Source organism: Artemia sp. Qi Xiang Cuo, chromosome 4 (genome assembly GCF_049724085.1).
Source record: "Artemia sp. Qi Xiang Cuo chromosome 4, ASM4972408v1, whole genome shotgun sequence".
NCBI classification, from domain to species: domain Eukaryota; kingdom Metazoa; phylum Arthropoda; class Branchiopoda; order Anostraca; family Artemiidae; genus Artemia; species Artemia sp. Qi Xiang Cuo.
In genome coordinates this window covers 29,258,123-29,325,584 of record NC_142797.1, presented here as the reverse complement: position 1 = coordinate 29,325,584, position 67,462 = coordinate 29,258,123, and the positions used below count along the sequence as shown (strand labels likewise).

The 67,462-nt window shown below is 35.6% G+C and overlaps 1 protein-coding gene and 1 long non-coding RNA gene across 2 annotated transcripts; both read left to right on the top strand.

Annotated features, from left to right (window-relative positions):
- The first annotated feature begins 10,067 nt into the window (after positions 1–10,067).
- On the top strand, positions 10,068–62,649 carry LOC148952967 (vesicular integral-membrane protein VIP36). Its single transcript, XM_089088208.1, has 7 exons — positions 10,068–10,266; positions 42,470–42,585; positions 46,183–46,380; positions 54,219–54,381; positions 57,935–58,101; positions 58,762–58,819; positions 62,407–62,649. Exons 1-7 carry the CDS (start codon positions 10,161–10,163, stop codon positions 62,559–62,561), a joined length of 963 nt encoding a protein of 320 aa, XP_088944334.1. The 5' UTR covers positions 10,068–10,160; the 3' UTR covers positions 62,562–62,649.
- LOC148952968 (uncharacterized) lies at positions 27,513–36,868 on the top strand. Its single transcript, XR_016141617.1, has 2 exons — positions 27,513–28,190; positions 36,833–36,868. It is a non-coding gene; the product is annotated as an uncharacterized LOC148952968 (long non-coding RNA).
- Positions 62,650–67,462: the final 4,813 nt, after the last annotated feature.

The following is a 67,462-nucleotide window of genomic DNA, read 5'->3' as shown; positions in this document are numbered from 1 at the left end:
GTTTGGCCTGCTATTTGTCTGCCAGAGAAAGATTTTCAGCAATTTTTAACAGCATACACCCTTTTAAAAATCTGGATACAAATAGTACTGTTTAATTTAGCTTCATAACTCATCTAGTTGACCTGTAATGGAAAACTTGATAGCATTCGCAAAAAAATCTGTTTACTTTCTTTGATAGCTTGTATACATTTACTCTTTTTTTATTTGGTTAAATCTTAAGAGAAAAAATGGGAGGGTTGGCGTGGGAGGGTGGGACTGGAAGGGGGATTATTTTCCCTCAGATCACTTTCGACTATTAAAACGGGCATCAGCCCTTTCTATTTTCAGTCGAATGAGCCCTTTTCGAAGTTTCCACGACAACTCCTTCGATACGAAGTGCCCTGGTGTGAACAACAACAACAACAAAAAATAAAACATTATACCCACTTCGATCTTTGCTATAAAAATGTCAAGCCTTCCAATCACTTTCGACTATTGAAAAGGGAATTATATCTTTCGATTTCCAAACGAATGAGCCCTTTTGGAAATGACAGTACTTTCTGTAAGCACCTTATATGCCCCCAGAGCAGAAATTAAAACCCTTACCCTAACGTCTGTTAGGACGGTTGTCATCCTCTAAGACTGAATTTCCAGAACTTTCAACTACGTTAAACAACATGACTATTTCAAAATTTCGATTGGATGGGTTTTGGGTAATTTATGACTGTTAGAATGTTGTTATTCACCTTTCTATCACTGTTGAATATTAAAAAGGGCACAAGGCATTCCAATCTCCCATCGAATGAGCCCTTTTCAGTATTCTTGTGATAGCTCATTTGATGCAACGGGCCCTGCTCTAAAGGAAAAAATTAATGAACTGTACATTGTGCAAACATTGCTCTCGCATATCGCCATACATCCAAACCCTTGCCCTGAGCGTTGTGGGGGAGTGTCCTCCTTTTAACTTAGTCCCCGTTTCTTGTCTCGTTCTCGAGTGTCCCTGTTCTTTACTTAGGCAGCGCGATCGTGCTGCCAGTGATTTATACAACAACTTTCTATATAAACCTTATATGCCCCAGGGCATAACTTACCACCCTTGCACTTAGGGCTCTGAGGGGGTTATCATCCTAAGAAACCTAATTTCCAGAACGTTCAACTATGTTTAACAAAATGGATATCTCAAAATTTTGATTGGATGTGTTTTGGAAAATGGTGGGCGTGAGAGGGGCGCTAATCGCTAACGTAAATCGTAAACCCGACCCATCTGGTTCTGTTTGACGAGGAAACCTTAATATCTACTGTAAATTTCCTACCACAAACTTTTAAAGAGGTAATTGAGATAAAAAAAATACATGAACCAAAATTAAGCAATAAATAGAGATACTGGAGATATTTCATTAAGCCCAATTTACTACATTTTAATTTTGAAGAACTCAATCAATATTTTCATCCGTTATAACTTAAAAGAACTTATTTTCATATCAAATGATGAACGAATTTGTAGGCCAGCCAAAGCAATAGCAAAATAAAGGATTATAGCCCAATCATCTTGGTAGTTTTCTTTTTCATTGATTCTAAACTGGTTCTTATTTAGTTTCTGTTCTGTCGTTGACAAGTAAACTTCGAAAGGTTCGAGTTTCGTTGGTTTCTTTTTCTTTTCTTTCTTTTTTGTTTAGCACTGAGGACGACTCAACGGTGGTCCTTGTAGAAATATTTGCTTGTTTCTTCTTCTTCATGGTTCGCCACTGGCTGACAAAATCCTCGTTTTTTCACCTTTTTTGATTTTATTTTTAATTTTGCTATTTTCTTTCCTCTCTGAGTTTCATTTGTTACAACCCTTGCCATGAGAGCTGTGGGGGGGGGGGGTTGTCATCCTTAAGGACCTAATTACCAAAACTTTCAAATGCGTTAAATAAAATGGCTATCTAAAAATTTTGATTGGATGTGTTTGGGGGACTGATGGGCGTTGGGGGGGGGGGGAGCTAGTTACCCTCCAATCCAGTCGACGATTAAAAAGGGCACTAGCTCTTTGAATTTCCAATGGAATGAGCTTTTTTTGAAGTTTCTACGACAACGCCTTCTTTAAAAACCTTATATGCACCCAGGGCACAACTTAAAACCCTTTCCCTGAATGCTGTGGGGGAGTGGTCTCCTCAAAAAAAATATTTTCAATCTAGAAATCAACCATGCTGAACAAAATGGCTATCTCAAAATTTTGATTGGATGTGTTTGGGGAAATGATGGGCATGGGGGGGGGCTAGTTGCCCTCCAATCACTTTCGACTATTAAAAAGGGCACTAGCCCTTTGGATTTCCAATCAAATGAGCATTTTTTGAAGTTTTTACGACAATGCCTTCTATAAAAATCTTGTATGCACCAAGGGCATAAGTTAAAACCCTTGCCCTGAGGGTTGTGGGGGAGTGTCCTCCTCAAAAATATATTTTATATCTGGAAATCAACTACGCTGAACAAAATGCCAATCTCAAAATTTTGATTGGATATGTTTGGTGAAATGATGGGCGGGGGGGGGGTTAGTTGCCCACCAATCACTTTGGACTATTAAAAAGGGCACTATCCCTTTGAATTTCCAATCGAATGAGCGTTTTTTGAAGTTTCTATGCCCCAGGGCATAACTTAAAACCCTTGACCAGAGGGTTTTGGGGGAGTGTCCTCCTCAAAAACATATTTTCTATCTGGAAATCAACTACGCTGAACAAAATGGCTATCTCAAGATTTTGATTGGATGTGTTTGGGGGAATGATGTGCGTGGGGAGAGGCTAGTTGCGCTCCAATCTTTTTCGACTATTAAAAAGGGCACTAGAACTCTCAATTTTCAATCGAATGAACCCCTTTTGAAGTTTCTACAAAGACCACTTCCATATGAAGTGCCCTGCTCTAAAGGAAAACAAAAATAAATAGCACATTGTGCCAACACGTTCTTATATGCCCTCAGGGCATAACTTAAAACCCTTGTCCTGAGGGCTGTGGGAGACTGTTCTCCTCAAAAACATATTTTCTATCTGGAAATCAACTACGCTGAACAAAAGGGCTATTAAAAACTTTGATTTGACGTGTTTGGGGAAATGATGGGTGTGGGGGGGGGGTGGCTAGGGGCCCTCCAATCACTTTTGACTATTAAAAAGAACACTAGCCCTTTGAATTTCCAATCGAATGAACCTTTTTGAAGTTTCTACGACAACGCCTTCAATAAAAATCTTATATGCCCCCAGGGCATAACTTAAAACCCTTGCCCTGAGGGTTGTGGGGGAGTTTCCTCCTCAAGAACATATTTTTAATCTGAAAATCAACTACGCTGTACAAAATGGCTATCTCAAAATTTTTATTGGATGTGTTTGGTGAAATGATGGGCGGGGGGGGTAGTTGCCCACCAATCACTTTGGACTATTAAAAAGGGCACTATCCCTTTGAATTTCCAATCGAATGAGCGTTTTTGAAGTTTCTATGCCCCCTGGGCATAACTTAAAATTCTTGCCCTGAGGGTTTTGGGGGAGTGTCCTCCTCAAAAACATATTTTCTGTGTGGAAATCAACTACGCTGAAAAAAATGGCTATCTCAAGATTTTGATTGGATGTGTTTTGGGGAATGATGTGCGTGGGGGGAGGCTAGTTGCCCTCCAATCACTTTCGACTATTAAAAAGGGCACTAAAACTCTCGATTTTCAATCGAATGAGCCCCTTTTGAAGTTTCTACGAAGACCACTTCCATATGAAGTGCCCTGCTCTAAAGGAAAAAAATGAATAGTACATTGTGCCAACACATTCTTATATGCCCTCAGGGCATAACTTAAAACCCTTGTCCCGAGGGCTGTGGGAGACTGTTCTCCTCAAAAACATATTTTCTATCTGGAAATCAACTACGCTGAACAGAATGGCTATTACAAAATTTTGATTTGATGTGTTTGGGGAAATGATGGGTGTGGGGGGGGGCTAGTTACCCTCCAATCACTTCCGACTATTAAAAACGACACTAGCCCTTTGAATTTCCAATCGAATGAGCCTTTTGAAGTTTCTACGACAACGCCTTCTATAAAAACCTTATATTCCCCCAGGGTATAACTTAAAAGCCATGCCCTGAGGGTTGTGGGGGAGTTTCCTCCTCAAGAACATATTTTTTATCTGAAAATCAACTACGCTGAACAAAATGGCTATCTCAAAATTTTTATTGGATGTGTTGCCCTCCAATCACTTTCGACTATCAAAAATGGCACTAGCCCTTTGAATATCCAGTCGAATGAGCTTTTATTGAAGTTTCTACGACAACGCCTTCTTTAAAAACCTTCTATACCCCCAGGGCATAACTTAAAACCCTTGCCCTGACGGATATGGGGGAGTGTCCTCCTCAAAAACATATTTTCTATCTGGAAATCAACTACGCTGAACAAAATGGCTATCTCAAAATTTTGATTGATGTGTTTGGGGGAATGATGGACGTGGGGGGGGTTTTAGTTGCCCTCCAATCACTTTTGACTATTAAAAAGGGTACTAGCCCTTCCAATTTCCAATCGAATGATCCTGTTTTGAAGTTTCTACGACAAAACCTTCTATAAAAACCTTATATGCCCCCAGGGCATAACTTGCATTTAAAAAGCATTTAAAAATCCTCCTCGGATTGTTTCCCAAATCGTAATTGACGCTTTAAATAAAAGATTTGAAAACTTTAAAAAAAGAGAGAAAGAATCTTTGAAAAAAAGTATCAAATACTACAATTTGGCAAAAAAAATAATATTTTTCTATTCTTCACTCATTCACTGTCTTCTTAAGGCCCTCTTCTGAACTAAAAATAAAAAAAAAAGTTCTTACATTTTTAAATGCGGATAACTTGCGTTCATTTTATTATCAGAATAGGTTTCAGTGCATCTTTTTTGCCCCCCCCCCACCTCAACCTGTTATGTCGGAAGACTATATAACCCTAGCGTATAGATAGAGTTTCAGTAATTTTGTTAGTCGGAGGTATTTTGTAATGTGTAACTCAATAACAGCTAAAAAAACATCCAAGATTGCACCAAACTTAGAATTAAGAAAGAGCTGGGACACTGTCAAGTTGTTAGTTTTAAAATTTATGTATTACTTCCCCAGATTAAACATGAATACACAACTTAATATGCATTTTAAAGCTGATTCCACATATGCAGATCGATATGTTTGCAATTATTTGTAGAAGAGGATTGCAGCATCTTTCAGGCACCCCCAAGTCTAAGATAAAAGTAATGATGCTCGATACCAAGATGTCCATTATACCACAAATATTAATCCTCAACAATTTGGGAATTTAGCCTTCTGTAGCACCAAAATTTCTAAGAGTATGCGTGGATCCAAGACTGACTTAGCAAAACAAAATTGACTGCACAAAAAAATCATGTGCACAAAGATTTTCTATTCTTGAGTGCCTGGCAAAGTCGGCTAATTCCCAAAAACCACTCGTTGACTTTTACAAGAGATTTATTCGTTTGAAGATATAGTATGTCGTTAGAGCCTATAATGAATGTAGTCAGACATTGGTGCCGGCAGGGGGGCCATGGCCCCATCTGGAAATTGGGACTTTAAAGTAATTATAAGCAAACAAAAAGAAAAAAAAACAGAATATGGAAAAAACATAGAAAAAATATGTGTTTTCCCATTGTTGACTGCCTGTCAATAGACTTTGACCCTATAATGAAAGTGTAAGAGCCTAACTATTGATAAAATTCAATCAAAGATTGAATTTGTATTTATCTAGTTGCCACTTTTATGAAATCCAATTTTTTATAGCTATGAAGTATAAAGGTTTCAAATATACTGGTTTTTGGTATTAAAAATTAAATTAAAAATATTGAATTAAAAATTTTTATTTGATTTTTTTAATTCTAGTTTTAATGTTTTACTTTGAAAAAACTACTTTGATAATGCGTTACTTTCTATAAACAATTGAGTCTAATAACATTAAATATTTTGGTGTTGGATAACCAAGTTCAAAACTGTCGATATTATTAAAAGATATCCGTCCAATGCTTCGGCATTGCTCAAGAGGACTGAATGCTGGGAGTTTATATCTTAGTTTTTGTAAATAGGCTATTGTTTTGTCTGATTTTTTCAATTAATTACTTTTTCCATTTTTATATACTTTTACTTTAATGGATATACTTTGTTCATTGCCTTCAGAAAAATGTTTGTCTCTAAAGCTTCATTAAATAGAAAATAAAGTGTTTTCAACTGAAATTAAGGAGCAACATTAAAATTTAAAACGAGCAGAAATTATTACGTATATGAGGGGGGTTGCCCCCTTCCTCAACACCTCACTCTTTACGTTACAGTTTTTGACACTTAAAATAAAATTACTTATTGTTCTAGTTGAACGAACTTTGCGTTTCAAGTATCGTTCTTGAAGAATTGGGACACAATTTAAACTTTAGTGAAAAGCAAGAGGGGTTGAGGAGGGGGCAACCCCCCTCATATACGTAATAATTTCTGTTCGGTTTAAGTTTTAATGTTGCTCCTTACTTTCAGTTGAAAAAAATTGTTTTTTAATTTAATTTCTGATTATTTTTTTTTAAATAAAGGCAGGATACCTGGCTCCACCTCCACGGAAAAATCCCTTTCCCCAGAGAAATGTCGTCTGGGCAATTCAATCCTGGCGAGAATTTACTCGGACAATTACCATTAACATCTCCACGCCTAAAATGGAATCGGCGAAGAAAAAGAAAAACTTATAAAGAAATTTCGTATATGAATTCTGGAAAATTAACCAAGTATAAAATTTCCCCTGAAAAGTTTATCCTCTGAAAATTTCCCCCTCCATGGAAAATTCTCCCCGTGTAAAATCGTCTCAGCAGATAATTCTTCCTCCCCTCCCCACTCGACAAATGTATGCATATCCCCAATAACAAATAAAACAATAGGTAAATTTTATAACTTAAAAATCTTTCCCCAGGGGCTGTAGGGGGTCATTTTATCTCTAAAGACATAGTTATTGGGCCTTTCAAATATGCCGAAGAAAACAACTATCTATAAATATTGATCGAACGATTTTGAGAAAAATGTGGTGTGGGAGGGGGCTTAGTTGCCCTCCAATTATTTTGGTCACTTAAAAAGGGCACTAGAACCTTTCATTTCCAATGGAATGAGCCCTCTCTCGACGGTCTAGGATCACTGGGTCGATACGATCACCCCTAGAAAAAAAAAAAACACACAAATAAATACACATCCGTGATTTTTCTTCTGGCAAAAATTATAAAATTCCACATTTTTGCAGATATGAGCTTGAAACTTCTGCAGTAGGGGTTCATTGATACGCTGAATCTGACGATGCGATCTTTATTAAAATTCTGTGACTTCAAGGGGATCTTTCCCCTTTTTGTAGAAAATCAGACAATTTTTCTCAGGCTCGTAGCTTTTGATAGGTAAAACAGAACTAAATGATACCTATATATTTGGAATCAGCATTATAAGCCGATTCTTTTGATATATGAAGTAAAATCAAAATTCAGTTTTTTTTAGAGATTCGGTTACTATTGCGCCGGTTCGCTCCGTACTTATAGTTCATTACCACGAAATGTCTGATTACCCGTCAAAATCCAAACAGAGATCGTTTAAATATTGATCGTCTTTTACAAACAGAAAAGGTTTTTCAACTAAAGTAAAGACCGTTTAAAACTTAAAACAAATGCAAATTACTATGTATATAAGTCGGATTGCCCCTTCTTAACACCTTGCTCATTAAACAAAAGTATTTTTAGTGCTTTGAAAATCTTATCTTTCCAATTGCAGATTTTTTTTAATTTGGAATAAATCCAAACTTCACAGTAAATAGTAAGGAGCTAAAGAAAATACAATCCCCTTCATATAAAGAATAATCTGTTCAAATAGGTCTCAAATCAGTTTCTTGCTTTCAGTTGAAAAGCTCTTTTTTATTTAATTTCTGATTGTTTTGCAAATCATATCCAGGCCTAACCAAAGTATAATTTGAGGTGCCTGTCCCTTAAATCCCTGGTTAATTGCTTTTAAAATGGGTAACTCAATAATTGTACGTGTATTAGTACCGTCCTACGTTTAAAGTTGCAATTTTGGATTAAATTTGAATATACTTAAAAAATTGGCGATGAATAGTAATTTTGGTAAAAAGTCCTTGTTAATATTACTACAAAAGACTTTTGGTTGGATGAAAAGGAGTATTATTGTTTGTATGGATGGAAATTCTGTGAGACTTTTGATCTTTTACATAACTGAAGCCATTACAACGTCTAAAGTAGGATTTTCTTATCGATAAATAAATTATATACATTTGCTTAAATGCATTGAAATACTTCATATAAATAGTAAAAGAAAATAACACTATTTAAAATTGCTGAAAACTAAGTTCTTTGCGGTATTTGCCATCCCTAAGATATTTCCTGGTGGGGCTGATGATAACCTGCCTTGCCTCTTCCACCTCTGTGCTGGTAGACATGGGAATGTAATATTTTAGCTGTATTGAGAAACATTTTGATTAATTCATACTCCTCCCTACCTCTTTCAAAATTTATCTGAAGCCTCTGAAGCCAACATTTATCCTCGTCAACATTTATCTGAAGCCTCGTTTTTTAAGCAGTTTGTCCATTAAAATGTACTTTTATAGGAATGTGCCCTACCCTCACCCCACCTAAACAATGACTCACCCCCTCATTATAGCTGATATACAATTACAGATAGCCAAACGTAGCCTAATATCATTACAAATAAAGCGAATCAACTTGGTTGAATCCAGTACTGCCACCATGTGGCATTACTTCTTTTACAACTAGAAAGCCTAAAATATAGTTATTTATGCTTTTAAATCAATTAGCTTCTCAGAATTTTAAATTGATTGCAAATTCATCCTCTTCTGGTTAAAGTTGTAGTTTTCTGCCTAAATCATAGGCAGCGCGCTAGCGCTGCCTAAGTAAAGAACAATGTGGGCACAATATGTTTTTTTTCTCCACCCGGGCACTTCGTATCGAAGTAGTTCATTGAAACTTCGATTCGATTCGAAGTAGTTCCTAGAAACTTCGAAAAGGGCTCATTCGATTGGAAATTGGAGTGGCTAGTGTCCTTTTTAATAGTTGAAACTGATTGGAGGGCAACTAGCCCCCCCCCCACGCCAATCATTCCCCCAAACACATCCAATCAAAATTTTGAGATAGCAATTTTGTTCAGCGTAGTTGATTTCCAGATAGAAAATATTCTTTTGAGGAGGACACTCCCCCACAACCCTCGGGACAAGGGTTTTAAGTTATGGCCTGACGGTATATAAGAACTATGTTGGCACAATGTGCTATTTATTATATTTTTCCTTTAGAGCAGGGCACTTCATATGGAAGAGGTCGTCGTAGAAACTTCAAAAGGGGCCCATTCGATTGGAAATTGAGAGTTCTAGTGCAATTTTTAATAGTCGAAAGTGATTGGATGGCAACTAGCCCCCCCGCTCCCGACGCCCATCATTCCCCCAAACACATTCAATCAAAATTTTGAGATAGCCATTTTGTTCAGCGTAGTTGATTTCCAGATAGAAAATATGTTTTTGAGGATAACACACCCCCACAACCCTCAGTGCAAGGGTTTTAAGTTATGCCCTGGGGGCATATAAGGTTTTTATAGAAGGTCTTGTCTTATAAACTTCAAAACAGGCTCATTCAATTAGAAATTCGAAGGGCCAGAAATTCGAAGGCAACAAAATTCCAGCAGTTTATCCAGGATAATACATGAAAAAAATGCTTTCAGACATGTTTTTGGAGATAGGTAGGGAAAACTTAGTAGAATGTTTTACTATCTGTAAGATGATGCTAAAAAGCACAAACAGAAAATTATGATACAGATGTCTGTGAACTCTACCTTACAAAGTCAAAAAAGGGTCGGGTATCTTGGTAACTTTCAGAAATTTATGATGACGTTCATTCATGTTATAAGCCTGAGAAACTAAAGATAGATGAGCACAAGTACCATATTGACTAGGTACCATAATATTGTTTTAGTTGGATGTCGATACCGTTAAAATTTTATGCTCTGCGAAACTTCGGAATATGTTTCTTCTGTGGCAATGCTACTTTTTTTTTTTGAAGAAACCGATCAATCTGGAATTCCAGTTGTGATTTGTCACTGATGCTAAGCTAAGCTGATTTTAAGATAAGCCTTAAACCTGCCTGAAAAAGTCTACTGAATCCTAATTCAACGATGAATTTTTTGCTATTGTTCCTACAGTTTGCAATTTCAGTACATACCGAATGGAACACAAAAGATTTTTTAAAGAGGGAACACTCCCTTGTTAAGCCATATCAAGGTAGGCTAGTTACTCATTCTTTTTAACTATGTATTGTGTAGGCCATCAGATAGCATGCATATAATCTAAGGTCCTAAGATGGATGATAAACTATCATCAAGAAATGAAGTTATGCAACTCCAAAAAGTAAAACCAGCTTTAGGCTACCTTTCAAAGAAAGTATCTGTCTGGTCTTTACTGTAATTAGCCATGCCTCTCAAGTCCTTATTTACCTCCACCAAGAATCAATGGCTAGCCTAGGGTAAAAAACCAGTATCCAATTGAGCAAAATTATGTAAAACTAAAACCCTAATGCCTTGTTACCAAAGAGGAATTGAGAAGAATTGTAGCCTATATATTAATGAATAGCCTAGCTAAAAATCTAAGCTATGAATCAATATGGTTATTAGGCTATTAAAATTATTTAAGATCAAACACTTAAAATTATTAGTTTATTGAATTGCCTAGCCCACAGGCACCTCTTTTTGGAGATACAAATTATCCTATTTTGGTATAGCCTATATACCCTTTTAGTGTTTCAGTTTTATTCACATATTAATAGAAAACTGATTTTCTTCTGATTCTAGAAATGTAGGCTAATGTTTATTGCTTGATATTTATTTTACAAATCACAAATAGCCTATTAAATATAATTTTTCTTTTCAATTGGTTTTCAAAACAGAGACCACATTTTTAATTTATGCTGACAGATTATTGGTGAAAATTTGACCAGGTGGGGTTCTTGTTACTGCCCTCACATTGCATCATGCTGTAGTAAAAGGGGTGGTCCAAAAACCCATTGCTATTTTTCTGGAAGGCCAAAGAAAGGTGGTCTTTCCCAAAAAGAGGTCTTTTACCCTAGTAGCAATGGGTAGGTTAGCTGGTAAATTTTCCACAATTCATATTATTGACTTATGAATAAAGTGAACATACCACTTGATGCCTTTTTTATGCTCTTTACAAATATAATAATTGCTTCTATTACAAATCCAAGTTTACCAACCCCCCTAATATCCAAATATATACCAGGAATTGTCAATGGCAAACTTTTGAATATCAAAATTCAGCACTATTTTTGTTGACAGCATTCTAAAAACTTGAAATGGTAGGAAAATGTTTTATATTTGAGTTGCCTAATAAATGAGGTTTGAATTGTTATAAATAAGTATTTTTGGAATATGTTACTCTTGAAAAACTTATTTATACACTAGTGATATGTTTTTAACCACTTTCGTGTAACTTAACTAGTGTTGATAACTTCTTTGTTTGGTTACAATCCAGGGTATATATTTGCACAATTAGGGTGGTGAGGTATGTAATTTTAATTTGCAATAGAAGCAATTATTACATTTGTAAAGTGAATAAAAAAGGCATTGAGTAGTATGTTCACTTTATTTGTAAGTCAGTAATATGAACTGCAAAAAATTTACTGGCTAGCCTAGATGAAAGAAGAAAATGCTATTTGATTTGCCATTCAGTGCTCATTTCAAATATGGTGATAATGTAATATTTTCTAAATATAATGTTTGGTTGCAAACCAACAAAGTCTGCAGCATGACCTTCATAAAATCCAAATGTGGGCACAAGACTGGCTACTTGAATTCAACACATCGAAGTGCAGTGTCCTTCACTTTGGAAGCAACAACCCCTGTCACCAGTGCAGCATGTCCAATCCCAATTCACTGGCTAGCTTAGTACTAAAGACAAGTCCCAAAGAAAGAGATCTAGGAGTGCTGATAGATGAACAACTGAAGTTCCACGGCCACTGGCAACAAGCAGTCTCAAAAGCAAATTCAAGCCTTGGTCTCCTCAAACGTACTATAACCAGTCGCTCCTGTACAGTCTTTCTAAGGCTCTATAAGGCTATAGTTAGACCCGTTTTGGATTTTGGTACGTGTCTCACCTCCCCTTCTTATAAGAATGAGACCAGTCTAATCAAAGGAGTTCAGAGTCATGCCACAAAGTGCATATCTGGCCTAGGAGATCCCCCATACAACAAGAGACTGGAATGCATGCAGCTGCCAACACTTGTCTTCAGACGCCGCCGTGGTGATATGATGCTGACCTACAAGTATAACGCACAACCAAATAACCCCCTCTTTATCAAACATTCAAGTCAGCACCATACAAGAGGACACTCACATAAGCTGTTAAAACACAAACGCGGCAACACTTCTTCTCTGAGCGTGTTGTCAACAATTGGAATAGCCTTCAAGCTGAAACGGCAACTGCACCTACGGCTGCGTCCTTCATGTCCAGACTTGACAAGGAATGGAATAACTAGCCATGGAAATATGAGTGGGACTGTCCATCCCACTCAACTACTGACTGATGCCAACTTTATCATAATGAGTGTCTTGCTACGATGCTGATGCCGCTTGTCATACCCAACCACCTCACATACTCAATCCGAACTTGCTTTTGTGCGGTGGTGTCAGCTCTATACCACTGAGAATGGTCTTTACGGGCCATACCTACCTTGTGGCCACCACTACCGAGTGGGCTTAAATTGCATATCTCCAGCAGACCTCTCCTCTGGCGTGTCACTGGGCCCGAACCCGGTGACGAAATTGGGCCATCATGTGACCCAGAGCACAACAGATCCCGTATGGACCTTAATTTGCTCTATCGTTCGAATTAAGGTCATTAAGGTAAGCTGGTCTGCCTGAAAGATACACCATTGAAATTTTAAATAGCCTACCATTTGAGAATTATTGCTTTTCAGAAAGAAAAAGGGTATGGGTGTAGAAAAGTAGCTTTCAAGAAGGAAACAGTAGATTTACTGTTTTCAACATAAATTAGCTAGGATGATTATGACTGCATCATATGATGCTTTTGAGAAAAATTGCCATTTTCAGCTGATTCAAGAATGGTGATTATTATTTTGATTAATTAAAAAAACTTTCCATTAAATAAGTTTTTCAAAGAAAACTAAAGAACTCCATTAAACAAAAAATGAGCAAAAATAAAATCAAATAATCTACCAAGCATGAAACTATCACTTATCAGCATTGATAAATAAATGAAACCCAAAACAGACAGAAATTACAATAAATAACCAAGTCAAACTCAAAACAAGCAGAAATTAACATGAGCTAGGCTCAAAACCTCCATGCCTTCCCAAGGCCAGAACATAATTTGCACTTTACTGAAAAAAATATAAATGTTTTTACTTTTATAACTAAAGTAAAAACACTAAAAAGGGCACTAGCCCTTTGAATATCCAATTGAATGAGCCTTTTTTGGAAGTTTCTACAACAACACCTTCTATAAAAACCTTATATGCCCCCAGGGCATAACTTACAACCCTTCGCTCTGAAGGCTGTAGAGGAGTCTCCTCCTCTAAAAATAATTTCTATCTGAAAATCAACTATGCTGAACAGAATGGCTGTCTCAAAATTTTGATTGGATGTGTTTTGGGAACTGGTGGGCATGGAAGGGGTGTTAGTTGCAATCCAATCACTTTTGACCATTAAAAAGGACACAAATCACTCCAATTTCCAATTGAATGACCCCTTTTCAAAGTTTCTGCAACAACTTCTTCAATACAAAGCGCCCTCCTCTAAAGGAAGAAAAAATAATAAATAAAACCCTTGCTCCAAGGGTTGTGGGGGAGTGTTCTCCTCAAAAACATATTTTCTATCTGGAAATCAACTATGCTGAACAAAATGGCTATCTAAAAATTTTGATTGGATGTTTAGGGGAATAATGGGTGTGGGGGGAGGGCTAGTTGCCCTCCAATCACTTTTTATTATTAAAAAGGGTACTAGCCCTTTGAATTTCCAATCAAATGAGCCTTTTTTGAAGTTTCTATGACAACGCCTTCTATAAAACCTTATATGCCCCCAGGGCATAACTTACAACCCTTGCCCTGAAGGCTGGGGGGGGAGTGTCCTCTCCAAAAACATAATTTCTATCTGGAAATCAATTACACTGAACAAAATTACTATCTCAAAATTTTGATTAGATGTGTTGCCTTCCAATCACTTCTGATGATTAAAAAGGGCACAAGCCCCTCCAATATCCAATTGAATGAGCCCTTTTCAAAGTTTGAATGACAACTGCTTTGATACAAGGTGCCCTGCTCTAAAGGAAAAAAAAATAATACATTTTGCCAACATTGTTCTTATATACCCTCAGGGCATAACTTAAACCCTTGCCCCAAGGGTTGTGGGGGAGTGTCCTCCTTAAAACATATTTTTTATCTGGAAATCAACTACACTGAACAAAATGGCTATGTTGGATGTGTTTGGGGAATGATTCTTGTGGGGGGGGGGGGCTAGTTGCCCTCCAATCACTTTCAACTCTTAAAAAGGACACTAGCCACTCCAATTTCCAATCAAATGAGCCCTTTTTGAAGTTTCTACAAAAACTCCTTTGATACAAATTGCCCGGGTATATAAAAAAAAAAAATTGTGCCAACATTGTTCTTTACTTAGGCAGTGCTATTGCACTGCCTATGATTAGAACTAATAGTAAAATGTTTTTATGGCAACAAATTGGTAGAAATTTTAAAAAAAAATTCAAAAACTCCTCAAAATGATTCAGTTTTGGTGTGGCATTATTTTCAAGGAGCTTCAGGCTCTTTAAAAATTCCTGCTAATTTATTTTCAAAATTATATTTTACTATTAAGGCTAAGGAAAATTAATAATTACCATTCCTGAATGAGCTACACATTTCAATTTTTCTCCCTAGATAGTTTTTTTAAAACTAGTTTTTAAACTTTCGTCACTGTGAACTGTTTTAGCTTTTGGGGCCCATTAAGGGCTGAAAATGTAATTTCCTGGAGAAGTAACTATTGAACTGTAAAAGAGCATAATAAAGGCATCATACTCTTTCATGGCTAAATTATGTCAAAACTGCAAATCTACCAGAAACATCTGTACAAAATAAAAGTTGTACCATTACATTTCTTGTTTTTTGCTCCTTTTCAACATGATAGTTGCTATCCTGAAAATGCACAAAAACTACAGATTACTTTCCTTCTACAAAGATAACATGAAACAAACAGAAGAAGGCATATATAAACATCAGTGTGATAAATGATAATTTTGGTGTTTACTTTTATAATTTTCCCAGTTGAGGCAGTGTATATATTAGTTGTTTTTCCATAATTTTTGTAAAAGGAAGGCATTCTGTAAATTTTGCTCAATTTTTCCCTTTACTATTGTTATGTTATGGCAAAATCTATTGCACAGAAAACACACCCCCTATACACAAACACCAGGAAAATGTCTGTGGTTTTAGAATAATTTTTGTGAATTCAAATCTTTATTGAATTAGATTATATACATTTGGAATGAATAGAACGAAAGGGTCTCTATGGATCATAAAACACATAAAATAAACTTGATGTAAAAACCACCTGAAGCAGCTCAAGCTGCCTGACCTTGTCTGCAAATGCATGCATAACAATTTAGTGGTGACTTTACAAATTTTGAAATGAAAACATGGCTATTATTAGTGGCAATTGTTGGTGCTTCTAAACTTAAATCACATTTCAGTTCACTCAATATAGTCTCATCACAGTGCACTATTGCACAATCTTATTTGGCTCCAGATAACCAATCTTATTGGTTATATGCTTTTCCAGTGTCTGGAAAAAGGAAGTTGCAGTTGGATTGGCTGATTTGTTTACACTAGTTGCCCTATTTGGGTTTTGAGGACAGTACTTTTTGTCCATTCTGTCTTCTTCTTTTTTCCAAACAGCTGGTGAAGGCTGCCACCAGCACTTAGGTAGCCTTGTTAGCAAAGCTTTCAGGAACTGGAAGGATATAATTGAATGCTACATAAGTCACCAACAAACACAGTTTCACAAAATTGTACCTTAACAACAACAACTTCATTTTTGTTGCTGAAAAAAGGCATGGTAACATCATCAACTAGATAGACTTAGCAAGGGCAGTGGAGGTTCAGGAATATTGTTAGAAACTGAGGCTGATTGTTGAAACTGTAATATTTTATGGAAGGCAACAGCTTGCTCATTTGGGTACCCTTGATCCTGGTTCCATTTCAATCACAGATCCATCTCAAAATGATGGTGTTTTTTAAGCTCTTTTGCAACTAAGGGCAAGGCATGGTGATACAAGTCTGGTAAAATATCTCCTTTCTGCAGCAGCAAATGCCACATATGTTTCTCCAATGGTTTGGGATGGTCTGATTGCTGCTTGTCAAGAAATTCTTCAATTTTATATCATTGAAAAAGTAAATGTAAGTCCTTGCTTTTCAATGCTTGCTGACAGAACAACATACATTTCCAATATGGAACAGCTATCTGTTTTTGTCTGCTACACCTCTGCTAGAAATCATCATGCAGATTATCTTGGTTTTGTCCCAGTTATGGGTCTAACTTGTCAAGGTCTTGCTTTGTCAATTCTGCATTTTCTTGGAAGCCTTGGGCTTAAGCCAAACAAGGTGGTTGATCAGGGGTGTGATGGTGTGGCAGCAATGGGGAGCCATCTAAGGGGTCCTCAGGCTGTTACATGCCAGCAGTATCGAAAGGTATTTGATATTCAGTGTAGCACATATAGTCTCAACCTTATCATTTTGTCTGTCTGCTCTTTTTCAGCTTCTAAGCATATCTTTGGAATCCTATTGCAAATCTGCTATTTCTATGGTGCTTTGCCACTCAGAACACAAAATCTGAAAGAAAAGATCAATGAACTTTTGCCAAATTTGCAAAAACAGAACCTGGCTGGACTCTGCAAAGCAAGTTGGGTCAAGCACCACAATTCAGCTATGAGTTTTCTTAAACTCTACAAGGCGATTCTGCACTCTCTTGAAGCTCTTGAGGAGAATGGCAACACAGAAACGTCTACAAAAGTATTACAAATACTGGAGGCCAGGAACCAGTCACAGTTGGTTATGTGTCTCAATGTCATAAAGTAACTTTTCTGCCTGGTGTTACCTTTGTGCAACACTCATCAGTCTGTTGACTTCAACTTGCCTGCCTCTTGTAGACAAATAAACTTTGTTCTTTACAGAACAATGACAGTGCAACAAGATATTGCTGCTATATTTGCTCCTATTTTTAACATGGCTCAGTCTTTTGCAACTACTTTAGAGCTTGAGATGACTTGCCCAAGAATAAGAGGTGAAAGGAACTTTCATCTTGATGATCATGATCTGCTTGCTCACTGTATAACCTCTGTGATTATTTCTAGATCACTTCATATCAGAACTGACACAGTGCTTTGAACTCCATCAGAATCTGTTGTCTCATCTCAGCATCCTTGTCCCTACAAAAATTTTACCTGTTGATCTCAAAACCATGAAGTTGGAGTCCTTGTTTGACTCATTAATTAAAGATAACTTTTTCCACAAAATAAGTTTTTCAAAGAAAAGTAAAGAACTCCATTAAACCAAAAATGAGCAAAAATAAAATAATCCACCAAGCATGAAACTACCACAAATCAGCATCGATAAATAAATAAAACCAAAAACGAACAGTAATTGCTATAAACAACGGAATAAAACTCAAAACGAGCGGAAATTAACATGAGTAGGGCTCATAATCACTATGCCTTCCCAAGGCCAGAACATAATTTGTGTTTTCTTGAGGAAATGTACATAGATTTTTACTTTCATAAATTTAATCAATTAATTAACATGATAACTTTCACTACTAAATGTCAGTATATGTATATTCAACTGACAGTGCACAATCATTTGTATTTTTTTCAGAACAGTGCAAATTATGTTCTGTCCTAGGGAAGGCATAAAGGTTTTGAGCCCTACCCATGTTAATTTCTGCTTGTGTTAATTTTTAAGCATAATGGGCAAATGGGAGGGTGGGCATGGCAGTGGGACTAGTTGTTCTCCAATCACTTTCAACTATTAAAAAGGGCACTAGCCCTTTCTATTTTAAATCAAATGAGCCCTTTTCGAAGTTCCTAAGACAACTCCTTTGATACGAAGTGCCCTGGTCTAAAAAAAAAAAAAAAAAAAAAAAAAATACATTGTACCCACATCAATTTTTACTATAAAAATGTCAAGCCTTCCAATCACTTTTGACTATTAAAAAGGGCACTAGCTTTTTTAATTTCCAATCCAATGAGCCCTTTTTAAGTTTCTACTACAACGCTTTCTATAAACACCTTATATGCCCCCAGGGCATAAATTACAACCATTGCCCTGAGGACTGTGAGGGGGTTGTCATCCTCAAAGACCTAATTTCCAAAACTTACAACTATGTTGAAAAAAATGGCTATCTCAGAATTTTGATTGGATGTGTTGGGGAAATGGTGGGAGTGAAAGGGGTGTTAGTTGCTCTCCAATCATTTTCAACTATTAAAAACAGCACCAGCCCTTTCAATTTCCAATCAAATGAGCCCTTTTGAAGTTTCTACAACAATGCTTTCAATGAAAACCTTATATGCCCCCAGGGCATAAATTACAACCCTTGTCCTGAGGGCTGGGGGGGATTAGTTGCCCTCCAATCACTTCCGACTATTAAAGAGGGCACTAGCCCTTTCAATTTTCAATCAAATGAGCCCTTTTTGAAGTTTCTACAACAATGCTGTCTATAAAAACCTTATATGCCCCGCAGCATAACTTACAACCCTTGATCTGAGGGCTGTGAGAGGGTTGTCATCCTCAGAGTCATAGTTTTCGGACCTTTCAACTACCTTGAACAAAATGGCTATCTCAAAATTTTGATTGAATGTGTTCGGGAAATGATGGGTGTGAAAGGGGTCTTAGTTGCTCTCCAATCACTTTCAACTATTACAAAAGGCACTAGCCCGTTAAATTTCCAATCAAATGATCCCTTTTGAAGTTTCTACAACAACGCTTTCAATAAAAACCTTATATGCCCCCTGGGCATAACTTACAACCCTTGACCTGAGGGCTGGGGGGTTGTCATCCTCAAATACCTAATTTCCAGAACTTTCTACTATGTTGATGAAAATTGGTATCTCAAAATTTGATTGAATGTGTTTGGGTAAATGATGGGCGTCAGAGGGGGGTTAGTCACCCTCCAATCACTTCTGACTATTGAAAAGGGCACTAGACCTTTCAAATTCCAATCGAATGAGCCCTTTTTGATGTTTCTACAACAACGCTGTCTATAAAACCTTATATACCCCAGGACATGACTTACAACCCTTGACCCGAGGGCTGTGAGGGGGTTGGCATCCTCAGAGACATAATTTCTGGATGTTTCAACTATGTTGAATAAAATGGCTATCTCAAAATTTTGATTGGATGTGTATGGGGAAATGGTGGGTGTGAGAGGGGGGGTACTTGCCATCCAAGCACTTTTGGCTATTAAAAAGGGCACTAGCAATTTCAATTTCCAATCAAATGATTCCTTTTTGAATTTTGTACATCAACGTTTTCTATATAAAAAACCTTATATGCCCCCAGGACATAACTTACAACCCTTGCCCAGAGGGCAGTAAGGGGGGGGGAGTGTAATCCTCAAAAACTTAATTTCCAGACTTTTTAGCTATGTCAAACAAAATGGCTATCTCAAAATTTTGAGTGGATGTGTTTGGGGACATGGTGGTTGTGAGAGGGATCTCACACCCACCTTCTTATTTCCAATCGAATGCACCATTTTGGAAGTTTCTACAACATCATTATCTATAAGAAAAAACCTTATATGCCTCAGGGCATAACTTACAACCCTTGCCCCAAAGACTCTGAGGGGGTTATCATCCTCAAAGACCTAATTTCCAAAACTTTGAACTACGTTGAACAAAATGGTTATCTAAAAATTTTGATTGGATGTGTTTGGGGAAAAGGCGGGCGTGAGAGGGGGGTAAGTTGCCCTCAAATCACTTTTGACTATTAAAAAGGGCACTATCCCTTTGAATTTCCAATCGAATGAGCCCTTTTTCTAGTTTCTACAACAAAGCTTTCAATAAAAACCTTATATGCTCTCGGGGCATAACTTCCAACCCCAACCTTGGGGGCTGTGGGGGGACTGTCATCCTCTTAGATATAATTTCTGGACCTTTCAATTACTTTGAACAAAATGGCTTTCTCAAAATTTTGATTGGATGTGTTTGGATAAATGGTGGGCGTGGAAGAGGTGTTAGTTGCCCTCTAATCACTTCCGACTATTAAAGAGGGCACTAGCCCTTTCAATTTTCAATTGAATGAGCCCTTTTTGAAGTTTCTACAACAACGCTATCTATAAAAACCTCATATGCCCCACAGCATAACTTACAACCCTTGACCTGAGGGCTCTGAGAGGGTTGTCATCCTCAAAGACAGAGTTTCCGGACCTTTCAACTATGTTGAACAAAATGGCTATCTCAAAATTGTGATTGAATGTGTTTGAAGAAATGTTGGGTGTGAAAGCGGTCTTAGTTGCTCTCCAATCACTTTCTACTATTAAAAATGGAACTAGCCCTTTAAATTTCCAATCAAATGAGCCCTTTTGAAGTTTCTACAACAATGCTTTCAATAAAAACCTTATATGCCCCCAGGGCATAACTTACAACCCTTGCCCTGAGGGCTGGGGGGTTGTCATTGTCAAAGACCTAATTTCCAGAACTTTCAACTGTGTTGAAGAAAATTGGTATCTCAAAATTTGATTGAATGTGTTTGGAGAAATGATGGGCTTGAGAGGGGGGTTAGTCGCCCTCCAATCACTTCTGACTATCGAAAAGGGCCCTAGACCTTTCAAATTCCAATCGAATGAGCCCTTTTTGATGTTTCTACAACAACGCTGTCTATAAAAACCTTATATACCCCAGGGCATAACTTACAACCCTTGACCCGAGGGCTGTGAGGGGGGTTGTCATCCTCAGAAACATAATTTCTGGATCTTTCAACTAGGTTGAACAAAATGGCTATCTCAAAATTTTGATTCGATGTGTTTGGGGAAATGGTGGGCGTGAGAAGGGGGTTACTTGCCATCCAAGCACTTTTGACTATTAAAAAGGGCACTAGCAATTTCAATTTCCAATCAAATGATTCCTTTTTGAATTTTGTACATCAACATTTTCTATAAAAAAAGCCTTATGCCCCAGGGCATAACTTACAACCCTTGTCCTGAGGGCTGTAGGGGGGGGGGGTCATCCTCAAAAATATAATTTCCAGACTTTTTAGCTATGTCAAACAAAATGGCTATCTCAAAATTTTGAGTGGATGTGTTTGGGGACATGGTGGTTGTGAGAGGGATCTCACACCCACCTTCTTATTTCCAATCGAATGCGCCATTTTTGAAGTTTCTACAACATCATTATCTATAAAAAAAACCTTATATGCCTCTGGGCATAACTTACAACACTTGCCCCAAATACTCTGAGGAGGTTATCATCCTCAAAGACCTAATTTCCAAAACTTTGAACTACGTTGAACAAAATGGTTATCTAAAAATTTTGATTGGATGTGTTTGGGGAAAAGGCGGGCGTGAGAGGGGGGTTAGATTCCCTCCAATCACTTTTGGCTATTAAAAAGGCACTATCCCTTGGAATTTCCTATCGAATGAGCCCTTTTTCTAGCTTCTACAACAAAGCTTTCAATAAAAACCTTATATGCACTCAGGGCATAACTTACAACCCCTGCTTCGGGGGCTGTGGGGGGAGTGTCATCCTCTTAGATATAATTGCCGGGCATTTTAATTACTTTAGAGAAAAGAGCTTTATAGAAATTTTGATTGGATTTGTTTGGATAAATGGTGGGTGTCGAAGGGGTGTTAGTTGCCTTTCAATCACCTTCGACTATTAAAAATGGCACTAGCCATTTCAATTTCTAATCAAATGAGCCTTTTTTGGAGTTCCTACAATAACGCTTTCTATAAAAAAAAAACTTATATGCCCCCTGGGCATAACTTACTACCCTTACCTTGAGGACTGTGGGGGGTTGTCATCCTCAAAGACCTAATTTCCAGAACTTCCAACTATGTTGAACAAAATGGCTATCTCATAATTTGGATTGGATGTGTTTGGGGAAAAGGTGGGTGTGGGTGGGGGGTTAGTTGCCCTCTAATCACTTTTGACTATTAAAAAGGGGACTAGCCCTTTGAATTTCCAATCGAACAAGCCTTTTTTGAAGTTTCTACAACAACGCTTTCTATAAAAACCTTATATGCCCCCAGGGCATAACTTACATCCCTTGCCCTGAGGGCTGTTGGGGAGTGTCCTCCTCAAAAACAATTTCCATCTGGAAATCAACTATGCTGAACAAAATGGCTTTCTCGAAATTTAAATTGAATGTGTTTGGAGAAATGGTAGGCATGGAAGGGGTGTTAGTTGCCTTCCAATCACTTTTGAATATTAAAAAGGGCACAAGCCACTCCAATATTCAATCGAATGAGTCCTTTTTGAAGCTTCTACGACAAATCCTTTGATACGAAGTGCCCTGGTGTAAGACCAAGAAACCAAAAAAAAAAAAAAAAATAATACACTGTGCCCTCATTGCTCTTTACTTAGGCAGCACAATAGTGCTGCCTATGATATGGCGATATTCATCCTGAGTCAGACTGCTTGAAGCACAAGGTTGAGCTTTGGTGCAGAAATGGGCCTTCTTGTGCTGTTTATTTTCGTCACAAATGCAACTCACATTTTTTCTAAATATTTCTCTTCTCTTGGCGGTGTTGCCTGTCAGTACTGCTACTCTGGAAAGAAGCTTCTCTACACTTAGAAAGTTAAAAACCTGGCTAAGAAATTGAATGGGAAAAGAAAGGCTGAGTGGTTTAGCCCTGCTTGCCATCCATAGAAACATTGATGTCTGCCATGAAAAGGTCATCAATGTTCTTCTAGGAATAAAATTTGTTGTTTACTTTTTAGAGACTTAGTTTACTTGATAAAAGCTCTTGGTTGGCTCAGTAAATTTATTATATATACAGATACTTAAATACTTGGTTTGCTAATGCAATACTGAAAAAAAGCCCCTTAAAGATACAACAGTATGCCTAGTGGAAGCGTCCTCATCTGCAAGGGGTGACAGTCTCCATGGTTGACTGTTTGACTAATTCCATGGGAAGATTTTTTTTTGTAAAACTCTCCTCCTTCCCTCCAAACAAAATCCTCAATACAGCCCTGTAAGAACCTGTTAGATATACTTCTCAGAAAGAGTCTTAAGCCACTAGAGTTATTTGTCAGTTCTACATCTATCCAGTATTTCAAACTCAAAAAATCTTGGGTAAATTCCAATTATAGTGGCACTTTGTTGTCTTTGAAGGTTGTTGAGTTTTGTGAAAGTAACTGCTAGGATTGAATGTGCAGCCAAAAGTTGGGCCCAAGAGGGCTTTGCAAGTTCCACCAGAAAAGACCTTTTTTTTTATTGGCAATGATTAGGCTGGGGTTATTTTGGGGACTCCCATAGCAGATTCATATCATTGTAGAAGAATTATGATCAGGTGGATAAATATACTAATGGAAGGAAACATGAGATTCAATCTATTTATCATAACCACAACTCAGAAAATGTTACCTATTGCATGTAAATACAAACATAATTAAGCAATTGAAGTTATTTTTTTATCGCTTATTAGCTATTTTTATGTGATAGGTTTTTTTTTTTTTTTTTTTTATTTTTTTTTGTTTTTTTTTTTTTATGGCTATTTGGGGTAGTGTTGTCCTTTAAAAGCTTAGCTTCTGGATTTTGTTATTTTTGGTTGATGAATAAACCATTATTTATTAAAAAAAACAAAAAATCTAATATAACTAAAAATTAATGTAACAAAAAATAGAAAAAAAGATAATACTTCATATTTCACAACTAAACCTCGGATCCTTGTATTTAAATTGGTAAAAGAAAACACTATGGATATTGAGCCGTTAAATTGTCTAAATCTTCCTGAACATACAACATCCTCTGGAAAATGGTTCCAAAATAGTTTCAGACCCTAGAAATAAAAATGTTTGAGCTAATTCTTCTGTTCATTTCTGGGGGATTTCAACTTGTATGGGTGTTGCCAAGTGGCTCTATAATCTGAAAAATCAGAATAATATACTCTGGTCTAAATAATCTGTTGGATGGACAATTTTGAATGTATTCATAAATTAAAATTAGCCCAAACCCTACAAAATTGTAAACTTGGATGGTGTAAGCTATGCATTTGTCAATTATATGGCAATTCCTTCAGATACAGAACTGACCTTGTCACATGCATCTGCACAGTTTCCATCTATAGCCTGCCAGAACAGTTCAATAGATACCATATGCTTTGACAATACTCAACAGTAGGCCTCATTAATGCCTTGTATAATGTTTTAAAGCTGTGCAAATTGAATTTGTGAAGTGTATGGTTCAGAATATGGAGCCAAGAATTTGTATTTCTTGGTACAACATGTTTATCATGTTTATAAAATTTTAGCTTATTGCTAAAGTAGACACCAAGGTCTTTCACTGTATACAAAGCATCAATTGTTCTTGAAGAAATATTATGCATGTAGTCTGGTTTACTTGTTCTCATATTGTGGACAACACAGGTTTTATCAGTGTTCATGAGCATAGAATTAAGACAACTCCATTTTGTGTAGTGCATCAATGTCTGCTTGTAAAAGTGTGCAATCCTCATGATTTGCTACTTGTCAATATATTTCGACATCATCTGTGAAAAGGTTGATATTTGAATATTTGACTCTTTGCATTCTTTCAGTAAAATATATAAAGATCCAAGAAACAGCTTATGGACCTATTTTATGCTTCTCACACTTACAAATTAACAATCCTTTACATATTTTATTGGATTCTAAAAAAAAAAAAACTCTTTGCATATAATAAAGTAAGAATTTCATTGTTGTAGTGTTTTCTTTTAGTTTTGAATATAGCCTAGGGCTATAAGGATGTTGTTCTTTTGTTATTATTATGTTTCCTTTAGAAGAGACCATAAAATACAGTATTACACTGATATCTTATCAAGGCTTGGGTCATAATGTTGATGTGAAGAAAACCCCAATGAAATTAGCAGTTTTTTGTATATAGCCTAACATAGAGGGTTTTTTATAATATCAGGGGATTGAAAGCTGGGATGTAGTCAAACTGGAAGCAGCTCTCAAAATCTGACAAATTTCCTAAATTTTATGAAGGAAAAAAGTTCATGCATATTTTGGTTAGTATGACTAGAAGAGGGCATGCAGTTACTGCAACATTAAATACAAAAGAGTGATACCATTTGATTTTTCATTAAACACTGTTCATGAAAAGCAGGTGCCACTATGAGACTTGCATCCTTGCATCAATGCCCTATGTTATTTGCAAGATTTTGTTGGTGTGCAGTATTTTTACTTATTTGTCATGAAAAGTCTGTTCATAATGACAGTTCAAAAAAAGAAAAAAAGACGAAGTTTCATATATAGCCAAGGCCTATTACCAATTTTGAATATAATCTAGCATAATATTCATGCATTAGTGGGGGGAAGGGTAGTCTGGGATGCAATTTATGGCAGGAGAAATTATTAGATTTTGAAAGAGGGTTGAATACAAAATAAGATTGAATGTTTATCTTTCACCCAGCAAATTATTCCAGCATTTGATAAATTCAACAGACACCCAACAATGAAAAAAGTGAGTTAGGCTATAAGAGCTTTGATACTGATATAAAAAATAATAGTTGACCTAAATTGGGTGCATGATGTTTTATTAAGTCTCTTAAAATAAAGAGATTTTTTCATTACAATTTTATAAATACAATCCCATAAGATGTGGAAAAATACTAAAGTAATGTACCAGTTACCAGCACCTAAAAATATGGTTTGAATTAAAAAAAAGTTAGTATGGCCAAAAACCTACTGACACTAAAGAAAGATGTGCCATTACAATTTAAATGTACTGAAAACTTGTTGTGTCTAGTTTAAATAAAAAATATTTACATTTTATTTTAATTGTCCTGAAGTAAGCATAGATGTTCTTATGGAACCAATTACTGGCAACCACTCAAAATCTCAAAAACAGCTGATAGCTGCCTTTAACTTACCAATATAAAATGCCAGTGAAAATGGTAGACAGCCAATAAAAAGAAGGGATACTATAAATTACTGTTGTCCCTTGCTACCGGAATGATTTTATGATTTTTTACTTGCAAAATTTTGAGTATTCAAGACAGCAGCATTTTCTGAAAAATAAATTTTTGTGATTTCTGCTGCATATTTGTGTGTGACATATATATATATATATTGGTGACACATATTTGTGCAATCCCATATAGGTCTATAGTTGATATTCCCAACTCCTTTTATATCATAAGTTTATTTAATATTTATTTTACAAGTTTTTACCTTTCTTTTTGTAGTCTTTTTTCACTAAAATGTGTTTTGTATTTCAAGCCTTAGTTTTCCTTGTGTTTTTATTTGGTTTATTCCCTTTACATTCTGGAAGTTTTGTTGTTTTTGACATTTTATTGCTTGTTTTTCCTGCCTGCCCTTTCCCTTGTTTAGCCCTATTATATATATTTTTTTTTTATTTGCTGTGTTTGTTGACTCTAAATTTTGAATTTGTTCCATCAGGGCTTGTGATAGCAAATTTTTCAAGATTAAGTTTTGTCTTGTATTATTAACTCTGACATACTTCCACAGCCTCCCAGAGTATTAATTTTTTTTTTATTTTTTTTTTATTTTTTTTTTTTTTGGTGTTGCCTTGATATCAGTGCCTGAAAGTTGCAGAATGCCACCAAAAAGGCCTCGAGAAAGCCCAGAAAAAGGCAAAGACATTTGCGCTGCTTGTGACGAGAATCTGGATGAAGAATCTAGTGCAATGAACTGTGACATTTGTAAACAATGGCTTTGCATCGATTGCCGTTTGGCAATCGATGTGGCGCTAGTGCAGCTGAAATACAAGCCATAGTTAACAAAACGCTTGAACCACTTGAACCTGCTGTACAGGATCTAGATATTAAAATCAAGAATGCAGTTAAACAGTCATTTAGTGAATTCAAAGAAGAGTTCAAGAAAGACATTGATGCCAAGTTCAAGGATGTGGAGATTCGCATTACTTCTCTTGAGCAAGCTTTGGGGGCTGCTAGTAATCCTGATCTGTTACAAAAGCTAATCAAATCTCAAGTAGAATCTCTTAAAGATGAAATGAACCAGGAATTCGAGAGCCACGTGAGAATATTGATTGCTGAAGATAGAGACAAACAAAGACGCAAATTAAATATCCTAGCATTCGGAGTATTGCCGCAACCCAATGATGAGACATTCATTCGTGACTTCTTATGTAATGAATAAAGCCTACAACGGATAGCTGTAAAAAATGTTCGCCGCCTCGTCAGTCTCAATAACTCCGGGAATGAAAATGATTCGCGTAAAGCGAGCCCCATTATTTTTTCGGTGAATGAATTAAAAATTGAGAAAGTGATCCTGCAAAAGTCATATGAGAGAAAAGGAACCGGCCAAATTCAGTTTAGAAATGATGTTTCAAAAGCCGACCGTATAAAGAGGACAAAGCTGTATGAAGTACCTCATGCGCGACGAGCTAATGGTGAAGAAAACCTAGTCATTCCAGGCAACAGAATTGTTCCAAAAAACGTGCCCGCCTCCACAGCGCCAGCTGCAATGGAGGCAAACTAGATGATTCTCAAAGAAATATACATAGTAGTGTAAATAGCCCTGTGTCTTCTAATGTTGAAATAAGTACTATTGACAAATCAAGTGAATCTTTTTACAGTGCGAGATCAGTAAGCTGTATTCTTTCCGAGCAGACTGTTTTCATGAGTGATGATTCAAACCACAACAGCATCAGTCTGGGGAATGTAATGATCTGGATAATAACGCACACAGCCCAAATAAAAGTTGCACGCATTGGATGAACAATGGTCTGAAAGTCGTCTTAAGTAACGTAGATTGTTTAACGTCAAAGCTCCATGAGATAAAATATGCCGTTACGATGGAAAAAGCAGACGTTTACGCTTTCTGCGAGATTAAACCTAAATGGACCAATACTCCTCTTGGAGATACCCAGATCCAGATACCCGATTATACCCTGGTCACCAACTTATCTAGAGAAGGAGGAAGAGGAATAGCCGTATACATCCGAAGCTCTGAAGGTAGGAAGCATAGATATTAATTCAGATTATGAGCCATATATTGAACAAGTGTGGATATCTGTCCTCCTACCTTGTGGGCCTTTTTACATTGGTTGCATGTATAGAAGCCCCAGTTCCCCTAGCCTTGAATCCTCCCTACTTGCTATGAGTACTTCAATTGATATTAAAATGAAGCTACGAGGAAACATAATTATTGTTGGTGATTTTAATCTCCCAAATATTCAATGGGTCAACGGATTCGGTTTTTCTTAAATTAGTTTAATAAGACCATTCCTGGAGTGCCTATTTAATTATTCTTTGTACCAGGCAGTTAACTTCCCAACAAGATATACAAATGGTCAGAACCCTTTGCTACTTGATCTTCTACTAGCAAAAGACCAAGAGTCTATAATAAGCATCGAGCCCCTACCACCATTTGGATCTAGTGACCACATTATCGTAAGTTGCAGTTTTAGACTGTGTCCCCAAAGACTAGAATTTACAAAACACGTGTACACTGATTACAGTCTAATTCGTAAGGAACTGACTCATTGTGATTGGTCTTTCATTGAGAATACAGATGTGGAAGAGTCATGGAAAACTATGAAAAGAATATTATTGAAGGCTATTGAAAATCACTCTTCTACAAAATGGAAAAAGAAACCAAAAACCCTCCCGTATATTACAAAAGAAAATACAAAAAGGCTAGGAACGGAAAAAAGAAATACTGGAAGCTGTACACAAAGAATCAAAACCAGGCTGACTTTTACACGAAATATAAACTGGTGCGTAACCAGCTGAGAAGTCTCATCAGAACTACCACCGAGAAGTATGAGAAATCAGTGGCAGCTACGACAAAAACTAACCCTAAGAAATTTTGGAGGTATGTGTCATCGGGTAAGCCTGGAAGGCATTCTGTCACTCAACTTGTACAAGATGGATCAAAAATTTGCGACCCAAGGGAGATAACTAATGCATTAAATAAGCAGTTCATTTCAGTATTCACAGTTGCAAATAATGCCCCACTTCCAGACCCCCTACAGTACGAAATTCAAATAAGTATGCCGCCCATCAATATTACTAAAGTAGATGTAGAGACTCGACTAAAGAATATTAACCCAAATAAATCAACAGGACCTGATGGACCAGAACTTATGGACACGGGATCCCCAGTTGATATGATATTATTAGACTTAGCGAAAGCGTTCGATAAAGTATGTCACAGGAGACTAAATTCTAAACTCCACACAATAGGCCTCCACCATGAAGTCATAAATTTGACGATGCAATTTCTTAACAATAGGAAGCAGGTGGTAAGAGCATTTGGAGATGGTGGATCAATTTTCTTCTCAGAATCAGTGGATGTAGAAAGCGGAGTATCCCAAGGCACGGTTTTGGGCCCAACTTCATTCAACATCTATGTTAATGATGCATCTTCAATCATAAAGAATAAGATATGCTTATATGCTGATGATTCCAAAATAATTGGTCCGTTTTATGAACCCCCAAAGTACCAAAGACATCCAAGCAGATCTCGACGCACTCTCAACGTGGGCAAAAACCTGGCGACTAGAATTTAATATCCAGAAATGAAAGGTCATACACTTTGGAGCAAACAACCCTCTCTGCCAGTATTTTATGGAATCCAATGGTGGTTCTAAACAGCCACTTACAACCAGTCACTGCGAAGAAGATCTGGGAGTCTTGGTTGATAACAAGCTCAAATTCAACTTACACACGCAGTTTGCAGTAGCCAAAGCCAACAAAACTCTCGGTATAATAAAGAGAACGTTCTGTAGTAGATCTCCAGCAGTGATTACTAAGCTCCTAAAGGGCCGATCCGACCAAAATTAGAATTTAGGATGTCCATTGCCACGCCAGTTAACAAGCTTGACCTGGAATCGGTGCAGCGGCAAGCAACAAAATGCATAAGGGGTTTTCAAAATTTGCCATATTCTACCAGACTCCAGAGGCTCAATATACCATCTCACATACCGACGTAAGGGAGAGGATGTATTGATGACATACAAATTGATCTGGAACCACGATATCATCCCTGACTTATTCCAGTTAGAAAGTTTGTCAAGAACATGAGGGCACCCCCTGAAGCTCTACCAGAAACGTGCTAATACAAGGCTGCAAAACAGTTTTTTCTCCACCCGTGTGGTTGGCCTATGGAATTCCCTTAGCCAGAATGCATTCACGTCCCCTAATACCGAAGCCTTGATGTCAGCTGTTGACAGAGATTGGTGCAGCAAGCCATGGCACACAGTTTAGGATGCACCTGATCACCAGAGTCACCATCATCATCATTGACTGGCGTCTACAGGATTCGTCCTTATCGCTGGCAAGTGCGATTTAAGGTAATTTAAGGTAGTAAGTGCTAATGTTGTGATCTTTCTTTACTGCTTACAAAAATGCCCATGTGTGCATAAGTTGTATTTTACTTTATTCTCTGAATGTTCTTTGCACACAAACTTGTAGTATAAAGAGCAGGTGATGGTTGTCATCCTGTTTGCTGCTTGTTTACACAACTGCCACCTCTTCCTTTTCTTTGTAGGCACAGGATGGGCTATAACATCTTCTAGCTCTAGCTTATATTCCATCAATAAAGACCCCCTAGACACATACTAGTTGCCATAAATTTGATTGACAATATATACTCCTCTTTAAGTAAAATTGTAGAAATATAAATTTTCGGGCTTTGTGATTTCAACATCAACTGATGCATTATTATCTTAAATTGCTTTGTCCAACAAAATAAGGAAAAAAAAATCCCGTAGAGTGGCTGGTTAGTTATGATGGGGAGCCATTGACTCATTTTCATCCCACTCTGTTTTCCATGGCTTAATGGACCAACTCTTGTTGACAGCAATTTTAAAGGCGTCAACGGAGGGAGCAATTACAGCAGTATCAGGAAGATTGTTCCAATAGGTAATCACTCTGTTGAAGAAGTAGTGTTTGCAGACTCTGGTATCTGCCCTCTTCCGGGACAGCTTCTTACTATACCTCCTTGTCCTAGAGGATTCATCAAACTGAAAGAGATTTTGAAAGGAGGAGTCAGCATTCAAAAGCTTATAAGTCATTATAACATCACCTCTTCGACGCCTGTACACAAGTGTTGGCAGCTTTAGCTTATTCAATCGAAATGGAAAGTCAAGATTTTTGCTTCCATCAACAAATTTTGTTGCCTGCCTTTGGACATATGGAACTGCATCACCCATTCTACAACCTCCAGATAGATACCAATAGCTATTAGTTATATCTTCTGCCAGTAATAACAGACCCTATCAAATGCTTTGGTAAAATCTAAAAGAATCATGTCAAGTGGAGCGTTGAGATGTAGCAACTCAGAGGTATTGTAAAAAAGCATCTATAAGATTTGTCTCAACTGAGCGCCCAGATCTGAAGCCTGGTTGGCTGATTGCGAGCAATTTGTAGTCAAATAAATGTTTTGTAATTGTGGTATTCAAAGTTTCTTTAAGAATTTTACCAACTGGTGAGGTAATGCTAATGGGTTGGTAATTGGTGACATTATTCCTACTTCCACCCTTGTGGACATTCGCAATATTTGCATTTCGTCAATCTTGGGCAACTAATTTGGTATCTAGAGACTTTTGGAACAGTTTTGTTAAAAGAGGAGCAAGCTCCAAATGGGCCTTTTTAAAGGTCCGGAGATGAACTCCATGAGGGCCAACGGACTTATAACTTGCATAGGCTTTTCAATATTGTAATCCAACATTTATGGCAAGGGCGCATTATCTGGAGGTGTGAAAACTGACCTGAACTGCTTATTCTGCTTATTATGATACATTTTTGAGAGAAGGGGCGTAATTGAGATGCACCACTCGCATTAAAATACAATCTTTAAAACTAAAATATTTTCAAAATAGTCTTAGCATCATTACTTCAGGGAAGTTTTGAAAATATTTTAGTTTTAAAGATTGTATTTTAATGTGAGTTCTTTTATATTGTTTTTTTTTCATTAGTTTTGCTGAGGACGGCCCTTGGATAAGGGCCGTCTTCAACAATATTCATTCATTGTTGAAATATTCATTTAAAGTTCCATTCCACTGTCTTATATAAAAATTGTTCCTATTGTTGTACTTGTTGTTTATGATGGAAAGGCAGTGTGGCCTTCGTCGGTATTTTCTCTTTTATCATCATAACATTGAAGAATCAGGAAATGCAGAGGTAATCAGGAATTAATATCGTTATATTTTAAACGATGAGTCTAGTCTCATTATTCTGATACGCAATAAGTTTTCATCCATACTTTTGCTTTTTTTGTAAACAAATTCCTTTTGGATTAATTCGGATGCAGAGAAAATCAACTTATAAATATATTTTTTTAATTCTTCAATTTATCATATTGCTTCAACAAACTATATAGATTGCTTAAAAAATCACCAATATTAGTCATCAATTTTCTATATGTTGAACGAAATAGTATCACAAGAAAATAAAAGTTTTGACAGAAAAGGGTTCTTTTAACGTGGTAAAAGTTAAATTGAAGGTAACAATTGTAATTATACTAAGACATAATTTTTGCTTTCCTTTGATTTTATTGATTTTATAATTCTCTTCTTTTTTGTTGTTGATGTTTTAACAAGTAATATGCTAATGATGTTTTGACAAATACATATCGTTTTTAGTAAAATGCAAATTGCACTCGAGCCTTTTGGAGATTAAATAAAAAAAAAAATTTTCAACTAAAATAATGAGCAACATTAAAACTGAAAAATAAACAGAAATTATTCCGTATATGAGAGGGACTACCTCCTCCTCAACCCCTGCTATTTACGCTACAGTTTTATAGTGCTTTAAAAATACTTCTCATTCCAATTTAACGACCCTTGTTTTTTGAGCAGTAGTTCTTATAGAATTGGGACAAAAAGTCAAACTTTAGCGCAAAGAGCGAGGGGGTAAAAAAAAGAACGAGGAGGTGAAGAGAGAGCAGCCCTCAAATAGGGAATAATTTCTGTTATTTTTGGGTTATAATGCTGCTCGTTACTTTTTGTTTAAAAAAAGATAGTATTTTATACAATTTCTGATCATTTTTGAATCATGCCCAGGGCTAACTAAGATATAATATGGTCTACCGGTCCCAGAGGCCTCGATTTCTTTCTGTTAAATTGTATATATCAATTATTGTCATGTAATTAGAGTGTTCCGCTTTTTCTGTTTTTCTGCTTCAGAATCAAAATGCTGGATTGTAATTAAAATTTTAGGCTAAATTTGAACATTTAGTCAAAATTTTTGGTTGACATTAGTTCTGTTGAATAAATTGTCAGTAATATTTTTATTACAGAATTTTGGGTTGACAGAGAGTGGTATTATTATTCATATGCTGTTTAAATACTTACTGTGCACAAGTTTAAATATATTCAACCATTGTATATAAATAGGACAAGAGAAATATGACTGTTTAAATTTGCTGAAAACAAAAGCTGATGGTAGTATAATTGGAATCAGCACAATAAGCCGATTTTGATATATCTATTGTTATCAAAATACCGTTTTTTTAGAGTTTCGGTTACTATTGAGCCGCGTCGCTCCTTACTTACAGTTCGTTTCCGCGCACTGTTTGATCAACATTGTTTCACTGCAAATCGAAATTTGTAGAAAGGTTATATAAGATAAGATTATTGCAAAAAGCCCGTGGGCCATAGCAACACAAAATATAGCCTACAAACAAAGCTCAGGAACAAAATACAACTTTAAATAGTATGTAAAAAAACAAAAAAAAAAAAAAAACACACACACACCAAGGTCCAACATTTTAATTGATAAACACCAACCATTGTAAAATTCATTTCCTAAAAAAACCATAACAATCTATCTCGTCAAACTTGATTCCCTATGTTTAATCCCTAAACGAAGAAACTTAAACAACTGTTTGATAGCATATGCGTTCCTCTTAGCCATCCGCTCAATTAGCCAACGTTCACACCCAAACACTCGTCCAAAACATTCCTTCCGCAACTCAGACAGCTCTTCACACTCGGATACAAACTTAAATAAATTCTCATTAACACATCCACACATAGGGCAAAAGTAGGCGTCAGCCTAAACTTCCCTAAAAATTTCCTTCCCTCACCTAAATCCAAACTATCCCCTGTTACCAACAACAATTTCTTCAAATCCTCTTTATTCAATCCAATTTTAAAATAAATCTCCTCTCCCTAACACTTTAGCTTGGGAGTAAAACCTCAAAGACATGGATTGGTCCTTATGAGTTTTCCACTCTTTGATTTCTTAGTCATTTAGGATTCGCTGGACTTCCTTCCATACTAACACGCTATCATCCATTGGACCTTTTCCTTCATTCAACCTTTCCGAAAGGCCAAAAAGGTACGGTATTTTCTTAACCTGATTTGGTCACGAATCACGTTTACCGTCCTTCAAGCTCTCCAAATAAGCTGACTTAACAAGCCAAACTATAGGTATTCTAATTTTTTTCTCCCAAAATTTCATCATTTTAACACTCCTTAAAGTGAAAAGCCCCAAATCTATATTCAGTGCCACTGGACTAAGTGAATCCTTCAAGCCTAAAATTTTCTTAAAATATCTTAGCTAAACTACTTCTAACTTAGCTGCTTTAGCAAAACCCCAAACCTCAGAACCCCAATGTAGACTAGAAGCTACTTTTGTCTGGAACACACTTTTTTGGATCCTCATGTCAGCTAGCTTGCCTAAATTACTTCTCAAAAGCATATTTATTAGCCTATTACCCCTTAAATTACAATCTTCTACATGCCTAGAGTTCTTAACGCACTGAAATTAATCCCCCTTAACGCACTGAACTTAATACCCAAATAAACAAATTCCTCTTTAACCTCTGACATTGTTCCTCCGAAATTAAAACAACCTCGGAATCAACATCCCCTTTGCTCCTAAATGCTAATATTACTGACTTCTTAGCGTTTAACACTAAATCCTTCTTTTCTAAATAATTTTTTATTACACCTGATTGCTTCTGAAGATTATTTCTACTATCCGCCGCTATGTTATCCGCAAATAACATACGTGATAGCCTAAGCTAATCCAAAGAAACATAAGGGGCTCCATTACTTTTCATAAAACTATCTAAATCATTAACAAATAAGGAGAAAAGCTTAGGAGATACAGTACATCCTCGTTTCACACCCACATGAGACGTAACCAGCCTAGAAATTTTTCCCATAACCTTCACAACAAACTTCACCCTCCGATACATATCTGCTATTATCGCTACAAAACAAGACGGCAAGCCTGTTTCTGACTAATTTTCAATTAACAACCTCCTATATATTGAGTCAAAAACACTTTTCAGGTCTAAAAATGCTACGAATAGCAGACCATTTTTCCCTTTTGCATATTTCCTTCTCAGTATATCCAAAGTAAAATATGGTCAACAGTCCTGAACGTCGATCTGAATCCTGCTTGTACCGGGCTAAGTATTTCCTCCCTATCTAACCAATCTCTTAGCCTAAATTCCAGAGCCTTACAAGACAATCTACTTACAACATTCCCCATAAAGACAGACCTACATTTTTCATGTAACTTCTTATTGCCTAGCTTAAAAAGAGGCCCTGCTACCGAAGTGTCCCATGAGCGAGGCCAACAAGCTTACTCCACTACAAACAAGAAAATCGCGGCCAACATGGATACTAAAGTTGTCCTTCCTAACCTCAGGTCCTTTGTAGATATACCATCTGTTCCTGGACACGAATTACCATTCGTCTTTTTCCACTGATCCCAAATTTTTTGTTACGATGCAGGCCTAATTAATGGTAATATAATTATACTACCAAGTTTTCATTGCCCTTAATTTTCGTAATGTTTAGAAAGAATCGCTTGCTTAATTAGGATAATCAAGAACATAATGAGTACGTTGTTCTAATCAGATAATCTACTAGTCTAACAAAATAAAAGCGACTGACAGATCATATATATTATCTCATAGCTAACAGAGCCATTTCATCCTTTAACCTCTAATTCATTACACGCCACTTGTTTATGATTTAAATTGGATAAAAACGGTTACGCAATAAACTTAATAGCTTTGATTGACTTCAACATTAATCAATCAAAATTTCAGTCATTATTTGCACAGGTGCCAACGAGTTTGACTCCTTGAGTGAGGAGGGGACAGGAGATTTTCCCTAGGCTGTGGGTTAAAAACATAAAATATTGTATGACCACTATTTCTTGGTTGGGGAGCGGGTGGGGGGAGTTGTCACATAGATTGGTTTCAGAAACGTATTTTCATTACACGCTTCCCAACCACCCTCTTCCTTCAGGAAGTAATACCTATGCATTAGCAAGCGGGGTGGGGGGGGCTCTAGGTAACAAAGGCAGACTCCCTAGAATCACTTCATTAGTAATTCGCAAGGAAGAAGATAAACATAAAATTCCCTAATTAGACTCGAACTTTCAACAAATATCCAGCCTACTCATAAAAATTTATTAGTATAAAAAGTAATTGCGGAATGCTATAGAAGGTAAGGGGTATCCCCAAATCTGATCAAATTCAAAGATTCAAACAATACCACCAAGTTCTACATGTTTGAGAACCCTGGAGCAGAGTTTCTGTCCATGAGCTACAAAAACGCAAAATTTTGTGTTTTCCGCTAGGAGGATGGCCGCTGATGCATTTTTATTTGTTCTTTCTTTCCCAGCATGTATGGAATTGAAGAAGTGGCAGTAGATATTGGAAGAGAGGAGACAACTGAACGAAAATTTAAATTTCAATGGCGCCACAGACGTTCCAATCTCTGATGCAATACAATTTTGTGTGAGGTAGAACCAAAGCTTGGGCCCATACAAGACTAAAATAATCTAACCCGAACTTCTGAGGTAGCCCATCGGTTTAGAATTATGAAAAAGGTGTCTATATAAGATCCTAGTTTAAGATCATACTTCAATATTTTGGCAAATTTGGTGATAAATATTAATGTAGCCAGTACAAAATGAATGATTATTTCGGGCTGTTTAGACAGTAATACTTATGGTTCTATCGTATTGTATACTATTACGAAGTATGACCAAAAATTAGGATTTGTGCCCAAGCTCCCTTCCACATTCTATCGTATTGTATACTATTAAGAAGTATGACCAAAAATTAGGATTTGTGCCCAAGCTCCATTCCACATTCCAATCCTCCAACTTTGTATAGATAGACAAGCTTAAGCAATTTTTACTTGGGATAAATGAGGAATCAATTACAAAATGGTCCAAAATCTCTCTGTTTTACGAGTTATTAATGAAGCTACTCTAGGGAGTCTCCCTTTGTTACCCGCACACCCTTCCCATGCTAATGCATAGGTATAATCTTCTGAAGATACAGGGGTTTGGTAGGTGTGTTGTGAAAATACCTCTGACACTGATCTGAATGACAACTCCCCTTACACCCTTCCCAACCAAGAAATAGTGGCCATACATCTTTTTTTTGTGTTTTTTGGCCTTCAACCTAGGGAAAATCACCCGCCCCCTCTCTACTCAAAAGTCAAATTCGTTGGCACCTATGCGAGTAAGGAATTTAGATTAATCAATGCTGAAGTCAATCAAAGCTATTAAATTTATTAGTTAATTTTTTTTCCAATTAGAATCATAACAAGTCACGTGTAATGAATTGAGGTTAAAGGACGAAATTGCTCTTCTAGGCATAAGATAATATATGTGATCAGAAACGCTCTTTTATTTTGTTGGACTAGTAGATTATCTGATTAGAACAATGTATTCATTATGTTTTTGAGTATAATAGTTGAACAAAAGATTCTTTCTAAACTTTATGAAAATTGAGGGCGATGACAACTTGATAGTATAGGATTTCCAAAAATTTCAATTGTAGTTAAAACAGTGATGAACTTTAAGAAGAAACTGATTGTCACAAATTTATTTTGAATTGTATTACTAAATGAATAATCTTGCAACAAGTAGATAACCCATTTTTTTTTATATCTAATTAAATCATTGTCCTAACAATTAAACTCTTTACATTTGTTTTAGAAGTTGGCTAAATTGTTAAAATTTGGACAGTTAAAGGGGATTTTGGCTCAAATACTCCCTACCTCCTTCAAGCATGTGTGTTCCAAGCATACAATAAATTTTCTCTAAATTGTCCAACATCCCTACTTTAGGGCCATAAATATGTAAACCTTTTTTTATTATGACAACCTTGATCCTATGTTTTTTTTCTCCTGACCAAATCATGTAAAATCAATGGTTAAGCAAAGCCGGTAGAAGGCTCATCAGATCGTAAATTTTGAAATATAGCTGCATTTTAAGTGGTGAAATTGATCCGAGCGTACCCAAGCATCTTTTTCTGTGCCCTGATAATCCCACTCTACTACTACTACTACTACTACTAACAACTCACCGCAGCACCGCAACTCAAGCCTCCTTTTTTACACCCGCCCACGAAGTTCACATTTCCTTTAAATCTTTCTTTATGACGTCGTCCCACCCCAGACGGGGACGACCTGCTTTCCGTTTAGCCCTAGATGGTTGGCCGAAAAGAACAATCTTCGGCAATATGTCATCCTTCGTCCGCACAACGTGCCCTAACCACCTCAACCTTTCTTTAATTATAGCTCTAGAGAATGGTCTTGAACCACATTTTTGGTATAGCCTATTGTTTGAAATACGGTCAGTCAGCCGGGTACCCAGAACAATCCTTAAGCAATTTCTCTGGAAAACATCCAGCAAATCTTCATCCGCTTTTCGGAGCGGAGCGGATGACAGTGACCACTGTCATCACTGTAGCTTCTAATATTCTAATATTGGTTTGCAGACTTATCTTTCTATTCTTCCACACTTTTTTTTAACTGTGAAAAAACACCCTGAGCCTTGGCTATTCTACTTTTAACATCTTCACTACTCCCACCATCTTTACTAATAATACTACCAAGGTAAGTGAAGCTGCCCACCTGATCAATCTTTTCATTACCCATCGTCAACTTTTCATCTTCACTTATTCCTAGCCTTAGTGACTTAGTCTTCCTAACATTAATTGTCAAACCAATTCTAGCACCCTGAACTTGCAAAACCTCTAAAACTTCATTCATTTTGCTCACACTTTCATCTAGGATGCTTAAATCATCAGCATAATCCAAGTCCAGGAGACTTTTTCCTCCCCATTCGATTCCGTGGTCTCCCATTGCCTTTCCTGTGGTCCTTAAAACAAAGTCCATCAAAATAATCCATATAAAGGGGGATAGAGTACAACCCTGTTTAACTCCTGATTTAATACAAAACCAGCTGCTAACCTCATTTCCTACCTTAACCGCAGCAATATTATTCTCGTACATAGCACTAATCACTTTAATGTATTTGTCTGGTATACCATACAAGGATAAAACCTTTACCAAAGCTCTTCTATCAACAGAATCGAACGCTTGCTCATAATCTATAATTGTATAAATTTTCCAAATAGCACTTATGATCGGAGTTGTGGAATAGTCTATAAAACATGATTCAGAGAACCACATAAAAATTGTAGCCCCCAAAGGCAAGGCTGCCAAGCCTTGCAAATTCCCGTTTCAAGGCAGAGGCTTTGTACACAGTTGATGTGTTGTATAGCTGCCACAAGGTCTCAAACATCTCTAGTAGTGCCTGAAATCAAGTGATGGGTTCTATGATCCCTAAAATTGAATTAAGGGCCTAAAGTCCAGTTTTAGGACTTCGTATACTTTGTTGTATTATGTGTAGACAGTTTTGTTTCTTCAATTATTTTTCAAATTCGGGCTTTTGAAGTTTATTTTAGCTATTTAAGACAATTTATGTTGCTATATGCTATAGCGTTACTATCTGGACAAATAGACAGGCTAGCCAGGGCTACAGCAACAACTCTAACCTAATAAAGAACAAACCACACCCCATTATCACCGAAATTTCAGAAGTGAATTTCAACAAAACAGTCTTATGAACTGAATATCCAAATTACCAGTGTTTTGGAACTTCTAACTTTATCCAGATTCAACTGACAAATAATTTGCAATTTTCAAAACAATTCTTTGGAAATCCAGGATATTAACTTGAAACGCCTCAAACGTAATGTCTGATGGAAATAAAAAGTAGCCATTGACATTGTTATTGTTGAAAACCCTTAACTGGAAGTTTACAGTCCTCCATCCTGAGAAAGAACACATGTTCAGAATCAGAATGCATCTTTAGAATTTTTGCTTTGTGTCCAGAAACAATGCTGTATGGCAGCACAATATGCTCCTAAGGAGATTCTCTGCAGAGAAACTTCGCAGGTGTTAAAAGCTTTACTTTTATTCACTCCAATGGCATTTTCAAGCCAGTTTCTTCTCAGAGTATTTTATATGTTGCCATGAAGTTTTCCACTTCAATAATCCAGTTATAAGGTGGAACAAGACGATTGAGGGAGAAAAGTATCCAAGCGTGCTTACAGTCATAGAAAAGTAGCTATTTAACATAGGTTTACAACTCTTTTTGTGCAGTATTTTCTCCTTCCATGAGAAGAGTCAGTAAAGAACGAACTTCTATGTATAAGTAAACTTTGGACACAAATTTATTTATAATGGATGGACTTATCGGATTTGGAGGGTGTTCATAAGATATTCCTGTCACTGATGGTTTGGCAAAACGGGTGTTGTTTCCCAGAAAAAGATATGACTTGTATATAGAGAAAAAAAGCCTCAGAAGAAAAAGGGAGAAACTGTGGCAGGACTTCGGGGCAGAAGAGTAGAGGAAATACAATTCTTTGATTCCAAGGAACTTGCTGCCAACGAGTTCCTGAAGGAAGCCCAGAATAGACTAAAGAATAGCAATGAAATGAAGGACATAGTCAATGCGCACTGAGTAAGAAAGGTAGTAGCTGCTCTCTAAACTCTTCCAAAGTAGATAGAGTTAAAGAAGCTGTTGCTGACTACATTCATGTTCCAGCAAAAGACAACACAACATGATTACTTTTTTAAATAAAGTTTTTGCAGTTTGGTTTGTGTATTTGAAAGAGAAAGTTTCAAGTATGAAAGAAACACTAAGAAAAAAAACACTAAAAAACAGAGGAATTAATCTGGAAGGACTAAAGGAGCCTACTAAAGCACACTCCTTCCAGGATATGCTGATTCTTAGGTGGTCTGTTTCTGAGTTATTTCTGGGGCTGTGATATTGGAGAGATGTGTGCAATTCATCATATAAGCTTTTTTTTTACTTTTACCGCGGTAGAAATTGAGAGACATCAGCGCGAAATTTATGTTCTATTTGTCTTTGTCCTCCAGGCGAGTGTCATTTTTGGTTGCATCCAGTGCATTTTCTTTCCTCGAGGCTTTCTGAAACTAAGTTTTAGGTCCAAAATGGTCCCTAGAGAAGTTCATATTTACAAATGAAAATATCGCTAAATTCCCATTTTTAGCCCTGTGAACTGGTGGCAGCCTTTACATTTTGTCGAAATAACAATCATCTACAGATTTTTGTTCTGTATAGTTGAAAGGCCCCAACAGAAAAAAAAAGTTAAAAATGGATTTAGTTTTCAGTGGATTGTAAATGGACGGGACTTTACCATTAAAGGGATTTTGAAACCATTAAAGGAATTTTGAAACGTAGTGGTTGTTTGCGGTAGTTATGTTTGCTTTCAGTTGGACTTCACCGTTCGTTTAAATTCTGTTCTTTTTACTTTTCATTTCTTCAAGACAGGAGCACACAATTTGACGTTTCCTATGGGGAAGCTTTGTGGTGTGGCCCCTGCTTCTCCGTGGTCAGTGCCTATGGATCGCTTTTACCCTTTTGTTTTGCCTGCAAACAGTCACGGTCTTATAAATCTTCGGAGATTCGCTTAACTATTGATTATATTACACCATTTTTCTTCTTTGAAATGATTAAACAGAAGGAAATATGGCTGTCAGGCAATGTAATAAAACAACAGTTGTGCTAGATTTTCGAATACATTGCAGGGTTTTCAGATGTCAGCTTTTATCTATTATCAAATCAAAATTGCTTCTTTTAAACAACACAGGACCTGTGAATGGTTGACCAGTGGAATTTAATATCTTTCTTCTTCTGTATGTATGGGTCTTTGTGCGTCTGTCTGTTACAAGGCCGTATTCGGCGGAAGGTTTAGAGGGTTTGATCCCCCCCCCCCCCGAAGTGTTTTTCCGACTCGTAAGAATGTAATAAAAATGCATGAAAACGCATTTTTGATGTGTTTTTAAAGTTTGTTGTCCCCTCCCCTCCGAAAAAGAATCCTGGATACGGCCCTGGTTTCCTATAAATATTTTTTTCCAAAGAGCTTTGAAAATCACGAGGGTTAAATTTGTATTGTCCATTTATTTTTACTATCCTTTTTTTTCTAGGTTCGGGAGTAACAATGCCGTATTGGGATTTTATGGGGAGTACAGTTATCACTAATAGCTATATTAGACTGACCCCTGATCTGCAAAGCAAAAGCGGTGCTATCTGGAACTCAGTTGTAAGTCTTCTTCGTTGTTTGGTATTAAATTCTGATGATAATAATAAAAAATAAACTTTTCTCATGAAAGTAAAGGTATTCATTTTTTTAAGATATGCAGAGATTAAATAGTGATCAGATAATTAAATAGCAATCCTAAAACTGAATGCGCAAAAATTGATCCAAATGTTGAAGAACTGTCACTCTCTAAGCCCTGGGCTAATATTTAACATAATATTTAACAGGCTCATGTTAAATCTTGTCAGTGTTATCATAGTAGGTTCAGTTTATGTGCATATATCTTTAAAAACTTGGGTATTAAAAAACAGCAACTAAATTTTTAAGTGAAAATTTTTTCTTGGTGACCAGTGTTATTTTAAAAGTTAACCACTTTCACCGATATAATATGATCGTTAAAGCTGCGAAATACACATGGTTTCAAACCGTTAACAGCTTAAGGTTCAAAAACGTAATATCAAATACTTAATTAACGAATTTGAATTATTATTCTAAGTTCTTAATATGCTTTTAGTCTTCAAAAATTTATCCAACCAATTCTGTATGTAAATGCAAACATAGATTTCGCATGATAACATAAGGCATGTTAGTGAGCCATTTCTTAGGGACTTATCAGGCAAGAACTATAATTATTGAGCAAGAACTTCAAGTATTTGCGGGAAAATAGCGAAATTTTGAAATTATCCAAAATGCCTTCATTTAGACTTTAAAGAAGCCATAAATACCAAGGGAATTTAACCTTTAAATAGTACCAAATCTGCCTATGAATGGTCAACATTGGTTCTTACGTGTTATAGCGACCATACCAAAGAAGTGAGGTTAGGTTAATCCTATGAAATATTCCAAAATATGATGAAAATATTATACTTTAGTAACAAAATTAAGGAAACTACAGACGAAAACTATAGAAATCAGGCCGCCCAGAACGCATTATATATTATATTAAATACCTAACCTTACCACCTCTATATATTCAATATTTAAGTAAAATATACCTGCAAAGTAGTTTCTGTCGCTCAGGCTAAGCTGATTATTTCCGAGTGGACAGAGAAAGCTGGTTTCATTACAAATCAAGAACGAAGTTTGGTCGCTATAACACGTAAGTTCCTCAAAGTTCTCTCTTTAGATTATGAAGAGTTAGAAAGAAAAACGTAATGTTTACATACATTGGCCCACAACAAGACAAGCTTCTTCGGCTGAATAACCGTTTCATGTTTTAATTTTTTTTTTTAATACGAACAAAATGATTGGTTGACATAATTACCCTTTCAAAAATTCTAATTTTCTGTTTAGAATAGGCAATAACCTTCAAAACGAAGCACTAATAATGATGTTATTTTAAAATATAAAGATGTGAATTAAGTTGTAAGAAGGTGAAAAATAATATCCAAACGAGTGTTTAGGTATTATTACCTTAACATTACCTGATTATTTACCTAAATAAAAAATTCTAAGAGATTGAGTATTATGACAAAGAATAATCATTCGCTTAGTTTCTGGCACATTTTACTGGAAGAGTTGATAATAATAATTTATTTACCCTCTTTTGTTACATTTCAAGAATGCACTAGATGAGTATGAATTAAAAAAAATTTTTCCTTAAAATAAGTTTTTCAAAGAAAAGTAAAGAACTCCATTAAACAAAAAATAAGCAAAAATAAAATATAATAATCTACCAAGCGTAAAACTGCCGCAAATCAGCATCGATAAATAACTGAAACCCAAAACGAACAGAAATTACAATAAATTATCGACTCAAACTCAAAACGAGCAGAAATTAACACAAGTTGGGCTAACACAAGTTGCACTTTACTGAAAAAAATATAAATGTTCTTACTTTTATAACTTTAATAAATCAAATAATATTAACATTTTGATTACTAATATCAGTATATTTATATTAAACTGACAATGCACATTCATTCTTATTTTTTCAGTAAAGTGCAAATTATGTTTTTTCCCCAATTTCCAATCGAATGAGCCCTTTTCGAAGTTTCTACGACAACTCCTTCGATACGAAGTGCCTGTCGAAGAAAGAAGAAGAAGAAAAAAAAAACACATTGTGGCCACATCGTTCTTTACTTAGGCAGCGCTAGCGCGCTGCCTATGATAAAAAGAGAAAGAAAGAAAAAACAAAAAAGCAGAAGCAGAAAAAGGAAAAAAGCACACAAGAAAAAAGGAAAAGAAAACACGAATAATTAAAGATTATTTAGTAAAGTGATCTACATATCTAACATTGAAAGAAAAGAAGAGTAAAAACTTAAATCAACATTAAGACAAAGGAACTATCAGTCTACCCCACCGCATATAATAGATGGTGAAGTGGAAAGTCGGTTATTTTCTTACATCGGTCTTCAAAAGGAGCCGATAATTTCGCCATCTTCAAACATATATAAAAAACATGGTATTTTTTTTTAGTAGTGCATGAGTTTTGGAACCACAGAGGAATACCAATAAAATACTTATCATACCGGTAAAATAGGAACCTAATTTTTTTTTCAGTTATAGAGAGGAGATTCCAAAATGGAATTATAAAAGCACATGCGGTGCAAACAAGGAACTTTTAAAGTTTTTGCTTTCTTCTAAAAAACGGCGGCCAAATTAGAATTTTTATGTAAATGCAATTGCTACTTTCTAAAAAGTGTGCTTTCTGGAAATTCAAGTTTAAGTCTGTGTATAGTATCAATCTAATTTCTTTAACTGCGTTTAATCAGTTTCCAGATGCTGTTATTTTACTTAAATAATAGAATGTAAGATCATTTTCTAGATATAATAGACAGTGATCTTATTTCTAGTGCTTAAATGAATTTCCTTCTTAACCTTCATTTATTTTAAGTCTTTATGCTCGTTACATTAAGGGGGGGGGGGGGGCTAGTTGCCCTCCGATAACTTTTGACTCTTAAAAAGGGCACTAGAACTTCCGATTTTCAACCGAATGAGCCCCTTCCGAAGTTCATGCGACGACTCCTTCCATATAAAGTACCTCTGGAAAAAAATAAAATAAATAATATTGAAAATGTCTGAAAATCCCAAGGCCATGCCCTACCTTACACGCAACCACCCATCATTTTTACGACGCTTCTGACAGTCCAAAAATTATGTAAATGCTTGAACAGTTCTGGATATTGTGGGGCTTAATTTTTTTTTGTGTCTCTTTTTTTATATTCTTTCGGTAATTTGCTCTAAGATTTTGCTTGAACTCTATAATTTCTGTGTTTATTGTACGAGGTCTTACTCGTGCTTCTAATCCAGAGATGGGAAGGGGGAGGGAGCTAACCTTAGAAAAGGTTTTTCCTACGGAAAAAATCGGGAAATGGCAAATAGGATATTTTTTCTGAAATAATGGAGAACTGTACATTATGAAAAAATTTAGATGCATCCGGGTTTCAGCGGTAGCTAGCAACCTAGTAAGAGACGATTACGTCCAATATTAAGCAATATAATAACCCATAACTCCTAAAAATAGAGTCAGATCAAAACAAAAGTACAACATTAAAACCGCCTTGTCCGAAAAACTGGAAGGAGCTGGCCCTCTCTTGGCAAAGCTTTACACTCTACACAACCTGTATAAGAGCCGTAACTGTACTTTTATGTTTATAGCCATGTAAGGTGCACAACTGGGAAGCACAGGTTCAGTTCAAAGTGTCCGGTAAAGGTAAAGATTTATTCGGCGATGGTTTTATGATTTGGTACACAAAAGATAGGATGGAAGGTGGGCCGGTTTTTGGATCAAAAGACTATTTCACTGGACTAGCCATCTCAGTGGACACTTACAGTAACCAGAACGGACCTCATAATGTAAGTACCTAGATTAAAAGGTTGTGACACATTTATTTGTTTGGTGTTCAATTTTATTCTGTATATATATTCTTTTTTCTCATCTTGTCTTTATGTTCGAGCCAGTCGTGTACCGGATTTAATGAAATCTAAAATGAAATGAACTGTAAGTACTGGGAAACATTTAAAAGTATAAATTTACGGGTTCTGACGTATAGTTTAGTCTGGGACTACTTTATATTTATACTTTTTTGTATACTTTTATTTATATTTATACTTTATATTTTAGTTTGGATTTTTGTCAAATTGGCTTCTAAAAAACAATGTTAAGTGAAATGTTTTTTCTTGAAAAATATGGAACCTAAAATTCCATTAAAGAATGTAAATTACAAATTTAGAGCAATATATTGAGGCATATATTTAAGCTTCCAATAATTGAGAAAACTTCTGGGAAGGAGGCCAAAGACACCCTGAATTGCTGACACCCTGAATAAGCCTCCACATCAAAATCTTAAGGGCCCTTTTGAACCGATAAATATTCACGTTTAAAGTTTGTATTCTCATTAAATACACAAGGATGATCCCCTATCTCCTTCAAAATGTAAAAATATGGCATCCATACTCATTGTTTTCATTTAACCCAACTCAGTTCTCTGAAATAATGTTGGTAACTAGAAAAGCTATTATATTTTGTTGGCTTGATTTTTCTAAACAAAACAGTTTAATCGAGTTTCAATAAGAAGAAATGGAACAGGGCTGAAAATGTTCTAACTAAGGGGTTCTAAGGATGATATGGTTAATTTAGAAGCTTAAATAATGTGAAGTGGTTTGCAAATGGGTGCTAACTCATACTAATTTACTAAGCGTAAAAGGTGTATTTTCTGACACTATGGTAATAAGCGTTTGGTCAATGCATAATGTTATATAATGTGGATTACCAATACCTGGTGATTCTAAACATTAAAGTATGCCTGCGGTAGTGCCTGCGGTAGTTTTGGCTGAAGAGTGAAATAGCTTGTGAGATTAATGTTTTGAATTGATGAAAGAAAATTTTTTGGTGTGTGATTATTGCTTTGAACTGAAGAGTTGCATGGAGTAAAAGAGGATTGGATTTGAATCATTATAAACAGAGCCTTTAATTACCGACGTTGGAAAAGGCGTTTGCCGTGCCAAACGGCTAAAAGCACTGCACGCTAGCAACATCGTGGATAAACAATCGTTGCCGGCTGAGGTAAGACTATTTGTCCATTTTTTTAATTGCTGCTTATTCATGGGGCGAAATAAAAGAAACCGTAAAGAAGTCTCATTCGAAGAGGATCAAAATGATTATTCGTCATCTTCACCTAAGGAGGGAGAAACTTTGTCAATTTCGACGCTGGCTCGGAGCTTTTCTGAAATTCTAACTATAGTGAAAGACAATGGAAAAAAGCTTGACGGTATCACGGACCAGTTCAAATCTCTGGAAACCCGGGTCAAATCGCTTGAGGAAGCGCTATCTGGCCAGTCGCAGCAATTTTCGACGATCCAGACCCATGTGGCGGCTACTGAGAATGAAATAATAGATGTAAAATCACAGATTAGTGTTGTTACAGCTGAGTCAGTGGTTCTCCGTGAAGAAAATAATCAGTTGAAAAATCAGTTAATGCATTGCGAGTATAGAATGAATGAGAAAAATATAGTGGTTTGGAATTTACCTTGCGATAATAAAGAGGAAGCTAAATCGATTTTCAAAACTGTTTGTGAAGAATGACTAGGTATAAATGAGACCCAAGAATTTGCTGTTACAGAAGTAAAAATAGAGTGTAGATATTTTAAAGTTACTGCTCGGTCTAAAGAAGAAAAAATAACGATTCTGAAACAGAGTAAAAAACTTAAAGGAAAGACTGTTTGCGGTCATAAAGATATTTATCTTAGTGATGATGCTCCGACGGCAGTGAGAGATATTAGAAAACGGCTGATTGAAAAAAGATCAAAGCTTGCTGATTGCGGTATTCAAGCATGGGTAACAAAATCGGTTCCACCTCTCCTTTGTTTTGATCGGCCAAATGGCCTGCGTGTTTCTTTCTCCGTGAATGACGTGATTCCTGAATTGTCAGTGCCGATAAATCCTCGAGGTGGGCCTATGCAATGCTAGGCGGGTTGTCATATTTATATTTATATTAATTATTTTAGTTTAATATGGTTTTGAGTTATTATTTTGTTGTGCTTTTACTTCTTTGTGGTTTTTTTTTTTGTGATAGCATATTAGTATGAAGTAGTGTTGTCTCGTGTTTTTTTATCTTCTTTTTTTAAAAAAGATGTTGTGGATGGAATAATGTAAAAAAAAAACAAAATGAGGAAAAGTATTAATGGTGTATAGTGTATAGCGCGGTGCGGAGCGTACCGGGTTGTGTTTGGAGTTCTTATGGATTGGTCTTGGCTTTAAGTGATACTAGGCCTGGAAACAGTAGTAGTGTTTTTTGGTTTTGATGAAGATATTTATGTTTCTAAATTAAAAGTTGCGCAGATTAGTCGTACTGAGGGAAAACGACTTGGAATGGAGATTACTTTTTTTTTGTTTTGTTTTTTTAATTGTTATTTTTTATCATGGTTTGCTGGTCTTTTGGGGCATGGTGTGGTTTCTCTTAACGTGGGGTTAATATTTGATAATGGATAGAGATAATCGTGAAATTCCATCATCAAGGTTAAAAGAATTTGAGCGGAATTCTCTTTCATTTCAGTCAATTTTTCAAACTATTGTAGCTGGTGATGATGAAGATACTTCTAGTAATTTTGATATCCCAAAAAATCAATATATATTTATGAATGAGCTGGTAAGAAAAAATGTAAATACAAGTAGGATGTCGTTTTGGAATTGCCGGGGTTGGAGGACTGCGCAGGATGTGATTGAAACTTTTTTGTCGGATTCAGATACAGATATATTAGGCCTATGTGAAACTTTTTTAGATGATTTTTCAATTGAAAATATACATGTAAAAGATTACCAATTTTTTCACATCGGTCGGAAAAGACAAAAACAAGGGGGTCTAGGTGTTTTGATTAAAAATTGCATACCAGCACGTATAAGGATTGATTTTTTGCCAATGAATATTGAAATGATTTTTGAATCTTGTGTAGTTGAATGCTCTTTTCCAAATAATCGGAAGCTTTTAATTGCAGTTATTTACCGTACTCCGTCATCCAGCCTGATAGAATTTAAAAATCATTTTGAAAGTATGTTGGATAAATTAGCTAGTCTTAATACTCCTTATTTAGTTATGGGTGATTTTAATATTGATTTAATGAAACTCCTATCTGCAGATCAGAATAGAATAGATAGAAATATTTTGCAGTTTTTGGAGGGCCCACTATCTTATGGACTAAACCCCGTATGTTTTGTTCCCTCTAGAATAGCTGATACATCATTTTCACTTATTGATAATATTTTTTCACCTTATAGTGCTGTTAATACATTTATTATTCCTGATGATTCATCTGTCCACTGTATAATTATGTCTGATTTTCTAATAAATTTTCCGCATAATAAAAAAAATCAAACCAAGCGTAGAGATTTTTCACATAAAAATGTGTTAAGGTTAAAAGAAGGGCTTGGTGATGTTGATTGGAGTCCTGTAATTGATGAGAAGGATCCGAACCAATCATTAGATAAATTTTATTATATTATGAATGAAAAGCTTGATCTTTTTTGCCCATATAAAAGCCCGAGAGGAAAGAAACTTACCCCAAAAAAACCTTGGATAAATGAATCACTTTTGAGATCTATTAATGAGAAAAATCGTTTATATAAAATTAGAATAAAATATCCCACGGACATAAATATAACGCGTTTTAAAAATTATAAGAATATGCTGGTAAGTATCCTTAGAGTAAGTGAAAGACGTTATTATGAAAATTCTTTTCGAAATTCAGATTCCCCTAGAAAAACTTGGAGTTTGATTAAAGATAAAATTGGAAGAAATAAAAAGTTGTTACACCCTGAAGTGTTATTTGATATTAATGGTAAAGAATTTAGAGGACCACAAGCTGTTGCTAAGAAGTTTAGTGAATATTTTGCTAGTATTGGATCATCTGTTGTTTCAGGAGAAGTTGACCTTTCTTCCCCAAGGTCGCATAAAAAATATCTACCGCCCACTGAAGATACGAGCATATTTATGGCCCCGGTTACTTTTGCAGAATTTCAAAAGGTCATTAAGAATTTAAAAAATGGTAATTCATTGGGATATGATGAACTTTCAACTAATTTGCTAAAAAATATTGCAGGTGAAATTTTTGAACCATTGCTTCATATTTTAAATTTATGTATTTTCTCAGGTACATTTCCTAAAAAATGGAAAATTGCACGTGTAATACCATTGCATAAAAAAGGAGATAAATCTGATACAAATAATTATCGTCCTATTGCAATTTTATCACCATTGTCTAAAGTATTGGAAAAAATTTTAAAAGGAAGGATTACTAATTATCTAGATAAAATAAATTTTTTTACCAAACATCAGTTTGGATTTAGGGCAGGCCATTCGACGGAACAAGCAGTTGCAGCTCTTGTATTAGAAATAAATGACTGCTTAGATAGTAATTATCATGTATCTACTGTTTTTTATGATGTTAAAAAAGCATTTGACACTTTAAGCCATGAAATTCTTTTTGATAAAATGGAAAATTCCGGTATAAGAGGGAAAGGACTAGATATAATAAGATCATACCTTTATGGACGTAAAATCGTGGTAGATGTTGATGGACATTTGTCTAGTTTAAATGATCTTGAAGATATTGGTGTCCCACAAGGATCGGTATTAGGTCCGCTTTTATTTTTGATGTATATTAATGATCTCCCACGATGTTTGCAGGGAAATAATGGTCTTGCAATTTTATTCGCAGATGACCCAGCTGTTTCTGTTAAAGCGAAGGATTCATCTACATTGATTCAAAATCTGTTTAACACTGTTAGTTCAGTTAATCGATGGTTTGTATCTAATTATTTAGTACCGAATTTTAAGAAGACTGAATTTATGGTTTTTGGTCATTCAAAACGTGCTACTAAAAAAATTTCATGTCAGGAGCTTCAAGTTGGTGAGCATAAAATACGTAGAGTTCAATCGTATCGTTATTTAGGAGTTTTTATTGATCCCCTTTTGTCATTTCAAACTCATATTGATCATTTAAGGGTGAAACTTTCGCAAAATATTGGGTCTATGTATCGTTTGCAACATGTTTTTCCATTTTCAATTTTAAAAATAATTTATCATTCTTTGATTGCTCCTTATTTAAATTATTGCACAATTATTTATTTAAATACTTTTTGGACACATATAAAACCCCTACAGATCCTTCAAAATAAAGCAGTGAGAATACTTGGAAATTTTTTACATCGTCCATCAAAACTTAGAGATGCATCGGAAACTGAAACATTATTTCTTTTCTTGAATTTATTAGATCTGAAACATATAAGAGAACTTAATATATCAATATGGCATTTTAAAATACAAGATCCTAGTAGTTATTTTTATGAAAAATCTCTGTTGATTCTGCCCCCTCCTTCGGCTCTTAGGTGTTCTGGAACATATCGAATTCCCTTTGTTAATTGTGAAAGATCTAGATTTTCAATTAGATACCAAATACCATTTATTTCAAATAAATATAGGCTGAAAGATAGAATTCAAATTGAGTCATTTCGGCAAATATCAGTTCTAAGGAAGAAAATATTAAAATTATGTATTGACCAGTGATGGTGGAATAGAAATTTTTTTTTATTATTATTATTATTTTTTTTTGTTTATATTTGTTACCCATGTTGGGATAGCCTTCCATGCCCCACTTGTCCAGCGTTTGTTTTCTTTATGTTTGTTATGTTTTTTGTTTTTTTCTTTAACCAGGTTTTTTTCTTTCTCTCTTTTGTTATGATGAGGAAATGTTTTTTTTTTTTTTTTGTTTTTTTTTTTTTTATTATTAATACCCAATTTTACGAGCTTTGCTCTCTGTTGGGGGTATATGTTTTTTTTTTTTGTTTTTTTATTCAAATAAAATATTATTCTTCTTCTTCTTCAAAAAAAAGAAAAAAAAAAAAAAAAAGTAGGTTTAATACCATTTTAACTCTATGTTTGCATCGTATGTGTGTTTTGTCCTTTTTTAATTTGTTAATTTTTTTAACTATAAAATCAACTCTTTTCCTAACCAGGAAAAAAATGGGTTTAATTTCACCCGTATGCGAACTTCATTATTTCTGTCGTTCTTTAATTCATACATTAGTAAAGAATACCTTGTTTTTGACTTATTTTTGCTTCACTTACGTGGGTAGTATTATTAGTACAGATTGTGAAGGTAGTGAATATGCCAAAAGTAGAATAGCCAAGGCCCAGGACGCTTTATCACAGTTATAAAACAATGTCTGGAAGAAGAGGAAGGTAAGTGTGCGAACCGAGATTAAAACACTGGAAGCTACAGCAATGGCAGTGGTTAATTTTGTATATATTTAAGATTGTCAATACAATCTTACATAATGTGGAAGGCTGACCACAGAGAAGCGTAGAAGAAAAAACATTTACAAAATGTACAAAATTTTGTACTATTCAGAAAAATATTGGGCGTTGCAGAAAATTCCTTTTTTTCCAACCTTTCCCCCTCTCCCCCTGTTTATGAATCAAGATGCCTGGGTGAAATTCCTAAGGAAAACTCTTAAACTGAAGGTTTCCATGGACCTACTATACTCATCTACTGCTATACCTATCTTTCTGGTGGATACCCATGAGAAACTTCAGTTTGGGTCTTACACTTTGATTCAGTGTCTTTTCTAAGTTTTCATTTGTTTTATAAGTGTTTGTTATTCGAATTCTGACTCAACGAACAAAAGAACGTTCAAGTTGACTGGTGCTAAGTTTCTTTATCCTGTTTTCGGGTCCCACATTGATTAAAACGATAACCATGGAAGACGACACTTGATTTGCCCGAATTGGATGGAAGTGATTCATCCAGAAAGAGGGTCGATGATCCATACACAATTTGTCGTCTAGGATTATTCCATGGGACACTGGTAAAAGGTTAATTATTTGGAGCATTTACACAAGGTCAAACAAATTAAAATTTTAGGTGAGGAGCAGTCAATAGAAATATGAAAACTTGGGAATATGTTGATTGGCAACACTTCTTCCTTCTTAATGCAAATTAAACTACTTTGTCCTTTTTCGCATTAAATAACATAATCTCTGACTTCCTTTATTTTATTTAGTCAACTTTTTTTTCCTCCAGCAAATACTCCTGATTTATCATTTTTTTTTTTGTATAAGTCAATTACACAGATCTGATCCTTGGGGAGGGGAAGGGAGCGGTCAGAATCAGAAAGTTTGTTTATATTTCGGGCCACTGTACACAAATATGCGCCATTAAACAAGAAGAGAGATGGATACAAATAACTATTAATGTGTTAGATAAGTACTGAATCTGTGACGAGCTTGTTATAGCTTGTTAGGCAAGGTACATATTATCATTTTCAATCATGCTAAACCTGCTAAATAAAAAACTATGCTAATCTTTAAATGAGTATTTAAATAAGATAAATGAAATATCAGATTTGAATAATTTAGATTACTAAACTAGCCTAAAGGAGCATACAAGACGTCATTCAACTTGACCAAAATCTTATTTAATTCTGAACTGATCAAAGAGAATGACCGAATCTAAATGATTTAATGAGTTCTATAGGCGACAGCTCACACAGACAGACGACAACATAACTTATTAGTAATTGAATAAGATGGAACCAACTTACATTTAATTAATCTTTTACTTTTCTACCTCGTATACTTCTGTTGACTTTTTACGTCATATATATAAATTGACTCGTACTAATTTAATCTGTTTTTCAGCACCAGCACCCGTATATATCTGCAATGTTGAACAATGGCTCAAAGAAATATGACCATGACAAAGATGGTACTCATCTTCAGTTAGCAGGCTGTGAAACGAAAATTCGGAATCTCAAACACGACAGTTTCATAGCTATTAGCTATGAAAATGACGTTCTTAAAGGTGATTATTGATTAGTCTTCTATTTTCATTTTTATGAAATGTTTCTATGGACAGGTGAAAAGATGTGTCTTATTGTGACTTTTGCGAGGTTTTTACTGAATAATTTGTATGTTTTGTGATGAAATCTGGAAATTTCTTTTTATTGACAATCTACAAATTCTTTGGTGAGTTTGGTCTATGGTAGAAACTTGATTTTTATCGAAAAAAGCATAACCTGGATAAATTATAAGACTTTTTTTCTAATAACTAAAGTTATGGTTTCGCTAAAGGTAATGATGTCTTATTTAACGAGATGAAAAGACATAGAATTTGTATAAATATGTATAAAAGACATAGAATAATGTATAAATATGTGTGTATTGAAAGACCGGATATTTTTCGTTTTGGGAGAGGTAGGTTTTATATACGAATTTTGGGGGTGGAAGTAGATGATGAGTGCAAAATCAGTTAATTGAGATGTCTAAATCAAAGAGGATGGGAGGCACCCCTTTCTGTTTTTAAACATGGCTCTTGGGATTATAGTTATTTGTCGTTCTAAAGAAATATGCAGTATGTATATTTTACAAATGGTTTCTGGCTGCACTAGAGTAGGTAACTCGGTGTAATTGAGGTCACTAATGACATATCTCGAGTCAAGATTGCAAACTGAATGACTTAAAATAAATCACACTATGAACATATCTTAATTGTTTCTGATCTATAGCAAGGCTGGTTTGAACAGTTTTTTTTTTTAACACGACGCAAAATGGTTAATGTGAGTGAAATGAAACAAAACACTTTTTGTATATATTCGGCAAATGTTTGGTTTTTTGATTCAAGAATTGTTTGGATCTTTGAATACAGATACTTTGGTTAAATCTGTCTTTAAGTCTTTTAAGGAAGAATGATGTTAAGCAAATATGACAATTTTATTTCAGATATTTTAAATTTTATCTTTATCTCTCCCCTTCATATAGGAATTGTAGAATAGTTCCTAAAATTGGTACCCAGGTTTAATAGTAAATGTACCACACCATGCTGCACAGAAAGGTGTCAGCTTCAGCGTACTCCCAGTTTTTGCCACAGTTTAATCTGTTGTTGTTCTGTTAGTTGAAGTGTGTTTTAGTTTTAAATTCCATTACTCTACAAATGTCATAGCTTTTGTAATGTGGGTTAAATATAAACTATTGCCATCATTTTAAGACTGTCTTAAAGAAAAATACTGTATTTGGGTGTTTCTCGACTGTCTCTGAATTAGCAGGATAGCTGTTATCAATAGCGCAAACAGCGCTGTTTGCAATTTTTTCATATTCTACTCACAGTGCACTTTTTTTATGTTCATATCAACAGTGCAAACAGCGCTGTTTGCACTTTATCATATCCTACTAATCAATTCCGGCACATTCAGAAAATTGTATTTGGGTGTTTCCCGACTGTCTCTGAATTAGCAGGATAGCTGGTATCAATAGCGCAAACAGCGCTGTTTGCCTTTTTATCATATTCTACTCACAGTGCACTTTTTTCATTTTCATATCAACAGTGCAAACAGCGCTGTTTGCACTTTATCATATCCTACTAATCAATTCCGGCACATTCAGAAAATTGCATTTGGGTGTTTCCTGACTGGCTCTGAATTAGCAGGATAGCTGGTATCAATACCGCAAACAGAGCTGTTTGCCTTTTTCTCATATTCTACTCACAGTGCACTTTTTTTATTTTCATATCAACAGTGCAAACAGCGCTGTTTGCACTTTATGATATCCTACTAATCAATTCCGGCACATTCATAAAATTGTATTTGGGTGTTTCCCGACTGGCTCTGAATTAGCAGGATAGCTGGTATCAATAGCGCAAACAGCGCTGTTTGCCCTTTTTTCATATTCTACTCACAGTGCACCTTTTTTTATTTTCATATCAACAGTGCAAACAGCGCTGTTTGCACTTTTTTCATTTTCCACTAATCAAATCCGGCACATTCAGAAAATTTTGGAAGCGGTGTGTTCATCTCTAATAGGTGTAATAAACAGAAAGAATAAATAGAAATAAAAATAGTGTGTGAAGTGTAAGGTCACTATACCTTCCACTTCAAACATTGTTTTTTATTTTTATAAAAATCATAAAGGGGAATTTTTTTATTTTTATATAAAAGGGAAATCGTAGGACATTAATATTTGGGATTGTGTTAGGGCCAGAAGATCCCTGACCTGCAGCCGTGCCTAAATGGTCACATCAAAACTCCTTGATGACCTCTTGGCAAGTCAAAAATTACTTGTGGAATGTTTTATACTATGTATTATTTTTGAGCTTTTGCGTTGCAATACTAACCCCAGTAAGAGCCTTGAAATTTCTGCGGCCCTTTTTTCATTTTCATATCAACAATGCAAACAGCGCTGTTTGCACTTTTTTCATATTCTACTAATCAATTCCGGCACATTTAGAAAATTTTGGAAGTGTTGTGTTCTTCTCTAATAGGTGTAATAAATAGAAAGAATAAATAGGAATAAAGAATAGTGTGTGAAGTAGAAGGTCACAATGTCTTCCACTTCAAACATTGTTTTTTATTTTTTGTAAAAAACATAAAGGGGGGGGGGGATTTTTTTTATTTTTATATAAAGGGGAAATTGTAGGACATTCATATTTGGGATTGTGCAAGGGCCAGAAGATCCCTAACCTGCCGCCGTGCCTAAGTGGTGACATCAAAACTTTTTGATGACCTCTTGGCAAGTCAAAAATTACTTGTGGAATGTTTGATACTATGTATTATTTTTGAGCTTTTGCATTGCAATACTAACCCCAGTAAGAGCCTTGAAATTTCTTCGGTATAGACTATGGTGAAAATTAGATACCTTTTGTGAAGTGTGTAGGCTACTTACATGTTTTGCCTTCAGATGGTTACACTTCAGCCTCACATGCAGTATATCCTTTATATTTAGATGACCATACTTTAGCTATTATAATTTTAGCCTCATATTTGTAACTAGCAACTTCAGAAGCCCTGAAATACCAGCTTTGGTGGAAGTAAGAAATTATCTAGGGGATATATACTTGCCGTTTTTTGTTGATGACAATTATATTGCAATCTTTAACAAATGAAGTAATACGTTAAATAAAAAATCATAATAAAGTTTTGTTATGTTAAGAGTGACCCCCCCCCCCCCAAAAAAAAAAAAATCGTAGATTTAGAACTTTACGGAAGATAGAGATTATTTAATAATTCTAACCTGGTTTTTGGTATGATTTTTCATCACAGGGAGTTTAAAATACTAGTAGTCAGTCGGAAAAGAATCTCTTCTTCTGTAATTTTTAGTTTTAACTAATAAAATCATATGTCTATAGTCATAATTTAATATGTCTAAAGTCATAGTCATAATCTACAGGGCTGCGCTGATCGTAGAGAATACATTAGTGGGGTCTTAGGTGGGTGGGGAGCTATGTGGTCGAGAGTATTTAATTCGCTCTTGAAAGAAACCTATAAGTAGTAAGCGATGCTTACTATAAGTAGTAAGCGATGCTTACTACAGACGTGTAGTAGTTTTCAGACAATCGAAGAGTTATTTTGTATTTTTTTTTCTAGTTTTCACTGATGTAGAAGGTAAAAATGGCTGGAAGCCATGTCTTGAAGTTCCAGGTGTAAAACTTCCAACTGGATATTATTTTGGTGTTTCAGCTGTAACGGGCGAGCTATCAGATAATCATGACTTGATTTCTTTTAAGCTGTACTCTAAGGACATGCCAGGCCAGGTAGCTTTTATATGTTTTTCTTAATCTCTAATGTAAAGTTTTATATGTTAAGTTTAAATTTTTAAAAGCTGAAGTTGTTAAGTATTAAACTCCTTGCAATTCTCAAGGAGGAACAACTCCTTGGTTTTACTTTGCCAGTCAGATTTTTCAGTCATATGCAAGATTCGATGGTAAAAGTTAAAGTTAGGTTAAGTTATAAATCTCAAAATGGGATAGAAACCTAACCTAACCTGTCACCATCTAACCTTACATAACACTGACAAAACTGAATGGCAAAGTTGACTGAATCTCAGCAGAAAAAAAAATTCAGATATTCACCGGTGAATGTTGAAATTCTCCAATTTTGGTCTTTCACGGTAATATTTAAGAAAAGGAAATCTTTGATCATTCGGTTTTGGCTTGAAGTTAAACTCTTAAATGCTTAAGTGGCCCGTACTGTACATGCGAAAATGTGATTCGTTTTAAACTTTTGGTTTTAGAACTTCGCTTGTTCTTGTAAGTTACTTGTTCCCCGGGGTCCATCTCTTATGTTTAACTGCCACACGCTTAATATTTTGTGTTGGCCATTATTTAATTAAAGTTGCCATGGCAAAAATAGAAACGATAAGCCACTGATTTCTTTGTGATCGTCTTTTTAACTAATTGTTTCCTTCTCTATAGGAGTTTGAAGATCGAAGTGATTTACTTCCGACTGCAGAATTCTTTGAAGCTCCACGTGGTGAGTCGTCGCTTTTTCCTTAATTTAAATGGTCTTTGGAAATTAAATGAGTGTCTATAGTGTCTTTACATATAAAATGGTGGATTGAACTCATTGAATAATTGTTTGCGCATAATTCGTCTATCAAACAATTTAACTATTTTTTTGTGTGCTGGAAACAGCGGTTTACATAGGGATAATAAACATCTAATAAGTTATAATGAAGAAAAATTCCAACCTACCCCATTCTCCCCTCCACCAATGATAAGTTGGAGCCCCCTTGAAATTGAGTTCCGACTACTCATTCCAAACAAAATAGGGCGGAGATTGTGGGAGCTCGTTTATTGTACATGGTTACTAAAGGCGCAAAGAAATATTAGTGAAGAATGGGTTCAAAAATGTGTTTAAATAGGCCTAAGTAACAATTTAAGATAAATATACAGGGTGTACCTGAGGAGTGCCGCCGACTTGAGGAGGTGTACTTGAGGAGTCAATGTTACTTTCAGAAAGCTGGGACATTACTCCCACTACTGTCACATTCTTAGATTCTACCTTAAGGCGATTTGTCATCTTAAAATCATTTTGCGAACCTCAGCGTTGGCTGGTCGTGTCAGTGACGAAGGGTCCATTACCAAAATTCTCCCTGGAGAATAGCCACTACCCATCGAGAGCTATTGAGTATCTATGGTTCGACTATGAAATTTGATTGAAAAGACATTGATATTTTACGAACCATGTGTCAGCAAAGTTTCCAATCAGAGCAGATAACCCCACAGATAATTTCCAAAGCTGCCAAATTGCTCAAATGGCATTTCTCTTGAGCTGATTTTTAGAGTTTTAGTATCAGGTATGCTAGAATATTTTTAGGGACTGCCCTTTCCTGAAGTTAAAAAGAAAATTCTGCTCTGTTTAATTAAAAAACGAAATTCACACGTTTTAATTATCTAAGTTTCACTACAACTGGTTTTTTATCTCCGGTACGCAACGGGAGAAGTTAAATAGTTTTTCTAAGAAATCTGGGAAAGTAAGTGTCAGCTATTGGTTTTCTATCGCTTATTTGGATCCAAGTTATGTATATTAAACATCAAACGAAACATTTTGTGATGTTTGTATTTCCTTGTTTTGGGTTGTTAGTAATCTTCGGACTGGAAGGCGTACCAGCTTGGAAACAGGCTTTGATAATACAATTAAACGTTGTTTTTGGACAATATTATATTTTTGAAGCGATTTAATCCTTTTTTTTAAACGTTATGAAATTATTGAAGGTATGTGTACTCTTTTACCCTGTTCCAAGCATGTCGACAAAGTATATGTTACCGTGAAAGACCGAAATCAAACCTTTTATAATATTAAATAAAAAAAAAAAAAAAAAAAACAATTTTTTTTTAACTGAAAGTAAGGAGCGACATTAAAACTTAAAACGAACAGAAATTATTCCGTATATGAAAGGGGATGTCATCTCCTTAACGTTCCTCTCTTCATGCTGAAGTTTTTATTGTTTTAAAAAATACATTTGTGAGAAAGAGTCAAACTATACGTAATAATTTCTGTTCGTTTTAAGTTTTGATGTTGCTCCTTACTTTCAGTTGAAAAAACCTGTTTTTTTAATTTTTTTTTTTTTTTTAATTAATGCTGGGAAATGCGGCACTTCCTTCATGGTAATGTCCCTTCCCCCATGAAAACTTCCTCCATGGAAAGATCCTCCCACGTAACCCTTGACCCCCCAGTACCAGACCCCCCCCCCCTGAAAACGGCTGTATACTTCCTAATAACCAATACCACATGTAAACATTGAGCAAAGCTCATAAGTTGAAGCCCTTCCCTATGGGACTGTGGGGGATTAAGTCATCCTGAAAGACATAGTTATTATATTTTTTGACCATGCTGAACCAAATGGTTATCTCAAAATTTTGAATCGAGTGACTTTGGGGAAAAAATGAGCCTGGGAGGGGGCCTAGTTGCCTTCAATTTTTTTGGTCACTTAAAAAGGGCACTAGAAATTTTAATTTCCGTTCAAATGAGCCATCCCGCAATATTCTAGGGCCACTGGGTCGATTCGATCACCCCCGGAAAAAAACAACAACAAATAAACACGCATCCGTGATCTTTCTTCTGGCAAAAAATACAAAATTCCGCATTTTTGCAGATAGAAGCTTGAAACTTTAACAGTAGGGTTCTCTGATATGCTGAATCTGATGGTGTGATTTTCACTAAGGTTCTATGACTTTTAGGGGTGCTTCCCCCTTTTTTTGAAAATAAGGTAAATTTTCTCAGGCATGTTACTTTTGGTGGGTAAGACTAAACTTGATAAAAATTTATGTATTTGAAATCAACATAAAAATCTGATTCTTTTGATGTATCTATTCGTATCAAAACTCCGTTTTTTAGAGTTTCGGTTACTATTGAGCCGGGTCGTTCCTTACTTACAGTTCGTTACCACGAACGGTTTGACTGACGAAGCTGACTGAATCCAAGCAGAAAAAAAGGAATTTTGGATATACATCGGTGAATATGGATTCACCAGATCTCGGTCTTTCACCGTAACATATACATGTCTGTAGGTTAGACAAAACAGTGAATCACCATTTTGATGAAAATGAGCTGTTAATAGCATCCATGTTCAGAAATAATATGGTATAACATATTAAATTTATAATTATTAATATGGTATAATTATAAATGTTATGTTGCTGTGGTATAGTCACATTCATCCAGGTTCAAAAATAATATGGTCTGAATTTGTCCCTTCTAGTTTAGATTGCTTTTAAACAAAAAGTATAAGAGATTCCTCACAGTGAGGCTAACAATAATTTATCTCGTCCTTTTTGAAATTTCTTTAAATAGAAAAAACTGATCTTTAAAGTCGTCAAAATGGGATTTTTCATGACCATATTGTGACTTTGTGCTGTAGATGCATAATCTTAATTACCTTAATTTAAACTTGGAACATCCTAACGACTTTTCGCATCAGCAGCTTCTCTACATCAACGATGGTATCTATAATTGTTAGATGATTTTGCTGTCTTTTCTACCGAAACTTCTATGAACGCTCCCACTCTTCGCAAACGTGGGAGATGTAGAGTCATTATTCTACAGTGTTGTTGTAGAGCTGGTTCTGTTCGTTCCGATAGCTCATTTCCTGAAAAGATGTCCTTTCCTAATATGATATCCTTTCGGAAAGGACTTTTCCTGCGGAAAGCGTTGGTACGGATCTTGGAAAGCTGTTTTTTTTAATGATATCATGTTCGACCGAATTGGAAAAGATTCATAAATAATTGAAATTCATTTTATAATCGAAAATGCCGAAATTTTGAGGGCAAAAATCCAAATAAAATAAAAATGTTGCCTCTTTAAAGTAAAAAATTGATTTAAGATAATTTAAAACTAATTACAAAAATCCAATGTTTGATTTAAAAATAAAAAATAAAACGATAAAAAACGTAAGGAAATATTACGCCAAATTGTGGGCAGTTGAAAAATTCTTATTAGATTTGTGTAAAAAGTTGCATGAAAAATGCAGTGCAATTATTTATCTCTAATAAAGTATTCAACAATATTAACGTTACATAATTGTTTAGTTTTGGTTAATAACTTTCTCCTATTTCCAGACAGGGCTGAGGACGTGAAACCATCGGCACCGTTTCGAAGATTTTTCACTTTTATTTTTTATTTATTTATTGCTTTACTTGTTATTTGTGCCATTATTGGAGGGATTTGGTATTACCAAAGTTGGAACGAAAAGAAGGCAAAGCGATTTTATTAGGATGAACTTTGTTTTAAAATTGTTTGTGATTTTATACTTTGATATTATAAAATCATCTTGTTTGATGAGAAAATTTGTCTTCTTCTTTCTATATAGCGCGTCGCTAATTTGAATCGTAACTTGCCAAATCGACTTACTCAATAGACCAACACAGATTTTTCGCAGAACGTTCTGATTAACTCTAAAAATTATCGGTAAAATCTGTTTGGCTCAAATCTGTTTAATGCTTGCTAAATTTTGGTATTAGTGAAATCTCATGATTGGACCTTCAGATTAGAGGTAATCGTGTTTACTTAAAAAAAAAAAAAAAATAGCAGGGGAGTAAGACATTTTTAACTTAATCCTCTAATGTAAATTTTTCAAAATGCCTTGTTTTAGGGATGAAAAAATAATGTAATATTTACCGATTGAATTTCAAGAAGCTATTTTGGGAACAAATATTGAATTTTTAATTTGTTAGATTTTTATATTAAGTGTAATAATAAATTTGATTGTAATAATAAGAATGTAATTTAATTTTAATTCTTGATTTTCTAAGAAAAAAAAGATGCTTTTCTTCCTTAGAATAAAACTGGCTGTTTTGATTTTGATTTCTATTTTTTTTTTTTTAAGTTCTCATAGTGCCAAAAATGAGCTTAACTTTTAACAGTACGGAAACTTTGTTTTCGACTAACTCATTTAAGGTCACGTCAATTACGTGCGATTGAAACATATTTTGTTTTCGAACTTTACCTTGTGAACATAGTATGGTACATAGTCTTGTGAATATAGTAATCAGGGCCACATCTACCAATAAATGTTGGTCGGGCAAACGAGGCAGGAGATCATACCTCTGAGAAAGAAACTCCATCCATTCTTGTTACTGTAAGATCAGACGCTCTTACATCAAGTATTATCCGAGACCATTCTGTCTATTTGATACTACTACTTCTGCTAATTACTCGTCACAGCACTTGGCTGTCTTGAGCCCAGCACAGCCGTGTACACTTCTCTATCTCACTCTAATCGGAGCTTTACTGTATTCCCAAAATACGTTCAAAGACCACACTGGTTATACTTTACGTTTGAAAAACAAAAAAAAAAACAAAAAACAAAATAATAAAAAAATAACCAAGACACGAGAAAATATAAAAAAATATATAATACAAAACGAGAAAGTATCAAAAATATAATTAAAAAATTACTTTTTTGTACTATTATATTTTTTTATTTTTGTTTGTTTGTTTTGTTTTGAGTGCCGAGGACGGTTTGGTGAAGGTCCTTGTCGAAATATCAGCTCTTGTCTTTTCGCTTTGATTTTTGTTTCCACTGGCTGAAAATTACCGTTGTTCTCTTTGTCTTTTAATAACATTCTCTTATATTCTCTAGTTTTTCTTATATTCTCTTAATTTTCTTATATTTTCTCTTTTGTCAAGCTCTTTTCCCTCCTATGCTCCCGTTTTCTTGTAGAAAATTGGCAATGTCTTCATGACATGAACAAACCTCATTTGTTCATGTATTGTCTTGCTTGGTCCCAGCTGTATCGTTAAATAATAAAAATAATAATAATAAAAAAAAAATAATGTCAGCCTATCAGAAAACTTCTTCCTCATCAAAATAATCTATATGCAGGAGGATAAGGCACTACTTTATATTTAGGTTATGAAGATGACTTGAATTGCCTAGATAATATTGTTAGCGAAATGAAAGCGTTTCTGGAGGATTCGAGAGTTCATTGTGCTAAAATAGGTTTGAAAACTAATATTAAGCAGACTAAATCGCTTAAATTAGAAGTAAAAGAGGATGAAGAGGTGATGTTAGGGAAGATGAAGATAGACCGAGTGGATAACTTTACGTATCTATCTCCCATTATTAGCAATGATTATGGATGCAATAAAACAATAGCCAAGGCGCATGGTATTTTTTCATAGCTGAAGAAAATTTGGAAGAATATGGAAAAGTCTCCTAATTAAGGTTAGGAACCTAGAAGCCACGGTGATGACAGTGGTCAGGTATGGTTCTGAACATGGATACTTTAAAAGGCGGAAGAATATCTGCTAGGTGTTTTCCCGTAGAATCGTCCAAAGACAGTATTAAACACTCGTTTAATTGACCGTATATCAAACAGTAAGCTGTACGAAAAATCTGGCCCGACTCCACTTTCTAAGACTATAATGAAAGAAATTTGAAAATCGCTAGTCATGTTTCACGGATTAAGGATGTCGGAGGATAGAATGCGAAAAATCCTGCTTTTTGTGAATCCATCTAGGGTCAAACCAAAAGCAAGACGTGCTCAAATGGGTTGGAAGGAGGTCAAGATAGGGAATATAAAGAAAATATTCACTCCATGGGAGGGAGTAAACAATGGGGCTCTGAACAGATTGGGGTGGAGAACGAGCTTTGTTGGCCTTCGACGACTTAGCTGCATTGAATTGGCAGTAGTAGTATCATCCTTAATGCTTGACTCAGCCATCTCAACCTTTCTTTGGTTATAGCCAAAGACAGTGGGTATTTAGTAAAAACTATGTGCTGGAAAAGAGACATAGCAGATACTAATTTTCAACCACCGATCCTCCTTGCGTTCCTCCTTATCTATATTTTGTACTGAAAGAGCAATCCTATTTTTAATATATTTGATATAAGCCTACTCGTGCCCGCGACCATTAAAATTTTTTTTTAACCAATTTAATTTCTTATGTTCGATCTCATGGTCTTCGAGTAAATTCAGAAATATTCAGTTAACTTTTGATGTTGTCAGAGTTGAGATCAGTTTACGTTGATCTGAGTCTTATAGGTTTTTTTTTCTAACTGGATAATTAACTATTAATAAGTATTTCACTAAAACCGATACGTTGTTAAGTTCTTTGGGATTCAAGATTCGAAGAATTAAGCCAAAAGAGGGGCGTTTTCCCAAAAACTCAGCAGAAAAAACCCGGAAAATTAGCTGAAATAATTGATTGGCTCTCAGAGCCACCAAGGTAAGATTTAGCTTGATCATTTTTTTTTACATAGTTTTTGTTTACGACTACAAATCTTTCTTTAAAGACTTCAAGCCTTGCCTGACGGAAAAAGGTGCAGACCAGTGTTGGGTCAAACATCCCCAAAAATTATTTAAGTATCAATGCTCGAAGTAAACTGTACTCAAGCACTTAGATGAACTTAGATTTACTATGTACTTGAGTGCATTCCCAACACTGGTACTAACATTATTTTGAAATTGAAATACAGACTTTGTTGTGATAATCCGTAGTTTGAATAGTAAAAGCCTTCATTTGTGTCCATTTTAGATCCAAGGGTCCATGAGTCGCCGATGAGCAGAAAATGTCAAAAGCTTCAAAAGTGTGTAGCAGCCAAGGTTCATTTTCTTGCCTCTTAATTAAGGCAACACTGGAGGTATAATGCTAAACAAAAAATTTGATCCACAAAAGATAAACTGCAAAAAAAAGAAAACAGAATGATATAGAATATTGCTTGGATGCATATGATACCTTCGTCGTGCGGAACCATTTCTCAGTTTCTCAATTCTTGCGAAGAAATACCTCAGTTTCAGTTGCCGTGAAACTCAGGGTCACTATCATTATATTCGCTTAATAGACAGAAAGAAATTTGAATCTTAACCTTGTTCTATTTATTAAATTAAAAAAAGACAAGTTTTTTCAACTGAAAGTGAGGATCAATATTAAAACTTAAAACGAACAGAAGTTATTCTGTATATGAGGGGGATTGCCCTCCTCAATACCTTACTCTTCACCTGAAAGTTTCTTAGCACTTTCAAATAGCTTCTTATTCTAAATAAATGGGCCTTATGTGTCAGGAGTTGTTCTTAAAGGACTGGGACAACGATTCAAAGTTTAGCGTAAAGAGCAAGGTATTGAGGAATGGAGCAATCCCCTCATATATGGAATAATTTCTGTTCGTTTTAAGTTTTAATATTGCTTCTCATTTTCAGTCGAAAAAAAACTTGTTTTTTAGTTTGATTTCAGATCGTTTTCAAATATTGCCCAGAAATCTGGCTCCTCCTCCATAAAAAATTCCCTCCCCCCCTCACGAGAAAATCCTCCAGGGAAGGTTTCTTTCACGCAAATACCCATCCGGACAGTTCCATCTTCGCTGGAAATTCCCTTCGTAAAATTTCTAGCGGAAGATTCCGCCTGAAAGCATACGTGCTTTCAGGCGGAAAGCATACCTGTTTCTCCTTAGCATACCTTCATTTGAAAAAGACTTTACTTTGAAGGACATGATTTTTCAAATCGTACCAGGAATTTCTTTCCAGACCCCCTACCCTCTCAGTGGATAGTCGCTCCTGTGCAAATTCTTCCTTAGAGAATTTATCCAGCAGAAAAGTCGCCCATGGAGAATTTCTCTCATGGAAAATCCCCAGCCCCCCCTCCCCACGAAAAAGTCATCTGGACAATTCCACACCCACTGAAAACTTCTCCCGGACAATTCCCCTTGAACATCTCCACATGCAAAATTGAGTCGGAAAAGAGAAAGTAAGACAAAAAGAATTTAGTATAGGAATTCTGTCAAATTCCCCCGATGTAAAATTGCCCCTGGAATGTTCACCCCCGAAATAACTTCCGTCCCCACGGAAAATTCTTCCAGTGGAAACCCATACTCAGAAGAAACTCCCCCCACCAAAATAAAAATATCTTTGTACTTTTCAATAAGAAGTGCTATACGTAAAACATGGTAAAATTTCCTAACTTACAGCCCTGTCCCCAGGGGCTGTGTGGGGTCATGTCATTCCCAGCGGCATAGTTATTGGAACTTTCAACTAGCCTGAACAGCATGGCTATCTCAAACTTTTGATTGGGAGCAAAGGGGAGTGAGTGGGCGGCTAGTTGCCTTCCAATCTTTGTGGTTACTTGAAAAGGGCACTAGAATTTTTAATTCCATTCGAATGAGCCCTCTCCCAGTCT

What these genes read in the sequence shown, in the direction of transcription:
- LOC148952967 (XM_089088208.1), top strand. Translation starts at nt 10,161, where the DNA reads ATGAATTTTTTGCTATTGTTCCTACAGTTTGCAATTTCAGTACATACC. An exon ending in GTGCTATCTGGAACTCAGTT is followed by an intron (nt 42,586 to 46,182) that starts GTAAGTCTTCTT and finishes TTATGTTTATAG; the next exon opens with CCATGTAAGGTGCACAACTG. An exon ending in ATTCTTTGAAGCTCCACGTG is followed by an intron (nt 58,820 to 62,406) that starts GTGAGTCGTCGC and finishes TCCTATTTCCAG; the next exon opens with ACAGGGCTGAGGACGTGAAA.